General features: G+C 37.4%; 3 protein-coding genes across 5 annotated transcripts; 1 reads left to right on the top strand and 2 right to left on the bottom strand.

Moving 5' to 3' along the window:
• The first annotated feature begins 63,255 nt into the window (after window positions 1-63,255).
• Window positions 63,256-66,399, top strand: LOC136228930 (probable sodium/metabolite cotransporter BASS3, chloroplastic). Of its 2 annotated transcripts, none has more exons than XM_066017428.1 (5): window positions 63,256-63,823; window positions 64,446-64,541; window positions 64,656-64,962; window positions 65,066-65,313; window positions 65,436-65,889. In XM_066017428.1, the coding sequence occupies exons 1-5, from the start codon at window positions 63,447-63,449 to the stop codon at window positions 65,509-65,511; spliced, it is 1,104 nt and encodes a 367-aa protein (XP_065873500.1). In that variant the 5' UTR covers window positions 63,256-63,446; the 3' UTR covers window positions 65,512-65,889. The 2 variants fall into 2 exon arrangements, with proteins under 2 accessions (XP_065873500.1, XP_065873499.1); XM_066017427.1 differs by lacking the exon at window positions 65,436-65,889 and adding an exon at window positions 65,897-66,399 and having other exon boundaries at window positions 63,266-63,823.
• Window positions 66,400-66,756: 357 nt separating this feature from the next.
• LOC136228931 (disease resistance protein TAO1) lies at window positions 66,757-67,842 on the bottom strand (the record flags this gene model as incomplete). Its single annotated transcript, XM_066017429.1, has 1 exon — window positions 66,757-67,842. A coding segment is annotated over one exon (975 nt), but the record flags the coding sequence as incomplete, so codon positions are not given.
• On the bottom strand, window positions 67,597-70,289 carry LOC136228928 (disease resistance protein RPV1-like). 2 transcript variants are annotated; one of them, XR_010688887.1, is made up of 4 exons: window positions 69,608-70,289; window positions 68,256-69,342; window positions 67,821-68,119; window positions 67,597-67,734 (listed from the first exon to the last, which is right to left on the bottom strand). XR_010688887.1 is itself a non-coding variant. In XM_066017426.1 (3 exons), exons 1-3 carry the CDS (start codon window positions 70,096-70,098, stop codon window positions 67,940-67,942), a joined length of 1,758 nt encoding a protein of 585 aa, XP_065873498.1. In that variant the 5' UTR covers window positions 70,099-70,289; the 3' UTR covers window positions 67,812-67,939. The 2 variants fall into 2 exon arrangements, 1 of the variants encoding a protein (XP_065873498.1); XM_066017426.1 differs by lacking the exon at window positions 67,597-67,734 and having other exon boundaries at window positions 67,812-68,119.
• Between the last annotated feature and the right edge of the window lie 1,800 nt (window positions 70,290-72,089).

The raw sequence follows: 72,089 nt of genomic DNA, 5'->3' as shown, positions 1-72,089 counted from the left end.
CGATTTGTATACACAATTGGTTGAAAGTGTCCACATAGTCTCGGAGGGATTCATTCGCCCTCTGTTTTAATTCAAAAAGCTTTCCAGATTTCACCACTGCAGGAATGCAACCAGCAAATTTGGCACAAAATTCCCTGCTTAATTGATCGAAGCTGTTTATTGAGCCTGGAGGTAGAGATTGAAACCACAAATAAGCTGGACCTCCCAGCGTGGTGACAAACATTTTGCAGAGCACGGGCTCGGTGGCTCGATTGAGCCTGGCCAAGATTCGATACTTTCGAACATGAGCCTCTGGATTGTCTTTGCCTGTGTATATTGCGAGATTAGGAATCTTGAAAGCTCTTTCGGTTTCCTCTGCCTCGATCCAAGCTGCAAAAGGCGAATCCCTATTGGCAAATGGATTGTGCCTAGCATTTTCTTCGTTCATTTGGAGTACTAGGGCCCTCACTCTATCATCAAAATTCTCCGGATCCGCCCTGGGGCGACCTCTTCGGGGCGATCTGCTTGGAGAAGAAGAAGAGGAAGAACTTGACTCAGACGATGGATCTGATGGCGAATGTCTTCCTGCATTACCACATCCGCCTCCTCCTCTTCCTCCACCATCTCCTCCACCACTTCCTCTGCCTGGGGGAGTTGGACCATTTCCTCCTTGCTGGCCTCCAGACAAGGTGTGTCCAACAGTTCCTGAAGATGGAGGTGGCGGTGGTCCACCTACATGAGATGTTTTTTCTGGTCTTTTACTTCTTCTACGACCAGTAGATGGAGGTGATCTGCCACGGTATGGGGATCTTGCTCGTCGAGGCGAAGGGGACCTTGCTCACTTATCCTTATCCTTTCTATGCTTTTTACGAATGGGCTCCTTAAATCCGCCGAGAGACGAATTTGTCCGCGGGCGCCTGGGTACATTTGGCCCATCAAGATTAAACCTTGGAACCCCTGATCCTCCAGGAGGGACCGTATCGTTCCTTCGACTTCCTTCACCAGGGAATAACTCCCGGTTAACCGGTCGCTCGCCACCCGATGTCGTGGTAGTTATCATGGAATCAATGTTGTGAGCTTGAAGGAATGAAGAGCTATGTGCACCTGGTCCAAGACCAAAGTTTAATGGAGGTAAAGATGAGACAACTGACGTAGATACCATACTCCAACGAGGAGGAAGAGTCATGAATGCTCGGAGGCGGTTCCCAATCTCAAGCCCATATCGTGCTTCGATATCCTAAGCACACATATCGATGAAGGACGCAGTGGGCATGTTTCCATCAATATTTGTTATAGGAGCAGTTGTGTCAGTGCGACCAGCACTAGATGGTGTAATTATCGGTGATTCAATCCCAGAGGAGGGATTTTGTCCTCCATTGGTCATGATGTTTCAGCGCGAACGAAAAACCCTTTATTTGATCAAGGATTCCACGCTCACCGCACCAATTGATAACAAGGGAGAAATTTCTGATCGGAGCTCGTCCCTGTGGGGGGCGTCGTTGGGTTCGACGGGGGAAACTCCGATGCCAAAGTCAGTAGAGAATATGGAGAATAAACTGTATTGACAAAGCTTAGAGAATATAGAAAAGTGTGAGTACCTTGATAGCCTAGGATAGTAGGCTATATATAGTTGAGAAGTTCGTAATCTCTAGGTAACTAGAAAGTCTCCATTAATGCTTATTTAATGGCGGTTACAAGTTACTCTTAACCTGGCGGGTAAGACAATTAATGATTCATTTAATGATCTTTCATGGCCGAGCCGGCGACCAGCCGTTACTGAGGCGAATGGAGAGATTCGCCTTAGAGATCCGCCAGCGGATCTCCTAAAGCCAATCCGTGGAGATCCGCCAGCCAGCTTCCTTTTAGGAGATTGCTACGTGGCATACTTAAATGCGAATATCTCTTTTGGTCCTCATGATAATATCTCGATGTTATCAAGTTGGCATGCATGCATTTCAATTCATAGACTCGCCTATCTAATCTAATTTAGGATCTATTTATTTTACTGTATTGTTGGAAGATAAAAAAACATCCTTTTAATCTCCTGCTAAACTACCTAAAATCATAACATATTGATTTTATTGAATGGACGACAATCCTTACCAACCCAACCAAAATCAGTACAAAAACAAACCAACAAAAATAATGGTACGATTTGTTAGAAATAAAGTTTCATTCAAAACATATGAATCTAATTCAGTTCTTTTTATATAATTTATAATAATTAATTTATTCAATAATCATTTATATGATAAATGTTTTATATGTATTACAATCTCGCGTGTGATATAATCGACCCAGTAAATATTTACCGGAAAAGGTTATAAGAATAATTTATTGGGTTTTTTTACGTGAAAATCATATTTGACTATAAAATTACAACTAAATCATATTACTAAAATTAATTCTAAATATATCACTATTTTCTATATATCACAAATAAAGTATAAATTTTATATATAATTTAAGAATTTTAGATCCCAATTTATAAATTCTAAACCCTACAAAACCCGAATCCTTAAAATATATTAAATTTAATAATTTACTTAATTTAATATAATTGTAATTCTTAGTTTATATAATGGTAAATAATTTTTCAAAAATGAATTTCCATAAAAATTTCCCATAATTAAAATTTGTTCAGATATTTAGGGTCGGTCCTTAGCATTACCCTCTAGAGCCCATAATTAAAAGGGTCCAATTATATATATATATGGTAAAGGGGTATAATAATATGTTTATTGTAATACCATTTAAGACTAAAAGTGTCCTAAATAATATGAAATTCCAGGATCTAAAATTTATTTATCATTTATTGAAATATAAACAATTTTTTTATTTATTAAAAGGGCAATTATCTGTCTAAGATCCATAAACTGTCAAGACACAAATCTAAGAAATAAAGAAATGAATTTAGGGCTAATTACTAATCTAGCGCATTTGAAGGGTCCATTAACATATTTAAGCCACTCTACTTCTATCTCACCAAATTAGACACTTTCATCCACTTTGGACAATAATACATTTATTTCAATTCATCTTCTTCCTCAGACTCTCAACCTCTTTTTTGCCATCCTAAACTGACGAAAAAACGGTGGTTATAGAGAGAAGAGATTATGTTTCGTTCAACTTTTGAAAAATTAGTGTCTGCGGAAGAGGATTATGATGGAAAGCTTAAAAAATGAGAAAGAAAAAAAAATCTAACAATTGAACTGATGCGATGTCACATTTGTGACGAAATGCGACAACTGTTGTCGCATTTGTGACGAAATGCGACAACTGTTGTTGTATTTGTGACGAAATGCGATAAATTTTATCACAAATGCGACAGCAATGGAGGAAAATAGAAGAAATTGAAACGTTACTGTTACAGATGAAGAAAGAGGCAATACCAGCGAGAAAAGCAGGCGTATAAGCTAAAAATAAACCATTTCTATGGGAAATTGAACATAATACTTCAATAATATCAAAAATCGCTAACAATTGGTATCAGAAATGGAAGAATATGAATCGAAGAAGAAGAATAAGAACTAGAAGAAGAAGAAGCAGAAGAAGCGGAAGAAGAAGAAGCGGGAGCAGGAGTAGGAGCAGATGGATTGATCGAATAGAACTAAGGATAATTTTGTCCAAAATGGATAAAAGTGTCTAATTTGGTGAGATGGAAGCAAGGTGGGTTAGATATGTAAATGGACCTATTTAGTTGGGCTAGATTTATAATTTGTCCATGAATTTAATCTACAATAACACTAACCAAAATTTGATGATTACCATGTCAAAATATGACCTTTGATAGACGCATCAAGAAAAGATACAGATATGTGACCCATCCATATCCACAAGAAAAACATTATGTAACACCCTGTTCCAATACCATGTAGATATTGTCCGCTCTGGCCCAATTCCAACACATTGGGCCTCACGGCTTTAAAACGCGTCTGCATGTATTGGATTCTCATCTTACTAATAAGCCCCAATCACTTCCTCTCCATTTCCGATGTGGGATTCAGTTCATTCCTGCCCCTATCGCCATCCCTTAGGGCCGCTCCTTGCTCAGGCCTTCTTACCCCGGCGCCACCCACTCCGGACCGGGCTACGATTCCTAGGGAGTATTAGAGGTGGTATGACATTCGTAGGGTTAGAACCTGCCATAAACATGCATAGTTTAACATGATACTTAATATTATTGTTTTCACATTTCAGAATCATGTCATCTAATGGGAATGAGAATGCTGGCCAAGCATCTAGCGAAGGGTCTGTAGGTCAGAGTGCGCCCACCAGGCTAGGTGGAAACTCTTCATTAGGCGTACCTAACTTTGCACCAGCAATGCAACAATTCGTCGAAGCCATAGGCACAATGGCGGCTCAGTTACAAAATCAGTTTCAAAATGTACAAGCACATGCACCACTGGTTCCATCTTTTGACAGAAACTTAGAGGGCCTCAGAAGGTTGGGAGCTGAGACCTTTAAGGGGACACTAGACCCCGAGGAAGCAGAAGTTTGGCTTATAAAGGTTGAGGACGTGTTGAACTCAATGAACTGCCCTCTTGAGAGTAGAGTGAGGTACACTGTGACACTCCTGGCTGGTGATGCATTAATATGGTGGAAAGCAGTGATGAGGGGTAGAGATGATCAAGCAGTTACATGGGAGGATTTCAGGAATTTATTCAATGACAAGTACTGTTCTCAAGAATATCGAGATGAAAAACAGATGGAATTTATGAATCTAAAGCAAAACGAGATGTCAATAGCTGAGTATGAGAACCGTTTTGCTGCATTATCTCGGTATGCACCACTTATGACTGAAGATGAACGGTGTAGAAGATTTGAGCGCGGTCTGACCCCTAGAATCAAAGCTTGTGTGGCTAATTGTGTCAAAAATTACCGTATCCTCCATGAGACAGCTGCTAAAGTTGAGAAGGCTTTTAATGAAGGGGAGACACTGGCAGCTAAGAGAGCTAGATCTGAGAGTCAGGGAGAGCAGGGTCGATCGACCAAGAGGAGTGGATCGCAATCCTTCACTAGTGGAAGGGGCAGTTTTTCACAGAGTGGTAGTAGCTATCGAGGAGGAGGTAGATTTGGGGGTAGCAGCTCAGCAGACGCGTTTTAAAGCCGTGAGGCCCAAGGTGTTGGATTTGGGCCAGAGCGGACAATATCTACATGGTATTGGAACAGGGTGTTACACATTAAATTTGGCAATCTTTTGAATATAATATCGGACACATTTGGTTTACATGTTGTTTGCTGTTAAAAAAAGTTACTCTTTCAAAAAGCAGAAATTCTCTGTTTACGTAAAAAAACTACTTTTCATGTATAAAACCAAATATGAGATTCCTAACCAAATACTTAAAACTGCACATTTTGAAGTGAAAAGGTAACCATGAGGTGAAAATTAGGTAAACAAACACCCCCTCATCATAAGAACGAATTGAGAAAATGGAGGAAGAGACACACAGAGAAAAAATACACCTATAATCTCACGTATATTTATTGAAAAGTACACCGAATTTATAGAAATCATTGCTACCCATCATCCCTTTTGTTTAAGGTATACATTGATGCTCATGTGAAGAAAAATGAAGAAAGGAAGCGAAGGAAAATTCATACGAGAACCTACCTTTTGTTTACAGTCAAAGCTTTTTATCTTTCGAGTCGATTCCAAAAATGGAGGAAGGAAGAACGCATGAGGAGAATAGTCAGATTTTAGGTTGTCGGGGGATTTGGGGTTTTTTTTTCATAAGAACAATTTGGGATTTTGGGTTATGTAACTATGTAAGATTAGGTCATTAAGTAATAATCATTTGCGAGCGCGTCAAACACGTGCGATGCAAATAAAAAATATATTATCATTTGCTATGTTTTTTATTATTATGCGTCACAGATGATACATTATATTATCATTTGTGATGAATGCTTCATTAGCCATCGCAAATGATACTATACTATTTTCTCTTTCATATGACACAATATATATGATAGACATTTGTTTTCGTATCGTCTGAATATTTTTCGCAACACTATAGTAAATTTATGTTATATGAAAGCTTAAATGCAAACAACCTCAAATCACATGTGATGTTACGATGACACACGTCTGTCATCCCAAGAAAATGCGATTTTAATGGAAAAGGTACGTAATCATCAGATGACACGATGTAACAAAAAAGCGGCAAATGAAATAAGTTACACGGCCAGACCAAAACGTATCTCAAATTTAACGCAAAGATAAAATTATTCATAAAAATTCACGCAAATAAATAATTATTAAAATAATTATTTTTCAAACGTTTGACTAATATTTCAGCTCATATATAAACCAAAATCTACATAGTAAATTAGGTTTCTTCCTTGAGCTCGATGATTCAGGATTTAGCTCTCTCATCCCTCTCTTTGGCTAACTCTATGAAAGCTTTCTACATGCAAATCTCTGTTTCTGAAATCGAATCATATAAATTGTAAGCTATATTTGTTCTCTTTCTCGATGTATTAGAGTTTTATTGTTCCTTAATCTAGCTTTCCTAATCAGATCTGTAATAACCATCAAATTTACTATTGCGGTCGTTGTTCAATTGCTGGAATAAGGATGTATTAATTATCATATTTACAAATGAAAAGGTTGGGTCTTTCTCTTAAATACACTGATTTCACTGTATTAATTGTCAGATTTGTAACGGAAAAGGATGAGTCTTTATCTTACATACATTGATTTCGTAATTTAAATTCATGTTACAGGTGCATAATATACTTCATGAAGCTATTGTGAGTGATGCTGAGATATGTAGATCTTACTCTTTTTATTTGCAAATATTATTAACATTAAGGATTATGAACTGATCCAAGTCTCTTTTTATTTGCAAATATTATTTGTAGGGATATTAACAATGCTTATGTACATAGGAAGATTGATTGAAGAGTATAACATGTGAAGATTTCTTTAACTTATTGAGTATATGTGATTTAAATTGTTATCTTATTCGAGAAAAAGTGCAGTAAGGGGTTGTGAGTATGTGTATGAATATAAATGCTACATCAACCTGCTTTCAAATATGTATGAACTGATTGGCCATGCTCTTATACTTTAGATGTTCATTCACTCATTAAGTATACACTGATTTCACATTTTAAATTCATGTTACAACTAGTCAAGCTTATAGCAACTAGACAATAAAAATGGCAATTGGACTTGACACCGGAGTCCCATGAGTTATTATTTTTATGCTTTTTGTTGTCTTATTCTATATCTAAGTTTTAATTGGGTCCTCATATAATGTTTCATTCACTTCCTTTTAGTAGGGTTTAGCTTTGAACCTTTTCAGTCCTATACGTTGCCCAATGTGCTTTTTAGTTCTCAAATTGGTGTTTGACAGCTTTTATATCTGTTACCCATGTAATGTTTCATTTACTTTCTTTTATATCTGTTTCATTCACTTCCTTTTATATTTATTGCCCATGTAATGTTTCATTCACTTCCTTTTATAGCTTGTTTGTTTGTTTGTTTGTTCTGTTATGATTTGAATAGGTATGAACTGATTAACATGCTCTTATACTTTAAATGTTCATCGAGTATGTGCATGAATATAAATGCTGCAACATGTGAGTTATATTAGTTGATGCGTGTTAGGAAAATGGTTGCCTATATAAGAAATTATTAGATATCTTGTTTAACTTACTTTTTATGTTCTTCTGTTATACTGCTTTATCAAGACATACATTATAATTAATTAAGTAAAAACAAATGAATAGGCATGAACTGATTAAACTTGTTTGTTTGTTTGTAAGGTAGTATTTCTACCATTAAGGTAACTTTGATGTTTTGTTATGACTTGAATAGGTATGAAATAATTAGCATGCTCTGATTTGACTTGCATTAGATGTCTACTTCAAATCATGAAGTATATAAATTTGTATTTCAAAATCGTATTAGGTTGTGCATTACACAAAATCTACAAAAACTTATATCCACAAGTTAGACAAAAAAAAGGTTAGGCATTACACACTTAAAAACTAAGGGGAACTTAATATTCGAGTTATGAAACTACTTAGTTGTCTCCCTCTTCCACATCATGCACCCATTGCATGCTCTTCCCTCCATCTCTTAGCAGTTGCATCAAATTCTGCCATGTTGCTATTGTATTGCTCAACAACTTGTTCCTGCCCTGGAAATGGACCCTCATTATGGCGCTCTATCATCAGGGCATATATATGCCACAACAGCTAACAAATGCATAGATAAATTAGATGGAAACATGGAATATAGATGTAGAAAAGAAATAGATAAAAACTAGTGACAAATCTAACCGTGACAGTGGGATAGGAAGGGCAAGCAGAAAGCTGGGGAAGAGAGATCATCCCTGAGGGACTAACATTGGGATAATAAATCCTAGTCCTGAAATGAAACTGAGAATAAGAATAAATTGATCGGTGTATGGTATTATATGTAGTATTACTATCTTAATAAGCTTTGTGTTATTACAATTGGAGGACTTAATGAGAACTGTAAAGGGAAGCATATATGGATTTTGTGTACACCTCCTTCCTAGTAGGTATCTTGGGGACCTTTTATCCTTAATGCCCATCTTAAAAGGTCTTCATCCAAAGGACCTGCATGCATCAAACATGAATAAGAAGAAAAATAGGAAGAAGACTTCATAAGTAGGTAAATAGAGATACCTTCAAAGCTGATAAGCCACCTGTGTGACTCTTGAGCAAGGTGGCACAAGTCCAACCAAATGCGTCTGTGGACACGTTGAAGTGAAGACATTAGGATATGCTTTTTTGTGTGAACTTTTCTAAGATTTGGGAAAAACATAAAGTAAAAGCAACGTTCTATTGATAATGGTTTGATGATGGAAAAGTGAAAGGGCATGATGAAGATGAAACAGTGGGGTGTACTTATGTGTCAGGTTTAATTGTCTTGGAATTATGGATTATTTGCTCTAATTAATGATTGATTTTTGTTATACAGATAACAAGACACTTGGGGATTTCTTTTTTGGGGAATAAAGATTAACCTTATATAATTCACATCGACTATGTTGCTTTTATTTGTTCTTGGCTAGTTTTAGAAATTGAATTAAACTTGTGTATACAAATTATGAGCAATAATTTGTCTGTAATTGATTTCAAATCTTTGATATATAAAAATTGATGTTCATTGAGTATGGTAAAAACATGAATTGGCTTCTAAGACAATCTAAATATTACCCAGAAATTTCATTGAAATACTAGGTAAAGAAGAAAGCAAGTCATATTAAATTAAAAAAAATGTCATATAAAGAAAAATAGGGAGACAAATAATGAAGAAAATCTGTCATCTGGGGAAAAATCTATTGACATAATTGATTAAGACCCAGGAAATCTGAAACATGCTACAAAGACATAAATCAATATGCAAATTGTCATCATTGTAACCAAGATGCCAATTTCCTATAATTTTTTGAAATTTTTGTTTAGTAGGCTGTCATTCAATGGTCATATATATGACGGGAATAATAAATAAGCCATCATCGGAATACGTGTAAGATGAAAGCATACTACTAGGCTTATATCATGTGAGATTATTTCAAATGACAGAAGGCAACCATCGTCTGAAGGTGCATGAGACGGCAGCGAGTCCGTGACGGTTTTATATTCTTTAGGATGGCGGTTTTGAACCGTTATCCGGAGGGGTTATTGGATAGTGTGAGGCGTTACTAATGAAGCTTTTTTCGCTAGTGTATGCAGACGTTTTCTATAAGTGTTTTTCCCTATGTTCTATGTGTGATGCTGCAATTAACGAATTCCTTGTGACGGGGGTGTTGAAACACCTTTCCACATGATTTTGATTTGACAAAAATTATTTAAATAATGATAAAAAATATTCTAACACGTTAAATTTAAATGCTTTGATTTATTACACTAATGTATTTGTTCAATGTTGAGTTTAATTGTGTATAAGACATTGAGATTAAAAAGCCCAAAGGCCCATAAAGTGAAAGTCAAGCCCAAGTCAACACATCAATACCATTCGGTCCAAGAGTTCAAAATGAAGCCGTATCAACTAAAACGACGACTCAGCAAGAGAAGGATCGAGAAGCCTTCGTGGCAAAAGCTTCAAGTAGAAGCTGCTGAGTTGGACGATAAAGCAGTCTGGACAGCGGCAGGCAATGTTCAACTTCTAGACAAAGTATTTCTACTTTGGGAAAAATTCAGAAGGCGCAGAAAGCTGTCTCGTGGACTTTTCCTTAAATGTCGAAACATTCTGCCGAAGACTGACGAAGACAGAAGATGCATGAATCCTATTGGCCAACGACGCTGAGCACGCCCAGAGTGACAACGACAGGAAGCCGTTTTCCTCCAACGGTTATTTCAAAATTCGAAATGACCAGGTGCCTCAAGTGTCACTATATAAAGGCCATCCATTTGCTTCAATCGATGCAGAACTTCAAGTAGTCGAAACGCTGACCAAATTCATACTCAAAGATTCTGTGAGAAAAGCAAAGCAAATACCTTACACCAATTTCCATATTATTGTGTAAAAGTCTAGAGTGATTTCCAATCATCTAAAGTGTCTTAGCAATCGTTGTTTAGGACAAACACTTTATCATTTCTAGAAGAATAGAAAGGAGAGGCTGAGTACTCGGTTATAGTACTCAGCGTAGATATAGGAGTGAGTAGAGGTATACAGGAAGGTACTCTTGTTATACTCAGCTTCTATTTGTAAAAGGTTTCGTGCTCTACCTTTAAAGAGCTCAGTAGAGAATTTAAAAAGCTCGGAACGAGTTCCGGGGACTGGACGTAGGCGGAGAGGCCCAACCAGGATAAGTCTCCTGAGTAATATCCTTCTAACCCTTAAACTCCTTTATTATATATTGCTTGCTATAAAACTGACTAAGTAAAGGACTCACGCTGAGTTAAGTTTACTAAGAAGCTGAGTTCAGGAATAGACTCTAAGTGCTATTTCATGAATCAAGTAAAGAAGCAGACTTAGTCACAAGTTGACTAAGCTTGTGTCTTGAATCTACTTAGTGACGCTGTGTAAACCTTTTCATAGAAAAAGAAGTCAGCCTCAATGGACAATTTTTTAAATAGTTCCTATCCCCCCCCTTGGAACTAACTTGTCACGTTATAAGGGACCAACAAGTGGTATCAGAGCTTAAAAGCTCACTGTGCAAGGTTTAACTACCTTGAGCTGATCCCCACTATGGCTGAGAACAGCACTCGGTTTCTCCCAGGAAATCTGACAACTCAGATTTTACTTGAGGGCCTGTCCATAACTCGACCTCCTCTATTCTTCGGGTCTAACTATACCTTTTGGAAGAATAGAATGAAAAATTTCATTCAGGCAACAAAGATGAGCGCATGGCTATCTATAATCCAAGGCCCATTTGTTCCTGTTGAAACTATTGATGGCCAAACGGTTGTCAAAGCTGAGATTAGATGGATAAAGGATAAACTCAAGAAGCTACAAAATCATGCTTCGGCTATAAACATGCTTCACTGTGCGTTAGATGCTGCAGAATATAACAAGATTTCAGGTTGTGAGTCAGCGCAGGAAATTTGGAAGAAGCTGGACGTCACCTATGAAGGAACCAACAAGGTGGAGGAATCCAAGGTCAACCAGCACATGAGGTTGTACGAGCTGTTTGAAATGAATGATGATGAAGGAATCTCTGACATGAATGCAAGGTTCACAAACATCATCAACGAGCTCAAGAGACTTGGAAAGATCTTCACTGAGGAAGAGCAAGTCAAGAAGATTCTTAGGAGTCTTCCTAAAAGCTGGCAAGCAAAGAAAACTGTTGTTGAGGAAGCTCAAGACTTAACCACCTACAAGTATGATGAACTCATTGGCTCTCTGCTGACCCATGAGATCTCAATGAAGAATTTCGAGGTGAAGGAAAAGTCTGAAGACAAGAAGCAAAAGTCTCTTGTCATGAAAGCTGACTCCACTGAAAGATGAAGAAATGGCTATGTTCACTAGAAAGATGAAAAGGCTGTTCAAAAAGAATGACAAATATTCTAAGAAGCCTTACAAGAAGTTTGATAAGTACAAAGCTGACTCCAGCGACAACAAGTACAAGAAGGACAGCTCAAAGGCCATTACATGCTTTGAATGTCATCAAACTGGCCATATCAAGTCAAGCTGTCCCACGCCGAGGAAAGAAAGGAAGAACGGAAAGAAGGAAATGGTGGCAACCTGGAGTGATAGTGATGATTCATCATCATCTGAAGCTGATGCCACTAAGTCAGCAAAGATCTGCTTCATGGCAGATGAGCTTGCTGAGCCTTGTGTTTCTGAGCATGCTGACCCCTCCATTGCATCTGATGATGAGGAACACTCAACTGAGGTAATATCACTACCCTTGCTCAGAAATGAAATGGTTAATGCCCTGAGTGACCTTTATACACTTGTCAAAAAGTGTAATAAAAAGGTTAGAGCACTCAGCAGGCGATGTGACGAGGTTGAGGAGGACAAACTGAGTGACCTTCAATATATTCTCCAGGACACTTCAATTTTGCATAGTAATTTAGAAATTATGCAAAAGTTTGTCACTCAGGTCCAATCAGATTCTAAGAAACTGAGAAAGGATGTCACATCAATTCAGAACCAACTTAAGGTTCCGAATAAGAGAAATATTCCTCTGAACACTGAGTACAGAAGTGCTAGTCAGCAGAGATGGAATCCTCAGCGGAATGTCCAGTGTGACTTCTTTGGGAAGAAAGGACACACCACAAAGGTGTGCTGGCACGCTCAGCACTGGGGTGTGATGCGCCTCACGGCAGTCGCACCGCGAGACTCACTAAGGGATAAGTGTACCCCGTCGTTATCAAGTAATAAATTTCTGGAAAAGTCCAGGTATCGTCCACAGAATTTATTTCTGCAAGTATCGAGTTACTTGGTTTCGGGTGTTATCTAGGCTTAGGGGGTTTTGAGTTGGTTTTTCTTAAGTTAATCTACTCCTAGGTTGAATTATACTACTCCTAGCTAAGTTATCTGATTCTAACTGAGTTATTCTACGCCTAATTAAGTTACTCTACCCCTAATTAAGTTAAACCACTCCTAAGTGATCTTTTACCAATGCAATTATCCGAAGGAACATGAAGGGATACGATGATAATGAAAATAGATTGTTTAAGCAATTGAATTAAAACCTAAGTCACTTGTGTCCGAGGCGATTAACCCGACCTATCCTCCTAAAGTCCCTAGCTCGTGATTCCCTTGTAAGGCCGAAACTAGCTCTAAGGCTCAGCAATTTGGGCTTAATCTTCTATAGGGTCGTCAATCCTATAGGCACTGACTAGGTCAGATTCAGCTCGCAATATGTGCCAACTTAATTTTGGGATTATCGAATGAGTTAAACCAATCAGACAAAGCATAAGACAGAGATTAAAGCAATAAAACAATTGAAGAAACAAAACTATAATATATATCAAAGATGAAAAGTATTGTCACGAAGTTACAATGAGCCTAGGATTCATAACATGTATCAGAGGCTAGACAGAATGTAAAAGAAGAAAAATCCCTTTTAGGGAACCTGTCTACCAATGCAGGCGTCTTCCTAGGACTTAAGGATGGAGCTTGAGCAATCCTCGGTGAGCGGAGCTTCGGAGGTGTCTTCAATGGAGGTTTGAAGGATATGGAGGAGGTGGAGAGGATTTCTCAAGATGAAAAGCTAAGAAAATTACAAAAGATAAAACATGCCTAATTACATTGGAAAAATCCTATTCATAGGCGTGGCTCGGGCCCTTTTCTTGACCTATTTCGTGTCCTTATGCAGGTAGGAAGTCGTGGGGTCCATCGTGGCATCGTGGGGGCGGAATTGGTCTTTTTTACCAATTCCCGCAGGTCTGCTCACCGAGCAGGGCGAGCTGCTCGGCGAGCAGGGCGAGCTGCTCGGCGAGCAGGCACTGCTCGTCGCGAGCAGGCCACCAGAGGGCCTGCTCGGCGAGCAGGCCTCCAGGGGGCCTGCTCGGTGAGCAGGCATAGCCTGCTCGGCGAGCTAGCCTACGAAGGCCAGATCGCCCGAGCAGGCATAAAATAGGCCAGTTCGTCGAGCAGTCTAGCCCGATGCGCCCCCGCGCGGTTGCCGAATGCCAATAACGTGTTTTTCGCCCGAACTTATCCCTGCGCATGCACAAAAACTCCAGATAACATTAGTCCAAAGGCTAAATTGACCCGCCAATCGCTTATTTGAGCAAACGCTTCGTTTGGTGCGACTTTTGACGGATCAATTAGCTTTAAAAGGTAACGGAATTATAATATGCATGCCATTTTGGCCGTATTTGCCTAAATTGATCATAAAACGAGCCTAAACAACGAAAAGTAAATAAAACATTTCCAATTTCTAACTAACTCACACAAAAGCATTTAAATGCGAGAATTGCTCGCTTATTAACTAAATAACGCTAAAACCCGTCCTAAAACTGTACCCAAAGATAGGGGTTTTTGACCCCTATCAAACCTCCTCGCACGTAAAACTTTACTTGTCCCCAAGTAAACTAAAAAACTAAACCCGCAATCACAAGCAAGCTAGAAAACCTCCCGGTTTGACTAGGTGCTTGACACAATTTCGAGCATCTGTAATTACATGCATTCGGAAACACAAAGTAGAGACACGATATCCAAAAGCCGCATTTCAATTATCATAGGTCATATGTTTTAAGACAAAGGACACATGTTCAATTAAACGAGCTTGAGGGGATCGCTAAGTAAAACACCTCACCATAGGTAGTTCACTCATTTCACACAATTTTGGTGGCTAAAGTGTTTACTCTCGGCTTATGTTCTTGCTTAGGATTATGTTGATTTTGCACGTGCATCCGAGTTCCTCTACTATGCTATATGACTCCGATGATATCAAAAACAGCCTCGAATTGGGGTTGTAATGTGGTTAGAGGGTTAAAGGTACAACAAGGGTTAATAGTTCTAGCGCTAGAAAAACAAAGTTCAAATGGCTTTAGCAAATACGAAGTGACTGAGCTTTTTATTCATTCATTATTCTCTTTTTGGGACGTTTTCTTGAGACGTTTTGATTTTAAGAACTGGGGAATGAAGTTCTCCCCTTTTTGTTCGTCTCTTTTCTTTTCTTTTCTGTTTCTGTTTTTCTTTTTTTTTTCTTTTTGGGATAGTGATGCTCATTCACTTTTTAGTCTTTTTGGCTTGCTACTATGATGCCATAAACAAAGATAAAGCGCTAGAACGACAAAGGCTCGATGTGAGCTTTGCAAAAACTTTAGGGTTAAGTAGCAAACCAAATGATGGTTTGCAAAAAATTGGGTTAGAACGAAAGAAAAATCTATCAACTACAAAAATATAGGCTCAAAGGGGCTTCCTAGAGTGGATGAAAAAGAGAAAATAAGGTAAAGAAAAGGGTTAATTCTAATGAGGCTGATTCATCGTTTATCATCTCAAATAATTGCATGTAGGTTCAACACAGTATTAGGTGCAAAATCTGTAATGTTTCCACAAGTCAAAGCATTCACACAAAAATGTCAAGAAAAAGAGCTTTTTGGTGTTCGCTCTTAGGCTCAAATTCAACTCACAATTCTTTGGGTTTCAATTTTGTGTTTACTAGTTTTCCCCAAACTCAAGTTTAACATCACATGCCTTCAATTCTTAAGTTATCTACCTAAGTAATGATTTTAGCATTTCTTCAAAAGTAGGGTCTAAATGCAAACTTTAGCTCATGCTTTTACAGATACAAGGATTGTGTCCTACACCTAAACTAGTTGTCATGCAATCTTAGATTCGGTTCTCAGCCCTCAAGGACAAATAACGAATTTTAGATTCGAAGGAGGTTCACGGTTTTAGCTCCTAAACATGCAAAACATAAATAAAACCCGAAAAACGCAAAACTAAACTAGACACGACGCAACAAAATTTTTAAAAATTATACAATTTTTGTAAGTTTGTCTACCCCTCCTCCTCACACTAAAAGTATGCAATAAGTTCCAACATTGCATCACAAACCATAAGGAACAAGTGAAAAAAGTTAGGGTGGAGAAGACAACTTACTGATCGGCCGGAGGAGGTGGCCACTGCATGTTGTAGCGCTCACAGTAGTCTGCCGCTACATATTCAAGGCCCGTGAGCCTTCGGTCCATGTTCTGTTCGAAGGTAGTGAACCGTTGGTCCATTTGTTGAACAATATTGAAGGTCCGAAGGTTAATGTCTCTCATTTCTGCCATCATGGTGTTAATGGCGTGGAATTGGGCCTCCGTCCCCGGCCCTTGGTGTTCCATTCATTGTCAGTCATCTTGATAGGCTCGATGATCTCGTCTTGCTTCAGCTTTCCGATCTGTTTGCTCCTGCGAATAGTACGTTCAAGTTCAGGGTTAAGAGGGACACACGGTATTTTCGCTGATCTCGTAGGCATACGCTGAGAAGAAATAAATACAAGAAATAAATGAAAGCAGAAATTTTTCTTATGAAAGACAATTATACATATCATACAAGGTTGCACAGTTTTATACAAGTATTCTATTATTGACAGACATAGATTGATGTACATGGTACAAGCTAGTAGAGATAAACAAGTATGTATAAGTATGACTCAGAATATGAAAAAATAAGAATGAACAAGTATAAAAGGCATAAACAAGTACAAACAAAAAGTATAGATGAATTTAACAAGTATAGATACACGTTTGTATAAACAAGTATAAATAAGAATAGGTATGAACAACTACGCATGTTATGAGAGAACATGGTAGATATAAACAAGTATAGAAAGGTCATATTTACTTTTAGGTATAAATGAACAAACAAGTATTTGTACACGTAAGTATGAATATAAACAAGTATATAAACAACTATAGATGTTATAAACAAAGGATATTCACAATGAATGCCTAAACTAACAAATCGACCTTTGGTTCGATATTGCAGAAGAAATAAATCCCCGGCAACGGCGCCAAAAACTTGATGCGCCTCACGGCAGTCGCACCGCGAGACTCACTAAGGGATAAGTGTACCCCGTCGTTATCAAGTAATAAATTTCTGGAAAAGTCCAGGTATCGTCCACAGGATTTATTTCTGCAAGTATCGAGTTACTTGGTTTCGGGTGTTATCTAGGCTTAGGGGGTTTTGAGTTGGTTTTTCTTAAGTTAATCTACTCCTAGGTTGAATTATACTACTCCTAGCTAAGTTATCTGATTCTAACTGAGTTATTCTACGCCTAATTAAGTTACTCTACCCCTAATTAAGTTAAACTACTCCTAAGTGATCTTTTACCAATGCAATTATCCGAAGGAACATGAAGGGATACGATGATAATGAAAATAGATTGTTTAAGCAATTGAATTAAAACCTAAGTCACTTGTGTCCGAGGCGATTAACCCGACCTATCCTCCTAAAGTCCCTAGCTCGTGATTCCCTTGTAAGGCCGAAACTAGCTCTAAGGCTCATCAATTTGGGCTTAATCTTCTATAGGGTCGTCAATCCTATAGGCACTGACTAGGTCAGATTCAGCTCGTAATATGTGCCAACTTAATTTTGGGATTATCGAATGAGTTAAACCAATCAGACAAAGCGTAAGACAGAGATTAAAGCAATAAAACAATTGAAGAAACAAAACTATAATATATATCAAAGATGAAAAGTATTGTCACGAAGTTACAATGAGCCTAGGATTCATAACATGTATCAGAGGCTAGACAGAATGTAAAAGAAGAAAAATACCTTTCAGGGAACCTGTCTACCAATGCAGGCGTCTTCCTAGGACTTAAGGATGGAGCTTGAGCAATCCTCGGTGAGCGGAGCTTCGGAGGTGTCTTCAATGGAGGTTTGAAGGATATGGAGGAGGTGGAGAGGATTTCTCAAGATGAAAAGCTAAGAAAATTACAAAAGATAAAACATGCCTAATTACATTGGAAAAATCCTATTTATAGGCGTGGCTCGGGCCCTTTTCTTGACCTATTTCGTGTCCTTATATAGGTAGGAAGTCGTGGGGTCCATCGTGGCATCGTGGGGGCGGAATTGGTCTTTTTGACCAATTCACGCAGGTCTGCTCGCCGAGCAGGGCGAGCTTCTCGGTGAGCAGGCACTGCTCGTCGCGAGCAGGCACAGCCTGCTCGGCGAGCAGGCCTCCAGGGGGCCTTCTCGGCGAGCTGGCCTAAAATAGGTCAGTTCGCCGAGCATTCTAGCCCGATGCGCCCCCGCGCGGTTGCCGAATGCCAATAACATGTTTTTCGCCCGAACTTATCCCTGCGCATGCACAAAAACTCCAGATAACATTAGTCCAAAGGCTAAATTGACCCGCCAATCGCTTATTTGAGCAAACGCTTCGTTTGGTGTGACTTTTGACGGATCAATTAGCTTTAAAAGGTAACGGAATTATAATATGCATGCCATTTTGGCCGTATTTGCCTAAATTGATCATAAAACGAGCCTAAACAATGAAAAGTAAATAAAACATTTCCAATTTCTAACTAACTCACACAAAAGCATTTAAATGCGAGAATTGCTCGCTTATTAACTAAATAACGCTAAAACCCGTCCTAAAACCGTACCCAAAGATAGGGGTTTTTGACCCCTATCAGGGTGCTGACCAGTCAGTGAGACATCCTAAACGGAAGGTCAGCTATGACTTCTGTGGAAAGAATGGACATACTGTACAAGTATGTCGTCATAAAATGAAATATGATGCTTTACCTGTTGAACCTAACAAGCAAGGACCCAAAAGAATTGGGTACCTAAAAGCAACTAGCTATATTGCAGGTAAGCATGAGGTGTGCTGAGAAGTCAAAGATGTGGTACATTGACAGTGCATGCTTGAGGCATATGACTGGTGATGAAACTCAGTTCATCACGTTTATGCGTAAACGAGGAGGAAGTGTAAGTTTTGGAGACAACAAAAAGGGTAAGATAGTAGGGTCAGGAACCATTGGTGGTAATCCTACTATTGAGTCAGTCTCCCTAGTCAGCGGACTCAAATATAACTTACTCAGCGTAGCTCAGCTATGTGACAATGGGAGAAAAGTTATATTTGATGACACTGGATGTAAAATATTCGAGGGTAAAACAAATGAGTTAATTTTAACTGCCCCTCGTATTGATAATGTCTTTATGCTGAATTTAGAAAAGAAGTTTTCAAAAACTGTATGCTTAGTGTCAAAGGAAGAAAATTCCTGGCTATGGCACAGGAGACTTGGTCATGTAAGCATGGACCTCCTGACCAAATTAGCAAGAAAGCAATTGGTTGAGGGACTGCCAGAACTCAAATTTGAAAAAGATCAATTATGCCACGCTTGCCAAGCTAGAAAACAAACCAAACAATCTTTTCATAGTAAAAACATTTTCTCAACTAAGCGTCCATTAGAGTTACTACACTTGGATCTCTTCGGTCCAGTCCAGCCGCTGAGCTTGGGTGGAAGAAGATTTTCCTTGGTCATTGTAGATGACTTTTCTCGGTACACTTGGATCATCTTGCTGAGTAGCAAGGATGAAACCTTTGAGACATTTTCAAATTTGGTAAGAAAACTTGAAAATGATAAAGACCTTAAGTTAGCTCACATCCGAAGTGATAATGGTGGAGAATTCAAGAACCAATAGTTTGTTGAATTCTGTGAAGCCAACGGCATTGACCATAATTTCTCTGCTCCTAGAACGCCTCAACAAAATGGGGTTGTTGAAAGGAAAAACAGAACCTTGGTTGAAATAGCCAGGACAATGCTGAGTGAGCATAGGCTTCCAAAGTACTTTTGGGGAGAAGCTGTCAACACAGCGTGCTACATTCTTAATAGGGCTCTAGTTAGACCTATACTAAAGAAAACCCCCTACGAACTTTGGAAAGGACGAAAGCCCAACATTGGATACTTTCGTGCCTTTGGCTGTAAATGTTTTATCTTAAATACTAAAGACAGCCTAGCTAAGTTTGACTCAAAAGCTGATGAGGCTATCTTTTTAGGCTACTCAACAAACAGCAAAGCATACAGAGTTTTCAATAAACGAACTCAAGTCTTAGAAGAGTCAGTACATGTTGAGTTCGATGAAACTAACCCTGCAGGTAGATACCAGCCGCTGACCGAGGATGACCCAGATTCAGCACCCGTTGACCAAGAAACTGCCGCTGAGTCATTTCCTCAAGGGCTGACCAAAGGTAAAAGTGAAACTCAAATTACTTTCACTAACCAATCTACACCTGTAGAGATTGTTGAAACACAACCAACGCAAGACATCAATCTACCAAAGGATACCAAGAGGTCACTCAGAGAGTGCCATTCTTGATGCCGTTGAGAATACCCTGATGACGAGAAATCAACTCAGGAGATACCTCAGCAACGTAGCATTCGTCTCAATCCAGGAACCAAAGAATTTCACTGAAGCTGAGTATGACGAATTCTGGATGAATGCAATGCAAAAAGAACTTGATCAGTTCAGACAAAATGAAGTATGGGATCTAGTGCCAAAACCAAGAAGCCAGAAGACCATAGGAACAAGATGGGTCTTCCGCAACAAGATGGATGAACAAGGGAACGTGGTCAGAAACAAGGCAAGACTCGTAGCTCAGGGCTACAATCAGCAAGAAGGTATTGACTACGGTGAGACCTTCACCCCAGTGGCAAGGCTAAAGGCTATAAGAATTTTATGTGCATATGCATCTTATATGAACTTTAAATTGTTTCAAATGGATGTTAAGAGTGCATTCCTTAATGGAGTTATAAATGAGGAAGTTTATGTTAATCAGCCTCCAGGGTTTGAGGATCCTAAATTCCCAAACCACGTTTATAAGCTCAAAAAGGCTCTGTATGGCCTCAAGCAAGCACCACGTGCTTGGTATGAGAGGCTGACCAGTTTCCTGCTGACTAGAAATTATGTCAGAGGTAAAGCTGATACAACCTTATTCATTAAGAGGAAGGGTAAAGATACCCTGCTGGCTCAAATATATGTTGATGACATTATTTTTGGTGCCACTAACGAGTCAATGTGCAAGGAATTTAGTAAGCAGATGCAGACTGAGTTTGAAATGTCAATGATGGGAGAACTCAACTTCTTCCTTGGACTTCAAATCAAACAAGGGAAAAATGGCATCTTCATTAGTCAAACTAAGTATGCTAAGGAGATATTGAAGAAGTATGGACTTGAGAATTGTAAGTCAATATCTACCCCAATGGGCACTGACACTGTCCTCTGCGCTGATGAGAATGGTAAGTCAGTAGACAGCAGATTGTACCGAGGTATGATTGGTTCTCTACTTTACTTAACTGCTAGTAGGTCGGACATTCAGTTCTCAGTATGTTATTGTGCTAGATATCAATCTAACCCTAGGGAATCTCATTACATAGCTGTAAAAAGAATCCTTAGATATTTGCAAGGCTCAGTGAATACAGGTTTATGGTATCCCAACACTCATGACTTCACACTCATTGGATACACTGACGCTGACTACGGACGAGACAAGCTGGAACGAAAAAGCACCTCAGGAGGATGCCACTTCCTTGGGAGCTGTCTTGTGTCCTGGTTCAGCAAGAAGCAGGCGTCAGTAGCCCTGTCAACCACTGAAGCTGAGTACGTTGCTGCTGGAAGCTGTGTTGCTCAAGTCCTATGGATTAAGCAACAGCTTGAAGATTTTGGCGTTCGGACTAAAACAATTGAAGTCAAATGTGACAACAAAAGTGCCATTGACTTATCAAAGAACCCAATCCAACACAGCAGGATGAAGCATGTCAGCATAAGACATCATTTCATTAGAGATCACATACTCAAGGGAGAGATCAAGCTGACCTATGTCCCAACGGATGAGCAGCTTGCCGATATCTTCACAAAGCCACTGGCTCGTGAGCAATTCAACATACTTAGAGAAGCCATTGGTATGTTTAATCCTTTTCAATAGATTTCAAGTATAGTATGCATGCTGAGTGAATTACCATGCTGAATGATCTGTGCTATTACATGCTGAGTAGATAAATATATATGCTGAGTATCTATCTCAAGCTGAGTTACTACGCATAAGATCGATTCCTCTGCATAACACTGACTACTCAGAATTTTAAACGGCTGAAATTCTTAACACTGAGTAAAGAGCCATTGCAAACTTTAATGCAAAGCACGCGAATTAAATAGCCACCTAGGATGACGTATAGGCTATAATTAGAAAATACACGCGCCGTATGTGTCATAAATGCCAGAATCTTTGTCGATTGAGAATCTCGAGGCAAAACGGACTACTCAACGCCTTGGATTAACTCAACATCTCTATAAATAGTGGATGAATTCCCACTTCTATTTCTTTACGCTTAGAAATCTTTGACATTCATACTCTCTCTCTCAAAAAGTTCCCAAACCTTCTAAAAACTTCTCTGAGAAAATGACTAAAATTTCTCTGAACATCTCCGGTGCCGGTCTCTCCCATAACCGCTCCGATGATAATCCCACTTCTCCCACTCAGCGTGATCACGCTGGAGTTACTACGCCGAGCAAGAAAGCTCAAGCTGTCCAAGCTACCTCTTCCAAAGGGAAACAACAGCAAAAGGACAAGGGTAAGAAAGTAGTAGAACGTACCTACACTCAGGTCTTCGAGAGTGTGAGGGGGTGGAAGATTGACCACTCGCGGTGGTTCTCAAAAGGATTCGTGGAGGCCAAGCAACCTTTCTATGAGTGGATCAAGAACAATGAATGGACCGAGCTGTTCTCAGTTCGGGATCCTACTTACCCTGAGTTGGTACGAGAATTCTACGCCAACCTGAAAGTCGCCAATGATAACAGGAACTACCTAGCGACTCATGTTCGAGGGAAGAACATCTCCATCAACCCAGCATATCTAGCCTCACTGTTTAAACTGAAAAACAAAGGAGCTATACTTCGTAAATCCGGTGACCATGAGAAAACCGACTACGTTCAGACCTTCTGCAAACCTGAGGGTCATGTAGGTGAAATTTCGAGCACTTCCATGGGTCAGCATCAAAAGATGGCCCATTACATACTGACAAATTTCCTCTACCCTAAAATCAACTGCACCAACTCAACAACCAACTTCGAGCAGTGTTTTATATGGCACATGCTGACCTACACACCGATAAACATGTCTATCTTCATAATCGGTGGGTTTCTACGAAGTACAGGGACCCTTAGACTGGGCTCCTTCATAACTCGAATCCTCCAGGATCATAAGGTGGATATGATAGCAGAAATCCAAGTTCGGGGAACCCAGATTACAGCTGCTGCCCTATTCGGTTTGGCATATGATCTACCTATTCTGCCAAAGAAAGGAAAAGGGGAAGCTGTCCAGAACGCTGAGGGGACTAACGCTGAGGGGGTAGTAACTAGAAAGGGCAGAACAAAAAGAAAGAGGAAAGCTGTGCAAAGCACCTCTAAAGGAGCTGCCTCTACCCAAAAGAAGCTCAAAGTTGTATTTAAAGGAACAAAGCCGCAAACTCAGCAAAGTCCGGGTGGATCTAGGTCAGCTGCGAAAAGACCTAGGCAAGCTGAACCTAAAACAGAAGAAAGAGAGGTTGATGAACAACCATTAAGGAAGAAGAAGAAGCAGCTTAATTTTAAGTTGAGACCTATCGATGCCCAACCAACAGATATCGTCGTTCCTCCTAACTCACACTATGCACAGAGTCAAGGCATTGACGCTGAGCAACAGGTTGAGGAAGAACAAGACCAAGACCAATTGGGTGGTCAGTTTGTCGAGGAAGAACTAGATGAACAGCTTGAGGAAGAGGAACTGGACGATGAGTTTGATGAAGAAAAAAGTGGTCACGATGACACTGAGGAACCAGCAGATGATGAGCATCTTGAACCAATCAACACTGAGTTGGTTGATGAAGAAGAAACTAAGCACATAGTAAATGCTCCTGCTGTTTAAAGGGATGCCTCACCCACTGACTCCATTGAGTCTATTCCGTGTGACCCTACTCCTCCGAAGCTTAGGAGACTGAGAAAGAAGAAAGCTTTTAGAACACCTGTGATTGATCTCATGGGTGATTCACCGTTGAGAGATGAGATCACTGACCTTAGCGAGGTACATCTTAAATACTTCTCCAACCCACCTGTTTCTCAACCTGAGTTACAAAAAAATCAAGCCTCTGTTTCTTAGCCGAAGGAACATGCCGACTTAAATGCTTCCGCCAACCAAAGTAATGCCGAGCAAGTGCTCGAAGATTTCGCTCCTCAACCTATTGAGCAAGCTAAGGAATTTCCTGCTCAGGTGGACACTGAACTTCCTTAAATTCCATCACCTAGTCAGCTTCAACCTGACACTGAGCAAGCAACTCTTTCTGCTGATCCTCCACTTCCCCAACTCAATGAGCAGAATCAGATTCAGTCAGTTTCTACTGACAACACTAATTCTAGGCCAGCCGCTGTTGGGCCTTCCAATGATGAGCAGAACCAAACACTGCCCTTATTCGGTTCTACTCCTCCTCCGGCATCTGGGCCAACACAAGATGGATCCTTTAGCTACCTCATTGCCTCTGAGTCTGGTCGAAGAATCGTTGACTCAGCTCAAGCTCTCATCCAGGACCTCCATCAATCAAGTACCAATGCCGCTGAATCTACTACTGTTGAGACAACTCCATTTTCATCTGTCACTCAGCTTCTTACTGAGATCAAAGGTATGAAGGATCTTCTGAGTGTCATGACTACACTACAATCTCAACAGCCCAGGCAGGACTCTATAATAAAGCTGGCCGAACTCCAGCTGACCATGGTCAACCATATAAACTCACTTCAAAGGGAGTTTCATCAACTGTCAGCTGCGAACTCAGCATATGCCACTTCTGCCGAAGTACATCATCTCTTCAGCCAGCTTCACACTGAGCAAGAGAAAACAAATCACCAGCTTTCCACCTCCTCTCAATGCTCCATTGAGCAAATTAGCGAGGCTGTGCGTCTGCTGAACTTAAATAGGCAAGAGATGGCCACTGACGAGCTTAAAACCAACGAGATTTTGAAGTATTCTCGAGCAACTTTCAGCAATGTACGCCAAATCAACGCTCAGCGTGAGTATTATGATTCCTCTTTGTTAAAGATGTTTCATCAAGCTTTTGCAATGCTCACTGAAACCATGCACTGGATTGGCAAGTCTCAAGCCGCTGTTTTGAGTATGCTGAGTGCTGCATCTATCGAAATTCCTCGATCCATTATGGATGATGGTGTTCCAATCTTCGACGGAATGAATGAAAGCACGAGAAAGCTAAAGGCATTTTCTCAACGCCTCACTCAAGCTGCAATTGAAGCCACCTTCATTCCCAAACCTGATGATGGAAAATCGGGGGAGAAAGAACAAGCCCCAAGAACTCAGCAAGCTTCAGTTAGTCAGCCGCAACACAAGGGCAAAGGCAAACAAAAGTAGCTTAACTTGTATTGTCTAGGATAGCTAGCTTTTTGAACCTTTATATCTGTGTTCTTTTTTTTGTGTGAACCCTATTTTGCTGACTTTAAATTCGAAACAAATTATATGCATCTCTTTCATACTGACTACCCTTATGCGATGCTTACTTAAGTGATTGATATAATTTGTTAAAACGCATCTTCATTAAATCAACTGTGCTACACTGTCTATATTAATTGATGATATGTCTGCTGTGTTGATCATACATGTTGACCACTTCTTATATGTCCACTTAACTAAAACTCATTGAACAAAGCATACTCAGCGCTCTCTGATATTTAAACCTTCCGCGTAAAACTGAGATAAATAGAATATGTTCAATGAGCTGACCTATCTCTGAAAACTGACCTTAGACTTACTCAATTAAACCTTGAAATGTTTAGAGTAAAACTAAGTCAGTAGCTCAACCCTTACGGGGGAGTTATTTGATAAAACAAGGTCAACTATCATGGGGGAGCTCAACACTGAGTTCTTCAACTGAATATTTTTGCCCACATCAAAATGGGGGAGTTTGTTGAAACACCTTTCCACATGATTTTGATTTGAAAAAATTATTTAAGTAATGATAAAAATATTCTAACACATTAAATTTAAATGCTTTGATTTATTACATTAATGTGTTTGTTCAATGTTGAGTTTAATTGTGTATAAGACATTGAGATTAAAAAGCCCAAAGGCCCATAAAGTGGAAGTCAAGCCCAAGTCAACACATCAATACCATTCGGCCCAAGAGTTCAAAACGAAGCTGTATCAACTAAAACGACGACTCAGCAAGAGAAGGACCGAGAAGCCTTTGTGGCAAAAGCTTCAAGTAGAAGCCGCTGAGTTGGACGACAAAGCAGTCTGGACAGCGGCAGGCAATGTTCAACTTCTAGACAAAGTATTTCTACTTTGGAAAAAATTCAGAAGGCGCAGAAAGCTGTCTCATGGACTTTTCCTTAAATGTCGAAACATTCTGCCGAAGACTGACGAAGACAGAAGATGCATGAATCCTATTGGCCAACGACGCTGAGCACGCCCAGAGTGACAACGACAGGAAGCCGTTTCCCTCCAACGGTTATTTCGAAATTCGAAATGACCAGGTGCCTCAAGTGTCACTATATAAAGGCCATCCATTTGCTTCAATCGATGCAGAACTTCAAGTAGTCGAAACGCTGACCAAATTCATACTCGAAGATTCTGTGAGAAAAGCAAAACAAATACCTTACACCAATTTCCATATTATTGTGTAAAAGTCTAGAGTGATTTCCAATCATCTAAAGTGTCTTAGCAATCGTTGTTTAGGACAAACACTTTATCATTTCTAGAAGAATAGAAAGGAGAGGCTGAGTACTCGGTTATAGTACTCAGCGTAGATATAGGAGTGAGTAGAGGTATAGAGGAAGGTACTCTTGTTATACTCAGCTTCTATTTGTAAAAGGTTTCGTGCTCTACCTTTAAAGAGTTCAGTAGAGAATTCAAAAAGCTCGGAACGAGTTCCGGGGACTAGACGTAGGCGGAGAGGCCGAACCAGGATAAGTCTGCTGAGTAATATCTTTCTAACCCTTAAACTCCTTTATTATATATTGCTTGCTATAAAACTGACTAAGTAAAGGACTCACGCTGAGTTAAGTTTACTAACACTACACCATAGATTGCCTATAACAACCAACTTTCTAAAATCGTTACAGTAAATCGTTGCGTTATCTTGCATTATCTATTGTTTTTTTATTGTTCATGTTTATGTGAGTCTAATGCAATGACTATGCATGGATCGTTGCCTTTGATTTATTTTTAATTGTTCAATTTGAACTAAGGCAACAATAATAAGACTTTTACGGCATGTCATTGCCTTATTTAACTTGATAATTAAATAAAGCAACGGTGTATCTTATAAAACTACTATTTCAACGTTGCATTTAATAAAAATAATCACTATACCTAATTAATTTGTAAATTAATTAGGTATAGTGATTATTTTTTATAAATTTAATTTCAATAATTATTAATTAAGGATTTTATCTATAGTTTGTAAATAATTGTATTTATTGAATAAAAATAGTGTAAAATAATATAATAATATATCTTAGATAGTCATAGAAAAAAGCTAAATAAATAAATTATATACCAATTAGTTAATATATTAAAAATTTGTTTCAATTAATTAAAAATTGGTAAAAAAAATATGGATACCAAAATACTATCAAATTAACTAATAATATTGGACCTTTATTTGTTCAATAAAAATTCTATCAAAATAATCTTTTCATTTCCCACCATAATTTTTACCCAAAAAAATTCATTTCCCCCCAATTTTTACTTTTCACAATTAACTTTCACTTCCCCCCCAATTCTATCACTCACTCTCTCTCTCTCTCTCTCTCTCAAGCCATTCAGGATTACTCTAAGCCATTACGATTTTGCTTTCTCTCTTAGCCATTTTCCGTTTCTCTCTCTCACAACTCTCATTCAAACTTGAGTTTTTCCATCTCAGAAAGCAAAGCCATCTTACCCATTTAGGGAAAAACTCTGTGCGATTAGGTCGGAATCTAGTTTTGGGGGTGGGGTTTCATCCTCCTTTGTGACTGTGGTTCCAGAAATCCAGAATCAAGGAATTAGAAGTAAGCAAAAGAGGATGGCTCGAAGCTTTTAGGTCGGAATCGATTAGCTTGCTGATTAGAGAATCCATGGAGTCTAGGGTCCTATTATCATCATCGACAAGTTGAGGGAGGGTCTCGGGATTCAACAAGGTAACTTCTCATTCTTCTGATTTGAAAAGTTTCATACATTTGATAAGCCTGGGGATTAACATGCTAACAAGTACAACAAAAGAATAACATTAACCAAATTGCAAATGCCTATGCCTTGTTATAGAATAAGGATTTGTTTTTCTCCCCTGTGTGAAATTCTAAAGTAAATGTACCGATGCCTGACATTTAAGCCCGCTAAATTTCTTTTTGAGATCATTCACAGGTAGAACATTATACTCCCAGTGCACATGGCAGAACTGGGTGGTAGTCAACTTGTATTACTGCCCTCAACCAGTACAAACCTTTAGTCTCTTAAGCTAGGTGTGAGAACACTAAAGGGAGAGTGATCAACGTCTATCAATCGAACAAGGTAACAAGTACAGAAAAAGAATAAGATTAACCAAATGGCCCTTATTCACTTAACTGAATTCCCTGTAAGAGTTTGTAGGTTTGGTATTTGTCTGTGCCAATAGAAGTATTAGGCTTTTTCCAGCTCTATTCATTTATCAAAAGTTAAAACTTGAGCTTCTTTGGGACTCTAACCAAGCCTCATGGATGAAAGGATCATATGAGTTTTGATGTATCAGTTTGTCGACTAAATCAATTTCCTTTCACAAAGATTGAGTCCTGGAAACAAGAGTAACAAGGAGTACTAACACCAATACAACATGTGTTATCTTAAGTTTAGGCCAAAATAGAGAATTTGGGATATGGAATACAAAAATTGTAGAATTTAACTTGAGATGCTCTTAATTAATGATCCATTGACTTCACTTGTAGAATTTGTAAAATCTGTAAAGTTTGATGCTGTCCCAAATTTGAGTAGTGAAAAATTACTAGAATAGAAAGTTGTTTGTTTATTACTGTACCAACTTTGGTTGCTGTGTGTGAAGTGATGCAGCATGGATTACGCCCAAACACTAGGGCAGGGAAGGTCTCATTTTGATGGACTGGAGATTATGAATAGGGTGTTTTGTGTGTGTGTAAATAGTAAAACAATATCTCTATGTTTTGACACAATTTCAGTTGGTTTAGACCTAATCCTTGAATGGGGGAAGTAGACTCTAGTGTTGTTGCTCTGTTCTTTAGACTGGTATTTCTAGATTATGGAACAACTAACATGTGTGTCCTTTTGCTCCCTGTCAATCATGTGCATGAGATTTCTTACCTCACTTCACTGGATATTGTTTTACTAGGAATAGTGCTTTTTCCCGAGTAAAATTCCTTAAGAGAATCCGAATTAAAAATTCATGCTCATGTGCTCATGTCTGTCTTGTCAGAATGAGAAAATTTACTTTTGAAACCTGCTGTATGAGCATTAGGCCCGTATTATTATTTTAACCAAACGAGGGTTTGGCCTCAGAAACAGTATTATTTTGAGAATAAGAGATCTGTTTTCTTTTTTAATTTAAAATGTCCTTGATTGAGTTGTAAAAGATGAGAGGTACATTGAATCGGCACATATTGAAATTATAGTAACACCTTTTGGGTTTTCCTTTCCAAAAGTAAACAAACAAGCTTCAATATCTTAGTTTTATAGATTTTGACATGACAATGCAGATTTCACTTCTCTTTATTTTCTAAATGACATCCAACTGAGTTTTCTAAGTCCATCTATCGGTAAATGAAGCAACCAAAGTTGGTACAGTAATAAACAAACAACTTTCTATTTCTTAATATTAATTTTTTAGTGGATGAAAAGAATGGGTGTCATCAATCCATTTGCATCATCCTCTCTCTCAACCTGCTCTGTTTTCCATCACCTAATTAATAAGATTTTGAACTCCTGTTACTCCACACTTGTTACCTTAAGAGAATGTTGGAATTTAGAGCGTGTGATCAATGGTTAAAATAGTAATATTTTTTTTTAAAGAAAAGGACTATAACCTTTGATGATATTGGGTATGAACTTTTTGGCAGAGAAGTTGGCATACATCTTATTGAGGCTCCAGTACTTCACCCGGTAAGAATTATTGAATGAAGTAGGTTGGCTATCAGTTTTTCCTGTATTTTTATCTAAACCTTTCTTTCGACCACTGTACTATCTTTCCCTCAGGTTTCGGAAGGATTATTCAACTTTGTTATTAGATGGATCTTCATTTCTCTTGCTTTGTTATTTAAGAGAGAGACGCAAAATCTTCATTTGACGGTGTCTTAAATCGCATAAAGTAAGTTGTATATCTTCCTTTTTTGGGACTTTACTTGTACTCACTAAGTGTTTGATTAATTAGTGTTAAAGAGAAATTATTATAGGTCAAAATTATCTTTGGATGTTTAAATTTTAAATAGATTTAAGGAGTTTTCAGACCATTATCCTTTTCAAATTTCAGGATGATAATCTAAATTATTCTGAATTAATATAATTTGGTCATTATGCAGTTAATGCTCAACTTTCAGAGCTGAATTTGTCTACTTGAATACAAATAATTTGTTACTTACATCAATTTTTTTTATTGTGAATCCATCCATGTTAGCTTTTCTTTCCTTTTATATATCATTTTTTTAATACCCTCACATGTTCCATTTTACAATCATCATGGCTAGATAATGAGACTAGATTAGATTAGAAACAGTAGAATGAAAATGAGACCATCAATTTTATCAACAAACACCCTCCTTCAAAATATGAGTAGTGAAGGATAAAAAATAAGAATAAAAACATTTTGTCTACATAATTTATGTTGGAGTTAGTTTCTTGTATATCTAATTACATGATCCACATATAAAATCCAACAAAATGAAGCCCAAGTTCTAATGTTTTACATGTTCTTAGCTTTATATGGACCATTTCAAACCCAAAGTGATGGTGCCTGCTACTTCAATTGTTGAAAAGCCATTCTTTGCTTTTGTGATTCATTGGGTAATTTAACCTCAGTTGCCAAGCCTCCTGAAGGAATCTGAAAAAATACCAAGTCATGTCAATCTGCCACCATTCTAGGCCATGTCTAGCTGAGTATTCAAAAACATGGTGATTATTGTGCCAACCCTCTCCAAATGCTAGAACTGCCACCCACCTGCTTTCATTTTTTATTTCATTTTCAGATTTCCTTATCAAAATTCATACAAAGACAATGAATCATACCAATTGTTCCTAGACAAACATCCTTTTATTTTCCGTAAAATCAAGTTTTCACTTAAGATGATATCAATTTCTTTTTACAACTTAAGATAACAAATTGAATGAGGGCTACTATGAGAGTTTCCTTTGATCATAACTTAATTTCTTGGAAATAAACTTTGTTATTATTCCATCTTACATTTCAGCTTTACTAGAAAGTTATAGAATTGATGGAAATAACCAGCTAGTAACTAAGGTAACTGCTCCTTTTATTATTATTATATAACATGTAATATGTTTATATAGCTGAAACATGATAGAATACAGAATAATAAACGAACTTACATTGTTAAAACTTAAGGAACATGATGAACTACAAATACAAGAAAATTGACCAGGTACTAGTTCAGAGAACTGACCTCCTTAGAGCATGTGTTTCTCTTGCACACTTGACTTCTGGACGGATTGGCCTATTGCAAGTCCTACTCCTTTTGCCGTTGTGCTGTGTTAGGCATGAACTTGCAAACCAGTTTTGAAAATGAATACATCCATCTGATAGCTTAAGCTTTTGAAATAAATGATTACTTAAATTGTTTCAGTTTGAAAATAGATGATTTTGCCAAATGAAAACTTCTAATAATTTATTTTATTTCTTGCTGATTATTTGTTTTAAATAATTTCAGAAAGTACTTTCCTTGCTGTGGTTACATTCAACTGTTCAACTTGCAAGTGCTTGGATCAGTAAGGTATGCCATATGTGTTTATCCCTTTCTTGTTAAACTAAGTATTTACATATTATTAACACTAGACCAAGAAGCTTATCGATAGGCAGCAACACATAGGCTGCTGTTTCTGTTTCTGTTTCTATTATACCTGAGTTTCTGTTTCTTTCTAATTTTTTTTATTATAGACTTCAGTTTCAGTTTTCTAAATTGTTTTCCTACTTAATAGGCAACATCCAATGCTCTGTCTGCTCCCAAAGCTTTATTCTTACACTTTTAATCCTCATTATCTCCTCATCTTAGTTTATTCTGATGAAAAAAAAATAAGAATAAATTAAAATTAAAATTCAATATCAGTAACTGAAATATCAAGAATATTGATAAAAAAAACTTATTATTGGCAATTAGTGGTTTTGGAGATGGGAATATTGATATCAAGTCCATACTTGTTAGGAAGAGAGGAGGCAGCTTTGTCGTTAATTGGGAAGTGAGTGGCGGTAGACTTAACACAGTCGCATGCAACTCTCCGATCAGTGGTGGTCGGAGCTATTTTTTGCATGTTTTTTACTCCATTACAACATGTAGTTGGAGGACAAGTGTCTTTTTCGGTGAGGAAGGGAATGCAAGTGACCAAGTTTGAGTTCATTTCCTTACAATCTATTGCCTCTCCTTGCATTGCCAATGCCATTAGCTGGATCATGGCTACAATAGCAACACCTGAAATTACCATTTTCACCTCCATGTTTTTGGAAACTTCAAATTTAGGCAAGAGAATGATGTTGAATTTGAAAACTGAATGTGTATATACATATGATTAAAATACTAGCTGATTTGGTTTTTTTGGTTTTGCCCACCCTATTAGTTATGTAATGATTTCTAATGACATTCAATTTTAATATATGATCTATTTAAGCATAATGAGAAATCTGATAAGGCAGTACCATCAAAAGCAGAACTTTTTATAGCAACTCGAAAAAGAAAGGAGGGTCATCAATATAAAGATACAGATTCAACCCAACAAAAGATTGTAAGTTTATTTAGCTTTTGGAACATTTAAATGTTCCTTAATCTTAGTTTCAGTTGCCCTTTTTATAAAGATCAAATTGATTCTGATATGCAAAGATATGTTATGTAGTTTGGAGGAATTTATGTTATGTAGATATGATATGTTAAAGTGGGAATTCCTAAATAATTGTATGCATATGGATTGGAATCATTTACATGAGCCATGATAGCTACAAAATTAAATTCATTTTTGCAGTAGAACAAGAAAAAAAGTTAATTGTTATGAATAAAGTCTGTATGTTTAACCATTAATAGAATAAACACAAGTGTTATGAACTTGCATTTCTTATCTCAATCTTGTTTGAAATAATGGACAGCAACTTCCTTTTGATTTTTTAGATGTGTTTTATATATAGATCTGCTCCTTTTAATCAAGGTTTTCTCACTGATTTATATACTCGCCATAAACGACTTTTTTTTAATTTACTTGTTCTCTCTTTGTGCCATTCCTTTTCGATTGACTCTTGTCTCACTTGTGGTGTTTTTGAATCAGGTATGGGGTTTGATTTACTAGAATTTTTTTGTTACGTTTGAGATTCAATTGTTTGATTTTGTGTGAGTCTATCAGTGATCTTTGCCGATTTAGGTGGATGATTGGATCAGTAATGAATTAACTCTGAAAAAACATGTTTTGATCTTAATTTTTTTCATGTAGTTACTTTTAGGCTTTAATCTGGCAGTCTCTTGGCTGCAGCAGTCTCTTAGGCTTTTAGAGATTATATATTGTTTCTTACATTTAGCTTTATTAAATATTGATTTTGACCTGCTGTTAGACAAGGTGCCGAACGGCCTCGCCCGGGCGAACCGGGGGGTGGACACCTCATGGCGACGTAAGCGGTGATTGGCGCCGAAAGCAACCAATCATGGAATCAAGCTGCTCGGCAGGACCGGAGCTCGGAGATATGGAAGAGTCGCCACCCACGAATGGGAAAATGAACACCGATCCCTTGCGGGAGACCGGTGAGGGTTCGGGAAACTTAGGTACGAGCCGAGAAGGCTAGCTCCTTTCCGGAGAAAGGCTACTAGGCACCCCGACATCGCTCGGTTATGAACCACCGGCCTCCTACTCAGCGTGTTAGGCGATAACGGACTAATCGCATATTTCTTTAAGTTTAAAATTCATTTGAAACCTTTTCTTTCTCGCTTTGAAAACCGTTTTGAGCATGTTATTTGAAAGCCATTTTAGTAAAGAATCACCCATTTTGCATAAATTTAAAGTATATAGGAGAGAGAGGGGGAGAAGAAAGAATTGATTTATTCACAATGTGATTTTATGTTTTAGACTATATTACATCTATGCTAATCTCACTCCCAAAAACGAGTTTATTTACATGGTTCGTACCTTAATCGTCGTTGAAACGATTTAGGTACGTTTCAAAGCCCTGTTAATGATGATTACTCGAATCGCCGTTGGAACGACTTGAGCATTTGAAAACGTTGAGCAAACAGTTTTAGTCTAAAAACGTGATTAAGCATACAAGTCAATTTATTTTGTACAAAACCATTTAGTTAGGAAAGCAATTCAAAACTTCATTATTTACAACGAAACAATTTACAATGTTCGCTTAATCCGTCGTTGGAACGGATTAAGGTTTCAACACGTGATGTTTTGGAAACGGTTTAAAAATGACAAAAAAAGTTATTTACACTTTAGGAATATCTAGAAAAACTTTTAATTTAGACAAACAAATTGAAATCTCTTTTTGTCTTTTATTTTCCCCTTTTCACTCAATTAACCTTTACTTGAATATATTTACAAGAATGAACCATTTAAATCCCCAAAATTCACCAAATAAGACAAATTTGAAATATATACATATAAAGGTCAAAAAGTGAAGTGAATATACATATATACATATATATATATATATATATTTTTTTTTTTTTATCTAAAAATAAGGATATATCTATAGATTAAAAAAAATAAGTAAAAGATACTAAATATATGTATAATAATGATAATGAAAAATACTAAGTATAATACACTTTTATCCTAATTAAAAACATGTAAAGCAATGAACAAAGTTCATTAAGAATAAGAAAATAAACCTTATATCCCAAAATAACTATTATAATAAATATATAGAAAATAACCCTCCCCAAATATACATTAAACATCAAAATAACATCTAATTATCCCCAAAACGTCTACTAATTAATTACCCCAAAATGCCCAAGTAAATAACCCTCTAAAATAATACCCAATATAGTTTAAATGAGTTAAAAGAAAATATATACATATAGTTTTGCAAAATCAAATTAATGAAAAGGATACCCAAATGTACAAAATAAATAAATACATAATAAGTAATTATTAGTTATATACCTCAAAAATAATTTTAAAAAACATATTGCATAATTATACATATACAAGAATAAATGTCAAAAAAGATGAGAAAAAGGGGTTTTTTTAAGTTCCAGCAGCTTTACCGACGGAAATTCCGTCACTAAACTGCCTTTACCGACAGAAACGGAAGAATTACAGAAACAGCTCCTATATTTTCCAGATTTATTAAAAAGCTTTAGATCTGATCTAATCTATCATTTTGGCCACCGAACTACCCAAATCGGGTCATAGTCTATAACGGAGCATCCCAAAACGATGTTTTATTTCAAAACGTTAATCAAAAACATTTTTAAATTTTAGATCTACAACGTTTTAGTCCCGAACTACCCTTAAATCGGGTCACGGTTCGTATTGGGACTTAAAACGAGGTTTTCCGTTTCAAATCAAAACCAAAGATTTATTTAATGAAAACATGAAATTAATTCAACAAATCTAAACAATAAAAGTGCAAAAACAAATAAATAAATAGATCTAAACAACAAAAAGAGATGAATAAATAAACGGGTCTAGTTCCTCGGATTATTACCTCTCAATCGGTAATAGGAATGCCAAATCAAGTCGATTGATAGTGTTTTGAGTCGGATTTTTTTGTGTTTTTGCTTTGTTCGGGTCTCGGAGAATTTTTCCAGGGGTTCAGGTTTTTTTCCCCTCCTTAATGCTTTGGACTCCATCCTATTTATAGGCAAATGGAGCCCTAAGCTTAATTTATTTTTGGCTCCAAGCCAACTTGGAGCCAAAGACAAGCTAAATTAGCTTAGGAAATTACATAGCAATTTCCTTTTCATCATTAATCATCATTATTATTATTATTTGTTATTTTATTTAAAAACAAATTAAAGCACTTGGCCAAAGCCAAGTGCAATTGGGTTGGGCTTGGGCGGCCCAACCCCGTCACGGGCCGTCCAACGGCCCGTGACGAAAATAGCGGCCCCCGACGGGGCCGAGTTTATATTTGTAATAAAAAAAATAAAAGTAAAAAATATTTAAACAAATAAAATCTACCTAAAATTAACCAAAATCAAAAAAAGGATTTTTGTCAAAACCGAATTTATAAAATTAGCTTTTATAAAATCGATCTTTTTACAAAACTATTTTTTTATTGTTCAAATTCTACAACCAAAACCCCTATCGATCCGAGATTTCATTAATAATGAAACACCCCGAACTCGGCGAGACGATTTAAGATTTCATTCTTGGAACCGATTCGCCCGTCATCTCGATTCGATTTTCGAATTCGATCAAACCGGTCTCCACGGTTCCTTTGAACAACGTTTTTTTTATATTTATTATTTTTATTGACTCATCATTTATTTTAATCGACTGATTAGGATTCCTTTTTATAATTTTTCTTCATCGGTCCTCCGACCCCGGTGTCTACAGTTGCCCCTACTTTCTATTTTTGGCAGTGACGTGTGTGCTTTTTCGAAAACCTCTTTTCGTGAATTCAGCACATGTAATGCGAAATATATTAAAGTAAAAGACACCTATAGAGTGGGAGGAGAAATACCTGATCTCCATGTCGCAAGTTCCTATCTTGTCTTCAATCTTCACTTTGGCTGTCCCGTCCTTGCCTCTGAATCGGCTGCCGGCGAACGCTCCTTCTGGGGCCCCTAGTCTCTAAATCGACCGCAGGTAAAATGGCTCTTTCTAGCAACCGTAGTCTAAATCGACCGCAGGTAAATGGCTTTTTCTAGCGACCCTAGTCTAAATCGACAGCAGGTAAATGGCTTTTTCTAGCGACCCTAGTCTTTATCTCGACCGCAGGTAAAGTTGATTTTTCTAGCGACCCTAGTCTTTATCTCGACCGCAGGTAAAGTTGCTTTTTCTAGCGACCCTAGTCTTTATCTCGACCGCAGGTAAAGTTGCTTTTTTCTAGCGACCCTAGTCTTTATCTCGACCGCAGGTAAAGTTGCTTTTTCTAGCGACCCTAGTCTTTATCTCGACCGCAGGTGAAGTTGCTTTTTCTAGCGACCCTAGTCTTTATCTCGACCGCAGGTAAAGTTGCTTTTTTCTAGCGACCCTAGTCTTTATCTCGACCGCATGTAAAGTTGCTTTTTCTAGCGTCCCTAGTCTTTATCTCGACCGCAGGTAAAGTTGCTTTTTCTAGCGACCCTAGTCTTTATCTCGACCGCAGGTAAAGTTGCTTTTTCTAGCGACCCTAGTCTTTATCTCGACCGCAGGTGAAGTTGCTTTTTCTAGCGACCCTAGTCTTTATCTCGACCGCAGGTAAAGTTGCTTTTTCTAGCGACCCTAGTCTTTATCTCGACCGCAGGTAAAGTTGCTTTTTCTAGCGACCCTAGTCTTTATATCGACCGTAGGTGAAGTTGCTTTTTCTAGCGACCCTAGTCTTTATCTCGACCGCAGGTACTCTTTCGTTTTGAAATTAATCATTCAACCCTAATCTCCACATCGATCGCAGGCATCCTTTCGTTTGCGTATCTCCACATCCATCGTTCGACCCTAATCTCTACATCGATCGCAGGCGTTTTCTTGTATTGCAGATCTCCAAATCGAACATCTGACCCTAATCTATACATCGATCGCAGGCGTTTGCTTGTTTCGCATATCTCCAAATCAACCGTTCGACCTTAATCTCTACATCGATCGCAGGTGCTCTTCGTTGATGATAGCTGGGCTTTATCACTCGTTCGAGAGTTGGAATTGAGACCTCGTCCAAGAGGTTTTAACCGCAGTCGCTTTGATATTTGGGCTTTATCACTCGTCCGAGAGTTTGTGACCGCAGTCGCTTCATGCCGTAGACTGGAGTCCGTAGCGGGGCCTGTGCCCATTTATAATGCCGTAGACCGCAGTCCGTAGCGGGGCCTGTACCCATAGATCGAATCCTAATTTGCCTATCGAAGCCTGCCTAGACTTGCACAATTTCGTGGAGCTATCCAAGTATTTGTACGTGCGGCTTGACTTAAGTCACGCCCATCATCTGGTGAGTATTGTATAACCTAGTGTAATGATATGTATGCACATGATTATGAATGAATGTATGTATATTTTCTCTTTTTTTTTTCTTCTTTCTCCTTTTTTACATTGCTTCCCTCCTATTTTTCTTTACAGGGAGGCCTCCATTCTATGGACCGAAGAGTACAGGAGGGCGTGGTGGCCGGGCGAGGAGAGTCACTACGGAATGATGACGCTCAGTTTTTACATCGTTATCGAGAGATGGAGGATGAGTGCTCCAGCTGGGAGGAGCGAGGTCGGGCAACCGAGGAGAGGAGTCGTGCGGTAAAGGGTCATCGGGTTGCCGAGGAGGCCTTAGCCGAGGAATGGGCACCTTACTTCAGAGGCTTTGATTTGCTTGAGGGCTTTTAGGACTTTGGGGTTCCTCCTCCTTGATAGTCCCGTCATTGTTTTGGTTTACGACTTTATTAGTACTATCGTGATGTATAGTGGGTATATGTGAAAAAGATGTTTGTGTAGGCTTTTTATTTGGTGGTGGGGAAAAGAAATGTATAACTCATGACTTGTAATACCATACATTCAGTCGATCATAATCATTCCAAACATTCTCTTCGAGTATATTCATGCCTTTATTTATTTACAAGCAACAGAAATACTTAGCCACTTACACATTATTTCCATAATTGCTCAAGATATAACTACTGTTACCAGGACCCGCCTTTTTTCGGTTTTCAGGTCCCAGCGATTTTTCAACTCTCCTTTTATTATCCCGGAATTTTCAAATGAGCGCCCTCTTGGGTTTTCACTCATTGGGATGTCCCTTATTGTTGCATAGATCACCCTTTGCGGGTTTTCAACCTATCGGGAATTTTTATTTCTTTTTATTTCTTTTTTTTTACGAAAAGTATTTCTTAAGCCTATCTAGATTGGTAGGTTTGGAGAACTCAATGCCATCCATCGTGGTTAGTTTCACCGCCCCTTTGTTTAGGATCTTCTTCACGAGAAACGGTCCTTCCCAGTTTGGCCTAAACTTGCCCCTAGGGTCGGTGCGCGTCATTCGGATCTGTTTCAGCACCATGTCTCCTTCTTTGATATGACTGACCTTAACCCTTTCGTTGAAAGCCCAGGCCATCCTCCTTTGATATAGTTGTATATGGTAAAGGGCCTCCATCCTCTTCTCGTCTACCAATGCCAGCTGTTCATAACGCTTCTTCACCCATTCTGCTTTAGGAATCTCTACTTCTATCGCGATTCTCAGCGATCGCTTCTCAACCTCAATAGGCAGAACCGCTTCTGCCCCATATACTAAGGAGAACGGCGTTGCCCCAGTTGACGCTCTAACCGTCGTGCAATAAGCCCATAAAGCGAGCGGAAGCTGCTCGTGCCAATTCCGATACGATGCTACTATCTTTACGAGAATCCTCATAAGGTTCTTATTGGCCGTTTCTACTGCCCCGTTAGCTTGTGGGCGATATGGAGACGATCTATGATGCTCAATACCGTACTCTTGGAAGAGACTTTTCACTTCCCCTTGAAACTGGATCCCATTATCCGTGATCATGTGGTGAGGCACCCCAAACCTGGTGATTAGATGCTTTCAATAAACTTTCTCATCTGCTTCGATCCCAGCTTACTAAACAATTCTGCCTCTACCCACTTGGTGAAGTAATCAATGGCAACTGCGATGAACTTGTGTCCATTTGATGCATTAGGCCTCACCTCACCGATGATATCATTGCCCCAAGCTGCAAACGGCCAAACGGGTGCCAACACATGCAGTTCCATAGCTGGCAGGTGATTATAATCGCCATGGATTTGACAATCGTGGCATTTCTTCGCATATTCATTGCAATCTCTTTCCATAGTGAGCCAATAGAAGCCTTGCCTTATGATTTTCTTTGCTAGCACTGCTCCTCCCTTGTGGGCTCCACAAATTCCTGAGTGCACTGACTCCATTACTTCACGGCCTTCTCCCTCGTCTAAACATCTCAATTGTAACCCATCAGTGTGCCTTTTGTAAAGCAGATCGTTGTGGATAACAAATTGCTGAGCTAGCCTTCTGATCACAGCCTGGTCCCTAAGTTCTGATCCCGCCGGATACATCCCGTTTTTCATGAAGTTCACGATGTCGAAATACCAAGGCTTTTCATCCACTCCCAGCAACATTACGTCTTCATAGCACGGTTTGTGAGACCTCTTTAGCACCAAAGGCTTTGAGGCCAGATTCCGTGGATTATCCCAAACTGACACCAGAGTGGCCAAAGCATCCGCCATTTGGTTCTGTGCTCGAGGGATGTGATAAAAGCGACACTCGTTGAATCTCTGTGCCAACCCTTCTAATTGGTCCAGGTACGGGCGCAACCTTTCCTCCCTTACTTCCCAATTTCCTTGTGCATGTTCGATGATCAGCTTTGAGTCGCCCCAGATTTCGACATACGATGCTCCCAATACAGCTAGCGACTCTAACCCGTAGATGCACGCTTCATACTCGGCCATATTGTTAGTAAGAGGGAATGATAACTTCTTCGCCATTGGGATCCTTTCTCCTTCCGGTGAGATGAGTAGCAGTCGTACCCCGGCTCCATTCGAGTTAACTGCTCCATCAAAGAACATTTTCCACGGTATAACTTCTACTGCGTTCAAGTGCTCATCGGGGAAGTCATAGTTTATCTCTTCTTCTTCCGCAGTTAGAGGCTGATTGGCTAAAAATTCTGCTACGGCTCTCCCTTTAATAACCTTCTTCGTCATATATTCGATGTCGAACTCTGATAATAACAACAACCATCGGGCCTGCTTCCCAGTTAGAGATGGAGTTCGATACAGATACTTCACGGGATCCATCCGGGATATAATGATCACCTTGTAGGACTGAAAATAGTGCCGTAGCTTCTTTTTAGCCATACTACTGCCACACACGTCTTTTCGATCATGTTATAGTTGAGCTCATATTCCAGGAATTTCTTACTCAGATAATACACCGCATGCTCCACACTGATGTCCCATTCTTGGGCCAGCATTGCCCCAATAGATCGCTCCTCGATCGCCACATATAGAAGAAGTGGTTTCCCGAGTTTAGGTGGCCTCAAAGTTGGCGGATTAGTCAAATAAGTCCGTACACCCTCCAGCGCTTACTGACACTTATCGTTCCAAATTGTGGGTTGATCTTTCCGTAACAGCTTAAAAATGGGTTCACAGATGGTGGTGAGTCGTGCTATGAACCGACTGATATACTAAACCTGCCCCAGGAATCCCCTTACTTCTCATTCTTCGGTGCCGACATTTCCTGTATGGCTTTCACTTTATCGGGATCCACCTCAATCCCCTTGTTACTGATTACGTAGCCTAGGATTTTCCTCGACGAAACGCTAAAGAAGCACTTCTTCGGGTTCAACCTTAGCTTGAATTCTGCGATTCGGGCCAAAAACTTCTCAAGTGCTATGAAGTGCCCTTCTCTTGTATCCGAATTGACCATCATGTCATCCCCATAGACCTCCACCTCTTTGTGTATCATGTCGTGGAATAGTGCCGTAGGCATTTGCTGATAAGTTGCCCCGGCGTTTTTTTTAACCAAATGGCACTACTCTATAGCAATATGTCCCCCACTCAGTAGTGAACGAGGTCTTTGCTTTTTGCTTCTCGGCCATCTGAACCTGCATGTAGCCCATGAAGCCATCCACATTCGTGTGCAAGATGCTTGATGCTGCACTGTCGATCAATACATCGATGTGAGGCAATGCGAATTCATCTTCAAGCCTTGTTGAGATCTCTATAGTCGACGCACATTCGCACCTTACCGTCCTTCTTTGCGATTGGCACTACATTTGCCACCCACGGCGGATATTCAATTACTTCGATGAAACCTGCCTCTAACTGTTTCTTCACTTCTTCCCTGTTCTTATCTACCCATTCTAGCCTCATGCGTCGGAGCTTTTGCTTTACGGGTTTAGCATCGGGGTATTTTGGAATACGGTGAGCTACGATGGATTTATCGGTTTCAGGCATGTCTTCGTACGTCCAAGCAAACACTATTTCGTATTTTTTTTAATTATTCTCTCAAATTCTTTCCTCTCTTCAATAGTTAATTCTTGAGCAATTTGTATAAGTTTAGGATTTTCATCCGTGCCAAGATTGAAAGTTGACATTTCTATTGTATTGATTTCAAATGTAGGCATGTTATATGAATGAGAATGCATGGAATGATCAGAATCAACATCAAGCAAGTAAGCAAAATCAGAATTCATTTCATTGATAGTATTGGTGAGTACATCATCAAATTCAAACAAAGCGGTAATCTAGTTGTCATCAACAGGGTTCTCGAGTTTCTCATAAGTCTTAGAGGTACTGGGCACATCCACCGCTCCCACAGTGGCCTCAATAGTGATCACCTGCTCCTCAGCATTCAGGTCAAGCATCATGATCCCCTCTATGAAGCAGCTTGCCTTTCTTTTGCCCCAGTCAGTAACATCATTGAAGATCTTAAATCCGGGCAGATTCTTTCCCTCGGTGCCTCGGCTCGACTCTACCATTACGGCAATTTCCGGCTCGTCATCAGACTCATCCCAGATATGGATTGGAGCTTTCTGATTGATACCTTCCTCTTCCGAGGAACTTCCCCAGATATCCACAACAATCAGATCCATCATGTGAGGGACGTTCGGATTTACGTAGGAAGGGTCCGACGATCCATACCGAGCCCATCCTATAACCTCATCATAATCCTTCAAGAACACCCTACTCAACCTCTTTGCCACAAGTGGAATAGCACCCTTTCGGATGCACATGAGTTGCTCCTGATCGCTCAAGGTGACCTGACATGAAGCATACTTGAACCTCCGCCTTCTTGCGTAATCCACAAATGCTTCTTCGGGAAATTGCTTGATCCTTTCTAAATCTTCCAACGACCCCGTCCACGGAATGTACATCTCATACCTTTGCACAAAGGCCTCCATGAGGGACCCCCAGTCCCCTTTTGTCTTTTCCGAGAGCATTCGGTGCCACATCAAAGCTTCTCCTATGAGTGTCTTTGGAAAATGCTGAACCAACTCACTTCGATAGAGTCCCGCGTCAAACATGTAGGCACGAAAACGGTTTACATGATCGATGGGGTTCTCATCTCCCTTGTACTTAGCCATGGTTAATACTTCCTCAGGTGTCTCCTCATCGAGTGACTCAAGCATTTCCTCTGGATGTCCCCATGCGGTGCATTTCTTGATGAATCTCTTAGTCATTTCAGCCCAGTTCACCTTAACATTCATCGGAAGAGACATATACCACACCAGCGATTCTCCTGCCAACGAGTTGCAAAACAAACTCGTGATTTCCTCCCCTTTGAAGCCCAACGGCCCCATCACTGACAAGTAGAAGTGAAAATGCTCCATAGGGTCTTTGTTGCCGTTATACTTACTAACTGCTGGCAACGGGCGCTTGATGGGCCCAACCTGCATTGCGCTACTTTCTGCCGCTCTCTCTTTAGCCTTCTTATACTTTTCCAAGAATAAACTTGCCAATTGTGACCAATCACCCTTGATGGAATCAGGCAAGGATCGGAACCACTCCAAATGCTCGCCTATCAACGAAGGGTGGAACCATTGAGCGATCTCATTAATCCCAAATGGTTCAACAAACATAGCACACATATACTCATACAAGTGGACCTCAGGGTCCTCCACCCCACTGAATATCTTTAACTCAAGAATAATTCTCCGAGATGACCCCTGCCTGGTCTCTTCGGTGTCATCTTCGTCATATGGCGCTCCATCGCCCAATTCCTCATCTATCATCTCGCCCGCTGTTTCCTCTCCCAGAAAAGACACATACAATCCGCTTCCTATCGTCATTTTCTCATCGGAGTCCAACAGCTCCTCTTCATCCTCCTCAAAGGATTCTACAACCGTACTCTCCTCGAGCCCGGATTCGATCATACTTACCCTATGATTAGGAAATGGATTGCGCCTAGTGGAAGGGTTTGCTGATGATGGATCAGCTATCTTTTTCTCCTCAATCAAATTTTGAATCTCATGCTTCAACCTCTCACAGTTCTCAATAGTGTGCCCGTAGTTGCTATGGAACTCACAGTACCCCCTAGCTTGCATCTGAGGAGTAGACGGTGCTTTGCCATTAGGAGTGAGGGCTTTCAACAATCCCCTTTTCTGTAATCGTTCGAAAACTTTTGCGTAGCTTTGATCAAACTTGGCGAACTACCTCTTTTCGATAGCGTTAAGTTCAAGCACTTTCACTGCGGCTGATTCTGTACTCGCACTTGGCCCTCCGGCACTATATCCAGACTTCGTCCACTTAGTGTAAGCTTTCTTCGGCTCTCCATCCCCCTCAACTGTCAAGGCACAACTATACATCTGATTGAAATCGGTAAAAGGCATATACCGCAGCTCATTCTTAATATACGGCAACGTGTTACCAACTACCATTCGGATCTGATCCTGCTCAAGCGGCTTCTGCTTCATGATTGCTGCCTTGGCTCTCCACCTTCTCACAAAATCGGAAAAAGACTCACCAGTTTGTTGCTTAGTACTCTCCAGCTCCTTCAGGGTAACCTCAAGCATAGTGTTGAAACTATATCGGGCGATGAATGACTTTGCCAACTCCTTCCAATCTCTCTTCGTCACCAGCGGCAACGCATGAAACCATATGAGGGCCGCTCCCTCCAGATAGGTATTGAATAGTCCCAAGACTTGATCCTCAGTTAGGATCGTGTGCTTCATTACTGCGACATACTGATTCATGTGAGCTATGGGATCCCCGGTTCCATCGAACTTTTTCATGTCCGGAAGCCGGAATTTCAAAGGCAAAGCAGTTGTCGAGAAGCAGTTTTTCAAATTATAAAAGTCTTGACTCCCGGAACTTCCCCCACGCAGATCCTGCATCTCCTGAGTGATGTGCTGCTTCCACTCCTCTTCCTTAGACTTCTCTTTCTCAAGCTGTTTCTGGATATAATCCTGATAGTCATCTTCGTTCCCGAGGCGGGGACCGGCGTTCACTTCATTCTCAGCGCGCTTATTACCACTCTTGTTATCCTTCAACGCTAACTCGACGAGCTGGGCCAAAATTGCGGCCAACTGATCATTAATGTTGTTCACAGAGGTTTCTAATTTGGCCACTTTTTCGTCGGTCGTAGACATACTGGCAGAAGACTGAGTATACTCGGACGAAGGTGATTCAGAAGACACAACTGCTGATTCGGAACTGTCAATCTGTAGCTGATCAAACTGTCTGACTAGCCGGTTACTCTCGCGAAACCACAACCGCTTAATGATGAAGTCTGCGCGAACGATATCCATTAGTATGTATGCATGATTTTATATGCATGATTCGTGGTGTGTGCGTTTATTTATTTACGGATATATAAGATAAGAAGAACAAACGTCAGTCTAATTACACGTATCACAACATCTCTCTTCCACCCTTATTCCTCCACACACTCGATGGTCCAAGTCTCTTTCCTAGGATTTTGGTTTGGGGCTCACATTGCGGTCCAAGGGACGCGTGATGCCATCGATTATTGCTGAAAAAGTAAATCATCCACCAGACAATACAGTTCGTTTTGACATATCAACGTTTAGTGACTAAGATATCGACCAAATGGATTGTTCTTTCGAATAACTCGTCCCTCGTTATTTTTGCGAGATGCTTCAATTCCGGTTTTGACACCCTTTGAATGCATCTCGGTTTTTAGACGTGGTACGAGTTATTCTTCTGGTTTAATCGTTCGTTATTGACAATGACTCGTTCCCTTTTATTCGCGTGGGTTCGTGTCTCGATTTTTAGATTACGACAGGATCTTTTGGATCTATCGAGAGACGCAACCACGTGTTTATTTAGTGATGAAATCACTTTTGGATTTTGTTTTAGGGAACAGACTCATCGTGTAACGTGTTTGTTTTTAGCGTCAAGAATCCTGCTTGCTCGTTTTGGCTACGTGAAAAGACGGCGAGTCTTATTCGAGCGCACGATAATCTTTCGGCTAGCCACAAATTTTTATTTCTTCCAATTTACGGGATATACCATCCTGGCGTGGTTATAGAAAATCAACGTTTCGTTGAATTGCATGCTTATTCGAAGCAGGGATATTACCGTTCTTTTTCATTTAGGCACGAGTTAAGCAAACACGCAGATCGGGCCATATTTCTTGTAGTTTTGGTAACGGTCGAAATGATCGAGCCATTAGTCAAGCCCACAGTCTCGTCCATACGGCGCAATTATGTAGTTTAGCTTAATTCGGCTTTATGATTTTAAACGGCGTATATACCGGCTTGAGGCACGTATTTAACGGCATTGGTTCATTTTCTTTAACTACCCTCAGGATGGATATACATCGTAGATACAGAATGACTTTGGTCGTTTGTTTATTTTCTTTTATTTTCTTTAGTCACTTTTGCGGATACATTCATTTTTCTTAAGAACAACGCAAGGCATAACGTAAGAGCTCGTCTTTTATTCGGAAGGGGCGGGCCATGTTTGCAAAACTCTTTACGTTACAACGGGGTCGTTCAAAACAGAAATGTTCTTCATTTTCGTTTCGTCATAATCTCGTTTTATCCCAACCTATTTAAAGAATGTGAATAACGGCTACTGTTAATATAGTCTTTTGAATCGAGATATAACTATCCTAAATACCAAACCAATTCATACTAATACGTGCTTACGTCATAGCGCATTTCCTGAACATGTGCCTTCTTCGGGACACGGAAAGGGACCAGGCGGGTCGCACAAGTTCATTCATACGAGATGACTAAGTCGTCTTTAGTTCGAATCGTTTCGATGTTTTGGGGTAGTTTGTATATCAGTTTAAGAGTATATATTAACGTATCGTTTCATTTTCTTTACATATTTTAGGATTAGACACGTATCATGGCAATTTGAAAACACGAACTGATTCATTTATCACATCAAAAATGGTAACGGGTAATCCTATGGCAACTTCTAAGGCTACTATATGCTGACACGGCTGATCGCGGGACCTCACAGGACCGCACAAATTCACCCCTAACGAATGGATGGGGACCATTTGGCGCCTTACTGTAAGGGGGAACTTACACTAGCCTCTTTCGAGCGACGAATGGACTCTCGCTAGAGGTTTTGCGGAAATTACCCAAAAGGTTTGCAATAATGCTTATGAATGCATACGAAAAGAAATAATACGATCCGTCCCCGTTAAGGGCTTAATACACGCCTTCCGGAATCAAATTTCTCGCTTCCCCAGCAGAGTCGCCACTTGTTAGACAAGGTGCCGAACGGCCTCGCCCGGGCGAACCGGGGGTGGACACCTCATGGCGACGTAAGCGGTGATTGGCGCCGAAAGCAACCAATCGTGGAATCAAGCTGCTCGGCAGGACCGGAGCTCGGAGATATGGAAGGGTCGCCACCCACGAATGGGAAAATGAACACCGATCCCTTGCGGGAGACCGGTGAGGGTTCGGGAAACTTAGGTACGAGCCGAGAAGGCTAGCTCCTTTCCGGAGAAAGGCTACTAGGCACCCCGACATCGCCCGGTTATGAACCACCGGCCTCCTACTCAGCGTGTTAGGCGATAACGGACTAATCGCATATTTCTTTAAGTTTAAAATTCATTTGAAACCTTTTCTTTCTCGCTTTGAAAACCGTTTTGAGCATGTTATTTGAAAGCCATTTTAGTAAAGAATCACTCATTTTGCATAAATTTAAAGTATATAGGAGAGAGAGGGGGAGAAGAAAGAATTGATTTATTCACAGTGTGATTTTATGTTTTAGACTATATTACATCTATGCTAATCTCACTCCCAAAAACGAGTTTATTTACATGGTTCGTACCTTAATCGTCGTTGGAACGATTTAGGTACGTTTCAAAGCCATGTTAATGATGATTACTCGAATCGCCGTTGGAACGACTTGAGCATTTGAAAACGTTGAGCAAACAGTTTTAGTCTAAAAACGTGATTAAGCATACAAGTCAATTTATTTTGTACAAAACCATTTAGTTAGGAAAGCAATTCAAAACTTCATTATTTACAACGAAACAATTTACAATGTTCGCTTAATCCGTCGTTGGAACGGATTAAGGTTTCAACACGTGATGTTTTGGAAACGGTTTAAAAATGACAAAAAAAGTTATTTACACTTTAGGAATATCTAGAAAAACTTTTAATTTAGACAAACAACTTGAAATCTCTTTTTGTCTTTTATTTCCCACTTTTCACTCAATTAACCTTTACTTGAATATATTTACAAGAATGAACCATTTAAATCCCCAAAATTCACCAAATCAAACAAATTTGAAATATATACATATAAAGGTCAAAAAGTGAAGTGAATATACATATATACATATATATATATATATATATATATATATATACATTTTTATCTAAAAATAAGGATATATCTATAGATTAAAAAAAAATAAGTAAAAGATACTAAATATATGTATAATAATGATAATGAAAAATACTAAGTATAATACACTTTTATCCTAATTAAAAACATGTAAAGCAATGAACAAAGTTCATTAAGAATAAGAAAATAAACCTTATATCCCAAAATAACTATTATAATAAATATATAGAAAATAACCCTCCCCAAATATACATTAAACATCAAAATAACATCTAATTATCCCCAAAACGTCTACTAATTAATTACCCCAAAACGCCCAAGTAAATAACCCTCTAAAATAATACCCAATATAGTTTAAATGAGTTAAAAGAAAATATATACATATAGTTTTGCAAAATCAAATTAATGAAAAGGATACCCAAATGTACAAAATAAATAAATACATAATAAGTAATTATTAGTTATATACCTCAAAAATAATTTTAAAAAACATATTGCATAATTATACATATACAAGAATAAATGTCAAAAAAGATGAGAAAAATGTTGAAAAAGGGGTTTTTTTAAGTTCCAGCAGCTTTACCGACGGAAATTCCGTCACTAAACTGCCTTTACCGACAGAAACGGAAGAATTACAGAAACAGCTCCTATATTTTCCAGATTTATTAAAAAGCTTTAGATCTGATCTAATCTATCATTTTGGCCACCGAACTACCCAAATCGGGTCATAGTCTATAACGGAGCATCCCAAAACGATGTTTTATTTCAAAACGTTAATCAAAAACATTTTTAAATTTTAGATCTACAACGTTTTAGTCCCGAACTACCCTTAAATCGGGTCACGGTTCGTATTGGGACTTAAAATGAGGTTTTCCGTTTCAAATCAAAACCAAAGATTTATTTAATGAAAACATGAAATTAATTCAACAAATCTAAACAATAAAAGTGCAAAAACAAATAAATAAATAGATCTAAACAACAAAAAGAGATGAATAAATAAACGAGTCTAGTTCCTCGGATTATTACCTCTCAATCGGTAATAGGAATGCCAAATCAAGTCGATTGATAGTGTTTTGAGTCGGATTTTTTTTGTGTTTTTGCTTTGTTCGGGTCTCGGGAAATTTTTCCAGGGGTTCGGGTTTTTTTCCCCTCCTTAATGCTTTGGACTCCATCCTATTTATAGGCAAATGGAGCCCTAAGCTTAATTTATTTTTGGCTCCAAGCCAACTTGGAGCCAAAGACAAGCTAAATTAGCTTAGGAAATTACATAGCAATTTCCTTTTCATCATTAATCATCATTATTATTATTATTTGTTATTTTATTTATTTTTTATTTTCTTTACAAACAAATTAAAGCACTTGGCCAAAGCCAAGTGCAATTGGGTTGGGCTTGGGCGGCCCAACCCCGTCACGGGCCGTCCAACGGCCCGTGACGAAAATAGCGGCCCCCGACGGGGCCGAGTTTATATTTGTAATAAAAAAATAAAAGTAAAAAATATTTAAACAAATAAAATCTACCTAAAATTAACCAAAATCAAAAAAAGGATTTTTGTCAAAACCGATTTTATAAAATTAGCTTTTATAAAATCGATCTTTTTACAAAACTATTTTTTTATTGTTCAAATTCTACAACCAAAACCCCTATCGATCCGAGATTTCATTATTGGAACCGATTCGCCCGTCATCTCGATTCGATTTCCGAATTCGATCAAACCGGTCTCCACGGTTCCTTTGAACAACGTTTTTTTATATTTATTATTTTTATTGACTCATCATTTATTTTAATCGACTGATTTGGATTACTTTTTATAATTTTTCTTCATCGGTCCTCCGACCCCGGTGTCTACACCTGCAGTTTTCTTTTTTAATTTAATGACCATTTGAAGGAGAATTTTAATTATTTAAATAAAGCTATTTGCCTAAATTTACTTCTTAATTGAGTTTGTGATTCACCTAAGGAATTAAATTTCTTAGCTTATTTGCTTCATCTTTTGAAGTACCTGTTGATTCAGATTCTCATCAAATCAAAGAGGCTTATTTGCTTCATCTTTTGGAGTACCTGTTGAACCTACATATAGGTGCATTTTATATGCAACATATAGGTGCATTTTATATGAAACATATAAGGTCAATTTGGTGCTAATTTTGCTTCTTGTTTTAATCAGGTTTTGAAAACTCAGGACAATAAAAAAACCTTGTTCAGTTTAGTGATTATAGGTGCACTTTATATGCAACATTGCAACTATATTTATATTTGGCCATTATACTTCAATTTCAGCACATTTGACCATTGTACATTATTGGTACAAAATGACTTCTATTTGTTTTCATGTTTGATATTACTGTTTAACATGACTTTATTTTATATCTTGTTTGATACTACTGTTTGTTTTCTTGTGCCTATAATATTTGTTGGTTGTCTTATGTTTGTTTTCATATTTTAATTCTACAGTCAAGGATTGAAGAGTTGTCATCTGCCGGGGAAAACATTGAGCAGATTAATGAAATATTCGGAGACTTATCATCCCATGGTCGTGAATATCTAGTTGGTACGATGGGCCCAATGAAGAAAACAAAAGGTTATACGAGTGCCGAATCTTCAGCTACTACGAGTAATAACCCTATGTCTGAAGATGCAAAAGAGCAATTCAAAATGGAAATTAGAGAGGAACTCAAAGAGGAAATCAGAGACGAAGTGAAGAATGAGCTTAGAGAGGAAGTGAAGAATGAATTATCGGCTCATCTTGAAGTTCTTATGAAAAAGTTAAGCCTTATGAACCCATCACTCAATCTAAATCTGGACTGGATGGTGTTCTTTCTACAGCTCCTTCAAATGAACACGATGACTGATTTACTTATGCTTGTGATGATACTTTAAGATTCAGGATTTTATTATTTAGGTATTATTGTTGGATGTTGATATTTAGGAACTTTTGGATTTTGTTGTTTGTGGATGTTTATTTAAATAGGCGTTGCCTTTTGGATTATAAATATCATCGTTGCCTTTATGTTACAAGCACCGTTGCATTCTGTTCTAAACGTCGTTGCATTTGTAAATAAAAACTGTTGCTTTTACGTTATAAATCGTTGCATTTGTATGAGAAAAACTGTTGCTATAAAATAAAACTGTTGCCTTTGCTATAAAACAGTGTTGCTTTTGCCAGCCAAATATCGTTGCTCTAGAAAAATAATTGTTGCCTTTTCCAAATAAAGTCGTCGTATTTGTATAATCAAAGGGTGTTGCTAAAAGTTAAAAAGTCGTTGCCTCCACTATAAAATACCGTTGCTTTTTGATCCAAAATAGTGTTGCCTTTGGAATTAAATTGTTGCCTTCAGTTAGAAATAGTGTTGCCTTATCTTACTTAAGGCAACGATTAATAAATCTAAAATCAATAAATCTAAAATCGATGCTTACGGTTCAATTTCGTTGCCTTCTAATTGTATTCCTCAACCGTTGCAATCGCTGCAAATAAAAGCAACGATATCTTCATTGTTGCATTTGAGAACATTTTCGTTGCCTTTGAGAAAAAAGGCAACCGTGAATTAACCAACGAAAATAAATTGACCAAAATCGTTGCCTTAGTCCATTTTTGGCCATAATGCAACGATTTCGAGTGCCTTACGTAACGAATCAACATCATTGCAATTGGCATTCTATGGTGTAGTGTAAGAAGCTGAGTTCAGGAATAGACTCTAAGTGCTATTTCCTGACTCAAGTAAAGAAGCAGACTTAGTCACAATTTGACTAAGCTTGTGTCTTGAATCTACTTAGTGACGCTGTGTAAACCTTTTCATAGAAAAAGAAGTCAGCCTCAATGGACAATTTTTTAAATAGTTCCTATCCCCCCTTGGAACTAACTTGTCACGTTATAAGGGACCAACATGGGGTATGAAAAGAGATGGCCAAAAGAGTATCAATTGGTTTAGGTGGTATAAATTATATGAAGGATGTGGAACTCGTGGCTTAGGGTTTTAGGATCTTTACATGTTCAATATTTACCTTCTTGGGAAACAAAGATTAATTTTTATTAATAATCTTAATACTTTGATTTGTCGCATTTGCAAAGCGAAATATTTTCCGAATGACAACTTTCTTTCCTCTATGTTGGACAATAATCCCAACTATACTAGGGATGTATTTTAGATTCTCATGATATTCTTAACTTGGATATGAGATGGAGAACTGGTAATGGGAAGACAATGTGCATATGGAAAGACCCTTGGTTAATGAGTGATAATGGTTTTGTTCCTACCTCTATTGATCCACTCGGAAATGCAAACACCAATGTCTCAACTTTGTTTGAATGGGGATAAGAAGAGATGGGATTAATAAATTCAATACTCCTTTTGAAGAGAGCGAGACAACAATTATTAATAGTATGCTTTTGTTGAAAAGGAATGTCGAGGATCATCTAATTTGGCATTTCACTAAGGATGGTTTTTACACTTCCAATCGAGTTTTGGAGCGCTTGAAAGAAATAGACAAACTATGGTTGCTAGGGTGAGAGAATTTATGGAAGCTATAAATTATGTTGAAAATTAATTTTGTTCTTTAGAAGTTGGCTCTAAATGCTTGCCTACTCGTATGAAAGTAGTTGCTAGAAGAATGAATATTCCAATTTCTTTTGTATTATATGGAACGACGTTGAACATGCATGAGACCTTTTCATACAATGTCCTTTTGTTGCTGCTTGTTAGTAAATGGTTGGCTTGGTTTTACCTTTGGATGATGAAGCTAGATTTGGAGATTAATTCTTGCGATTATGCGGTAAGGCTCAGCGAAACTTGTTGAGTAAGGTGGTTTTCGTTCTTTGGTCTAGGGATCACGAAATGATAAGGTTTAGAATAGTCATCATCTCCTTCATAGTGCCGCTATTCAACAAGGTTTCAATTTAGTGGAAGCATCATCAGTGTAGGAAGCTCCTTTGTGCAACCAATTTTTGTCCAGTAAATGTGAAGTTGAAGAAACTGCTCCATAGAAAACGTACTTACAGCCTTGTTGCCTCAATCTTTGCAACAGAAAATCGGTATGGCTGGGGTGGTGTTTTACATGACGCTGAAGGAAACTTTTTGGTCCCGTTTTAGTGGTTCGAGGATGGAGTTTTAGAAGCCAAAACTGCAGAAGCTCTAGCATTATGTTCGAGCTTGCATTTTGTGATGGAACTAAACTTCAAAGACATGATTTTTGAAATAGAAAATTATTGCGGACAAATTTCAAGTCGACCATGCAAGACATTTCAGATTTTGGGACTATTATTCGAAGGGATTTGGTTCATCATCAAAATGACATTTCAATGGTTTTCTCCAAGTTTAGCTAGGAATGCTTTTTCCGATGCTAATCATTTTTATTTCTTTTTCAATTCCGAGTTTTTTTAAAAAAATATATAATTTATAAGGATGCCAATCCTTTTATGTAATAAATCTCAAGTTTCCTACAAAAAAAAAAAGTCTAGTAAATATAAATAGGCTTAGGGGGTGTTTGGTTACTCTCCGTTCTCACTTTAAAATTGAAAGTTTGAGGTGTTTGGTTAAACGCATACCTTCTATAGTTGGAAAACAGTTTTTTTTACAAAAACATGAGATCCCTACTTTTTTTTTTTTTTGAAAAAATATGTTTTTCTAACAGCAAGTAACAAAACGAAATAATAAACAACAATAGCATACAACAAGTAAATCAGATACACCATTATGTCACTTAGCCTTGTTTGATAAACCACTTATTTGCTTAAATTAAAATGTTAAGCACTTATTTAATTTAAGTGCGTTTGATAACCTTGTTTCTCTACCACTTAAATTAGTTAATTAAGTTAAAAACCACTTATTTTGATAAGTCAAAATATTTAACTTAACATTTTAAGTTAACATTATCAACTAATATTTTTATATAAATTAAATCATTCAATATTTTCAGCACTTATAATATTCAGTACTTAAAATTCAGTACTTATTTTTTCAGCACTTAATTTTCAGTTTTATCAAACAGCACCTTATACATTTATAAATTTTGTTCTCTATCATAATAATTGTCGTAATCTATTTTTAAAAATAAAAATTAAAAACATTGAATAGTGTAATATGCGAATGACTACCACATTCAGTATGTAAAATCATTTATATTCTTTTTTTTTGGTAAAGAAAATCATTTATATTCTAATTTAACGAATTGGAATGCGATTGCATACCACATTCAGCCAAAAGTTTCTGTTATATAATCATGGGTAAACTACATTAATGGTACCTGAACTTTATCTTATTCACACTTTGATACCTAGATTATATTTTGTCTCAAAAATATACCTGAAGTAATGATGATCGGACAATTTAGTATATTTTACCGGTTAATGACCGGTCAATAAGAGTTTCATGAGTAAATTATACCAATGGTACCTAAACTTTACCATGATTCACATTTTGGTACCTGGATTTTATTTTATCATAAAAACATAACTCAACTAAAGGTGACTGAAAAATTTAGTTCATTTGACCGATTAGTGACCGGGTAACATGAAATTGACCATTTTGAACTAAACATTGAGACTCACCATACACTCAATTGACATAAAATCACAAGACTTTATGTTAATTGAGTGTATAATGGGTCTCAATTTGTAATTTAAAATGGTCAAACTCGCGTTGAACGATCACCAATCAGTCAAATGTACTAAAATATTGAGTCATCTTTACTTGAGGTGTATTTTTTGGACAAACTGAAATCTAGATACCAAAGTGTAAATTAGGGTAAAGTTCAGGTACCAACAGTATAATTTACTCATCAAACTCGCATTGACTGGCCATTGACCGGTAAAATATACTAAATTGTCCAATCATCGTTACTTCAGATATATTTTTGGGACAAAATATAATCTAGATACTAAAATGTGAACTTGGATAAAATTCGAATACCATTAGTGTAATTTACTCATATAATCATCGTTATAATTTCCCTTTTCGGAAAAGAAGAACAAATTGAAACGCTTAATACAGTATCTGCTCCTAAATTTAAACAAAAAAACTTATATTTATCTTCTAATTTTTTTAAAGTGTTTCGAGAGTATTTTTAATTTGTTTAGAATATAATCAATTAATCATTGAGTTGTAAAAAAAAGTAATTATCTGCAAAAAAAAAAAAAAAAATGGATGTTGTTAAACATAGCCTCAATTTCCTACCTCTAGCCCCGTGTAAAGATGAAAATACCCTTAGAGCTTTTGGGTGGGAAATGGAGGCTTTTTTCCTCTTCCGGCACGCGGGCATGAGGCTATCACGCCTCACCACAAGGTTAGGCGTGATAGCCTCACGCCTCATCTTGTGGTCTCAGGGTTGGGGAAAAAAGTTTTACGGATTATACGGCTTATTGCGGAATGGACGGTTTATTGCGGATTACTCGAATTAACCTTTTACAAATAAAAAATAACATTTTACAAATAAGCTTTTACTCGGATTAACCTTTTAGAAATAAAAATTAACAACATAAATACTAAAATTAATTAATAAACATAAAATAGTACATATAATCTCAAAAGTGTTAAAATGTGAGGCTATACAATAAGTTCTAGTAAATAAAAACAGATATCAGTTCGCCCGGCGCCACGCGTCCATAAACTCATCCATCTCTCTCCTAATAAGTCGAGCCTCCTGATCATGTCGACCGGCGACCGATCGTTGAGTGATACGCCACAACCAGCTAACCCACTGCATAAAAATAAATATTAAAAAATAAACATATGTAAACTAATAATAAATAATAATAAACTTGCATATTCGCTGTTGGAGCGAGCAAGTTTGACCGGTCCATCCTGTGGGGCACGAATGAGATGAGGATGTGAATATCGCATGTACCAGTCCATGTATGCCGCATCACAAGCAGTGGGATCGTATCCAACTGGCCGACATCTCCTTCGATCAATGCCCCGAGCCGATGGAAATCTCCGCCAGGTATCATCAACTGTGATAGATGAATGCGTGAGCCTAAACGATAAAGACTTCTATGGCCGTATTGCTCTATCAGGTCTAATACGCTCAGCCGGGATAGGCTGAGTATATCCAACCTGACGTAAGAGTTGATCAGGCATATACGGCTCAATAATGTCTCTACACCGTATCCAACTGGTGTAGGACACTCGAAGCTGATCATCATCGGCGACAGGACCATAAGGCAACTACGTCACCTGCAAAAAATAATACTCAATAATAAATAATAGGGTTAAGGTGCAAAAAAACCCCTAACGTTTTGGGTCAGGAGCAATTTTACCCCTAACGTCTAAAATGATGTAATTTTGCCCCTAACGTTGGAAGTCAAGAGCAATTTCACCCCTAACGTTAATAAATTGGGTCAATTTCAGACGCTATTATAAAACACAGATATTTTTATTCCTTATTCAGCACCAATTGCATAACAATTCGTTCTGAAAAAAGGATTTCATGTTTTTTATAATTTAATAATAGAATTTGAGATTAATATTTATAAATTTGGTGAATTTTTTAAATTTATTTTGTCTAATTCGTACAAAAAAACAGTATATTTTTTTATTTTTTTTTCACATCCCAACGTATGTTTATGATTTGTTACTAATAAAATGACACACCTATGAAGTGTAGATGTCAAGATTAATGATTGAGATGACAGTTTGATGAATTATTTTTCAAATTGACCCAATTTATTAACGTTAGGGGTAAAATTGCTCTTGGCTTCCAACGTTAGGGGTAAAATTGCTCTTGGCTTCCAACGTTAGGGGTAAAATTGCACCATTTTAGACGTTAGGGGTAAAATTGCTCCTGACCCAAAACATTAAGAGTATTTTTACACCTTAACCCTAAATAATAATATACTATAAATAATACTTAAATTAAAATTAAATATAAAAATATAAGTAATACTAAGATTATAAATAAAAATATAAGTAATACTAAGATTATAAATAAAACTATAAGTAATACTAAAATTATAAATAAGACTATAAGTAATACTAAAATTATAAATAAAACTATAAGTAATATTTAAATTTTATAAAATACCTCGGATGCCGTCATGCGGTCCAACTGTGCATGTATGGTCTCGAGTCGGGCGGCCGTCCTACCTGGAACCCCGACCTCCCATCTACATATCCGAGGATGGTCAGCTAGGATCTGGAATGGTAGTCGCTGCGACCGGAACACCGGAAAATACTCATATATCTACGCCTGTAGTAGGGTCAAACACCGGAAAATACCAGAGCAGTCTCCTCTGCTCGCTATCTCCAGCTGCCTATATAACGTGGCAAGTGTAGCAGACCCCCATGAAAGTCCAGCTGCCCCTTTGACACCTCCGTGAACCTCAACCAGATGGGATGGCTTGATCCTATCGCCACTCTTATCGACAAACAAGGTGGATCCGAGGATAAACCACATCCACGCCGTGGCTCGAGTCGCGTCATCCCTACCCTCGCTGGTAAGTCTGTGTACAGCATCAATAAAAACACCTCCACCACTCTAGTATTTTCGGACTAACGACAGCAACTCCTTCTGATTGACCCTGAACATCATCATGCACATGGCATGCAACCGCTCAGTACTGCATGACTCGAAGACCATCGCATTGTCGACCGGGATACGCAGAATCTGCCATACATCATGCAGTAGAATAGTCATCTCCCGAACGGCATGTGGAAGGAGTTCGTATCGGGCTGCCACCGTTCCACGAACGCAGATATCAGCGGGGCGTCGAGGTTCTTAACCATGGTGGATGGGAGGTGAGAAACTCAGTCCTCTTGACCATATCCCGCAGCTGTAAAATGACACATATACAATTACTGAATGTTTTTAAGGTTTAGGGTTAAAAATAATAATTAAAATAATTTTTTGACTAAATTCTTCTTACCTCAGGTGTCGCACCACGTAACCACACCCCCAAATTCTGACATGCTATTGCTCTGTTGTAGCATGTCAGATACGATCGAAGCTCCCCTTCCAACATCCGTGAGGCAACATGTCCTAGAAAACTAGGAATCACGGAACCATCAATGGGGCCACCATCCACCGGTCTAGAAACAATCCAGCTACGGTCTTCATTAGCTTTGGAATGTTTCCCTGAAATAAATAATACTAGAATTATAAATAATACTAAAATTATAACAAAAAATTAAATAATACTAAAATGTTAAATAATACTAAAATTCTAAATAATAATATACTATAAATAATACTAAATTATTTATAATACTATACTAAATAATACTAAAATTATAAAGGGAAAAGTACAAAAATAAACCTTGTGGTTACACCAATTTTCGAACAACACCTACTTGGTTTAAAAGTTTGCAAAGTGATACCATGTACTTCATTCCATTAGCAAACACATACCAAATTGACTAACGGTGTTAAAAGTCAAAGGGAAAAGAGTTAATTTGGTCCTTATACGTATAGATTTTTAGAAATTAACTCTTTTATTATCTAATTATCACAAATAAACCCCAAAATAAAAAATAAAAATCATATATACCATCTTTTTAATTTCTTATTTTTTCTCTCTCTTCTCTATCTTCTTTCTTAATTTCTCTCTCTAAAATCAATTGAATTTCCATGTTTTCAATTTAATGACATTTAAACTCTCTCTTCTTCTCTCTCTAGGCTAACCATTTTGAAGATGAACTAAAAAAGTTGCAGGTTGCAGACAATTTCGAAATCAATAACCCCAAACATTTCATTATTAGTAATCACCAAAACAAACCAAGAAGAATTCAATTCTAAACACTACTGGTTCTGGGATCATTAGAGCTTTGACTCCCCCTCCATCAGTAATTCCTGTTGAAGGAAGAATTCCTCCAAAAGTAAGAAACTTACTTTTTTTTCACCCTTTTCTTAAGACTTTCAGAGATTAATTGAAATTATTACTTAAGACTTCTTTGATCTCTGATTCCAACCCCAAAGAGCATCTTCACGCCAAGTGTGAGGGTCAACGATGTCTGCCCAATTTTTTTCAAGAAAGCAGACTCAAGGGAAATAAAAACCATTGTTTAGATGCGATTTGAGTGGGAATTGCCCTTTTTCTCCCAAGCTTAGTGAATCATCTTACCTAGCTGGCTTCCTTCCTCCGATTACAGCAAAACATATCACTCTAACGGAACATAAAAACAAATCCTACTCAGTCACTTACTCAGTCACTATTATTTATAACAAGAACTTTTGCTTCCTCTTCTTAATTTTCTCAGACTTTCTGTTTGGATTCCGAGAAAATAAAAAGAAAGAGAAAATGGCTGGGACGAATTACTTGCATCATTGCTGCGTCGAGTGGCCTCATTTTTGGATACGTCATCGGAATTTCAGGATCTTTTTCAATTCTTATCTTCTTCTTTCTCAACATACAAAAACATTTACATTTGCACTTTCAACTTAATTAAAAGAAATATTTGATAAGCTGCTTCAATCTTGTCTATTGACTTTCATATTCCTGCTGGATGGATGGGGATGATATCATTTAAAGTCTGAGTAAAATACATTAATCATCTCTCAATTGACTTTAGGGAGAGAAATTAAGAAAGAGGAGAGATAGAAGAAAGAAAGAAGAAAAAAAATAAGAAAATAAAGAGGGGTGGAGAAGATGGTGTATTTGCTGTTTAATTTTTATTTTGGGGTTTGTTTATGATAATTAGATAATAAGGGGGTTAATTTATAAAAATAAATAATATAATGAATAAATTAACTCTTTTTCCTTTGACTTTTAACACCGTTAGTCAATTTGGTATGTGTTTGCTGACGGAATGAAGTACATGGTACCACTTTGCAAACTTTTAAACCACATGGGTGTTGTTCGAAAATGGGTGTAACCACAAGGTTTATTTTTGTACTTTTCCCAATTATAAATAATACTAAAATATTAAATAATACTATGCTTAGTAATACTAAAATTATAAATAATACTAAAACGTTAAATAATACTATACTAAATACTAAAATTATAAATAATACTAAAACGTTAAATAATACTATACTTAATAATACTAAAATTATAAATAATACTAAAATGTTAAATAATAATATACTTAATAATACTAAAATTAAAAATAATACTAAAATGGTAAATAATACTAAGTAATACTAAAACGTTAAATAATACTATACTAAATACTAAAATTATAACAAAAAATTAAAATATTAAATAATACTATACTAAATGTTAAATACATGTACTAGCAAAACGATCACCTCTGCACTGTCTGCTCGAGCCCTGGATGGGATGCACATCATCACCATCACCATCACCATCACCATCACCATCACTATCACCATCAGCACCAGATCCCGGCCGTTGCAGTACCTCGACTATCTCTTGGAAATACTCATCCACAGGATCTCGGTCATCAGAATAATCCGCATCCGCTCCCCCAAACTCAGGCTGATCCGACACAACCTGCTCTATCGAAGCCCCCCGCACCTGCTGCGTCCCAGCCTCTCTCCATCTACGACCTGATACATCAATACCACGCAGTCTCGTATGACGTGGTGTATCCTCCTCCTCGTCCATATCTAGACACCAAGCTGATGATGGGATAGATTTTTCCGCGACAGTAGACCGCTCCGTCTACACATAAAAAGTTAAACAAAACTAAATTAAACAACAATAAAAGTTACTACAACTAAATTTACCTATTATTAACATTATACAACTTACAACATAAAAATTTAAAATTTAAACAAAATTAAATTAAACAAAATTAAATTGACCAAATTAAAATATACGACAACTAAATTTAACTATAATTAACATTATACAACATAAAAATTAAAACTAAATTAAATTAAACAAATTAAAATATACAACAACTAAATTTACCTAAAATTAACAATATACAACATAAAAACTTAAACTAAATTAAATTAAACAAAATACAATATACGACAACTAAATTTACCTAAAATTAAACAAAATCAAATTAATTTAAACAAATAACATTTATTAAAATTTTAAAAAAATCGAATATATTTAAAAAAAACCCCGAAATAGGGGCGGGATGAGCCTATCACGCCCTCACCAATAGGATATCACGCCCACACCTATGGTGCAGCGTATGAATATCACGCCGCACCATAGGTGCGGTGCACCTATGGTGCGGCGTGATATTCATACGCCGCATCATAGGTGCGGGCGTGATAGCCTCACACCCCACCCCCCGATTCCGTTTTTCTTCAAACACGAACAGATCCATAAAATAAGCTAAAAATCGACAGAAAAGTTGCGGATTTCGTACCATAGGTGCTTTGTCTCTTCCGCCCCTCCCACGAACCATGTTTTTGTTGAGCAATTAGTCCAAATCTGATCGAAGAGTGTGTAGGGTGTTTGAGAGGTTTTGTGTTTTTTCAAATTTTGGGTAAATGGTAGTTCGGTCTATTCCCGAGGCTAGAGGTAGGAATCAGTGGTTAGGTATAGTAATTCACAAAAAAGATGTATTGTAGATATCCTGAAAAGTCAAACAAAGTGGCATGTAAACGATACATAGTACTTAAACGAGTAAATTACATCAATGGTATTTGAATTTTATCCTAATTCACACTTTGGTACCTAGATTACATTTTGTCTCAAAAATATACTTGAAGTAATGATGATCGGACAATTTAATATATTTTACTGGTCAATGGCCGGTCAATGTGATTTTGACGAGTAAATTACACTGATGATACCTGAACTTTTTATTAATTCACACTTTGGTACCTAGATTTCATGTACCATTGATGTAAAGTTCAGGTACCATTTATGTAATTAACTCATGAAACTCATGTAGACCGGTCATTAACCGGTAAAATATACTAAATTGTTCGGTCATCGTTACTTCAGGTATATTTTTGAGACAAAATATAATCTAGGTACCAAAGTATAAACTAAGTAAAGTTCAGGTACTATTGGTGTAGTTTACCCTACTTAAGAAAAAAGAAACAAGATTAATTAATTTTTTTGTTCGCGCTGTGAAATCTAATATCTCTTATTATTTGAGTAGCGTTTTTCATGTTGCTTGCTCCAAATGTAACATCTCTTCATTTTGATGTCATATTATTAAAACACAATAAAAAATAATCAAGGTTATTTACATAATTTACAAAGTTAGATTTTTTATGGTGAAAATAATAATAATAATTAACCTTTTTTTTATACATCAGTCTAAGTCCGACGTATTCCTTATATATCAACTCGTTCGTTTTTCTAAGATGTATACAATAATATTTTGTATATAACTTATTTTTACAATCAAGAGATTAATTGATTACATTTCAAATAAATAAACGTAATATTTTAAAGGTCTAATATACAAATAACCTTCTGAACTTGTTCAAATGTTGCAATTGCCCCCTCAAACTTTCAATTGTAACAATTTATCCCTTAAACTTGTCCAATTATAAAATATAACCCTAAATTGGGAATTTTTTTACCCGTACTTGAAGCAACCGTTAAAACGTTTCTCCGGATTCGTATCACGCCAAAAATCTGATTATCACACTCCACGAGCGTTGCAGCTTTTGTATTTCACATGTTTCTTCAATTGCAGTCCATGTCAGCAATTTGGAGTTATGTTTTACAATTAAAAAAGTTTGAGGGTTATGTTTTACAATTGAACAAGTTTAAGAGGTAAGTTGTTATAATTGAAAGTTCAGAAAGGCAATTACAATATTTGAATAAGTTCAGGAGGTTATTTATGTATTAGACATATTTTAAATAAATCGAAAGAACTATCATACCATTTAAAAAAAAAATTGAAGGGGAAGATATTTTAAGACTGTAAGGGGCCAATCTAACTTTTCCAACAAATTAAGTGACGAGATGATGTATTAATTAACGCTATTTAAAACTTCTCTATCTTCTCATCTCTTCACGAACTTCAGTCCACGACCTCTCTTTCTCCCTTCTTCACCCTTTTTCCTCGCCGGGATTCACCACATCACCCATTTGATTACCATCAACGCATCAACACGCACAATCTCCAAAGATCATCGCTTCCCTTTAACTTTACAAATTCTCCTGAAATTCAATGGCATCAATCTCCTCTTTATCTCCCACACTCCCAATTATTACAGCACCTAAATTCCCAATCTATACAAAAGGACCCAACTCTATTTCATTACCTTCTTCTTCTTCTTCATTCATTTGTTCTTCTTTTCTGAAGCGTAAAAAGCCAAGGCCCAGCTTCAACGGGGCACTGTACACCTTCGCCTGCTCGACGTCACCGTCTATAGGCAAAGTTGGATGGCATAAAAGAGAAGGCAATGCTTCTCAATTGAATTTTGGGATTAATCCTAATGCTGAGGTCGCAAAGACTGATACATCTCAGGTTCTTTCAGCAATGCTTCCCTTTGTCGTTGCTATCACTGCTGTTGCTGCTCTTGTCCAGCCTTCCACTTTCTCTTGGTGCGTCATTTCAATTTGATTTGTTTAAGTTGGAATTTTGGTTTCCGCCCCTTTTGAGATTGTGTCAGCTGCTTTACTGGTCTGTGTTTGTTCGGAGGTTTGGTTGACTATTGCTACTTTAATCTTTTTCTTTATTCCAATTACCAAACTTCCAATTTTATAGTATTATTTTTTGTTAATCTAGGAGAATTTTCTTCAACTAATATATTATTCTGTTTCTCTTGCTCGTCGAAAATCTCATCACCGTTCCTTTTCTAATATTTAAGTTTTTCTTTATGGGTTTGAGAAATAGGCTTTCAGGGTTTTTCTTTCATAATTATATGTACTTTTATTGCCATAATTGTTCTCCTTTCTTTCTGGTAGCTATTTTATAATGTGTTTTCTCTTGGAGTTTGCAATTTATATTAATTGGCTGTTCTGTCTGTTTAGAATTTGGGACTGCACCATGTGTTTGATTTAAGTCCCCAAAGGGTGCTTCACATTTCTTTCTCTTTAAAAGCTTTTTTTTTCCCCTTTTATTCGATTTGGAGCAACAATCGAGTCTAATCAACTTCAATATGTTTGCACACGTTTTGGAAATTTCTGAGCAACTAGAATTTTTATTGATTTGAAACTTGTGCAGGGTATCTAAGGATCTATACGCCCCAGCTCTTGGTGGGATCATGTTGTCCATTGGAATTAAGCTTTCTTTTGATGATTTTGCTCTTGCAGTCAAGAGGTATAATAACTTTCTTATCATGTTGAGCAGCTTTTATTTCTCAACTCCTGATAGTCATGGCTATTCAGAATTTGTATGTCTTATCAATTTTCTTTGCTTGTCCTTCTGTTGCAGACCTGTACCGTTATCAGTGGGTTATTTCACACAATATGTCATCAAACCTGCCCTTGGGATAATACTGGCAAAGGTATTTGGGATGCCTCAAATGTTCTATGCAGGTTTTGTCCTCACTGCTTGTGTTGCAGGAGCTCAATTGTCTAGCTATGCTAGTTTCTTGAGCAAAGGGGATGTAGCCATTAGCATTCTCCTTACTAGCACGGCAACAATTACATCAGCTTTCGTCACTCCTCTTTTGACTGGTCTTCTCATTGGCTCTGTTGTTCCAGTTGATGCCATTGCCATGTCCAAGTCAATACTACAGGTAATGCATGTCTGTGCTTCACAAAGTCATATATTTGTTAAGTGGATTTACTGATATTTTTTTGTTCACATAATAACTGAATATTACTCCTCTCTTTTGTTAGGTTGTTCTTGTTCCAATTAGCCTTGGGTTAGTGCTCAATACCTATGCAAAGCCAGTTGTAGATGTTCTTCAGTCTCTGATGCCATTTGTTGCTATGATATGCACCTCAATCTGTATTGGAAGCCCTCTAGCAATAAATAGGAGCCATATTCTGTCTGCACAGGGTCTCAGATTGGTTCTTCCTGTATTCACATTTCATTCATTGGCATTCGCTTTGGGATATTGGATTTCTAGGATTCCGTTTTTCAGGTAATTTCATGATTAATTTCTCATACTATGCATTTTGAGCGAGAGCTTTGGTAACAGAGCGATCAGCCTCCTTACCCTACAAACAAAACCCTGTTTTATTGACATGCCTTCTTAAATCTTAGATCATCAACTGAAGCCTCGTTCGCTACCATTTCATCACATTCCGGCTCCTACAGATCTGCTCATGTAGGAGCTTAACCATTTGGACAGTCAATTTCTTTCATTCAGTGCCATGCTGGAACTCTTTCAGGCTACAGAATTTGCATATGTCAATGAGCACAATAGCCGTCTTACCCTATTTATGCCGAGATATTGTTCAGGTTGTGCTATGTTGGTCTATGTGTATCGAGAAGGCAGATGCTATGCTAGAGCAGTAAATTCTAATCTGACTTGGCATACAGTAGGCTATCACTAAGGCTTGTGATCAGCTCTGGAATCATATCGTTTGCACAGAATATCTGTTATTCTTCACCTGATGCTGCCTCTTTCAATTTCCACAACAAACACAATTTTTCTTTCATTAGCCAAAATTCATATACAACCGAATATTGTTATCATTTCACTTACACAATTATTGTGACAGGCTGGAGGAAGAAGTTAGCAGGACGATTTCATTATGCACAGGAATGCAAAGCTCCACTCTTGCAGGGCTTCTTGCTACCCAATTCCTTGGAACAACTCAGGCTGTCCCGCCAGCTTGCTCAGTAGTCGCAATGGCGATCATGGGTCTTAGTCTTGCATCTTTTTGGGGCAGCGGCTACCGGATAAGGGACCTTCCTTCTGTCCTTATCCCTCAATTAGGTTCTACAGTCGAGGCTTAGGATAGCAGAATAGGGTATCATATTACTGACTAGACATGGAGCAAAATTGGAACCTGATAAAATGCTCTAGGTGAAAAAAAAGGGGCCACTTGGTGATGGTTGAACCAAGAAACAAGCAATAGAATATCAAAACTAGTAGATAAGCAGGGGAAAATATCTGTATATACGAATAGATAGTAGGCAAAAATAGCTGCTACTGTGTATATTAGAGAGGTGGTATACATTTTACAAAGTGCAGTGAGTGAGGAGTTCCTTGTCTTGTCTATTCTGAATTTCTCTCTTCCTTTCTCTCACATGCAGATCTTCTTATGCTTATGTTCTGCCCATTGAAGCTCACAGATGAAGTTACAAAGTATATATTAGTCCTCACTACTGATTTGCCATTTCGGAATTGAGAAAAAAAGCACTCGTTGATCTTAACAAAGCCAGATTTTTATCTTACAAATTACCATCTGATTTTTTTTTCAATTATTTGGACTAGACAGTAACCCCATGATCTTGCATTTTCCCTTACAAGCATAATACAGTATTATTGCCTATCAAATTTTATTTTTAAAACTTTGATTTAGGTGAAAAATTACGTGTATTATAAGTTAATAGTACAAGTAATCTTACAAAGTGATTGCTCCAAAAGTCAGAATCTTTATATCTACTTCACTATCAAAACATTTACAATTCGGAATATAAAAAACCAAAGAGAAAGCCTGAATTATAAAGTCATAAAGTGTTCACTTCATGGGATATAATAACTTAGAATATCAACAATTTTCAGATTGAAAAAGCTGCAAGGTACTTCTTTTATACCACTTCCATTTGCACTAAAAAACTTCAGAGATTCCAAATTCCCCAAATTCTCTGGCAGTCTGCGTAAATTTACACAATTAGTGACACTCAAAGATCGACATCTTTTCAAATTGCAAATGCTTCCAGGTAGTTCTTTTAAACCACTTCCATTTGCAGTAAAATACTTAAGAGATTTCAGATTCCCCAAGTTTTCTGGCAGTGCATATAGATGTACACAATAGTTGACATTTAACAATTTACAGTTCTTCATATTGCAGATGCTGTCAGGTAATGCTTTTATACCACTTCCATATGCAACAAACGCCTCTAGACATTCTAGATTCCCCAAATCTTGTGGCAATTCACATAGATTTATGCATCCTCGAATAGATAATATTCTTAGATGTATCAGATTGCAAATGCTGTCAGGAAGACTCTTCAGCCTCAAACATGAATCCAAATACAAAATAGAAAGCTGAAAAGGACAACCAATGGACAAGTGCACTTTCTCAATTGTATTTCCAGGATGCCTGGCATAACATGGAATGTTAGGGAACTTTGTGATGGAGCATCTTAACAAATCAAGTCTCTTCAGACTTATCAAATGAAGGCAGCTTGGTAAACCGCGAAGGCTGAAACAATCACTTAGATCCAGGTCCTTAAGCTTGCTCAAATATTTAAGAGAGACGGGAATCTCAGCCAAGCTTTTACAAGCTCTCAAATTTAAAACCTCAAGATTCAGGGCTCTAGACAAGTCTGGAATTTTGGTTAACTTCTTACTATAGCTGAGACAAATCCATTTCAAATTTACAAGATTCTGCAACAAGGAAAATATAAGTAATAAATCACGATGTGTGAAGAAACATGAACGATAGCTTATGAAATCCAAATCCAGAATTCTACCTGAACTCCATACCAAAGTTGTTCAAGTTGGCTGTTACACATGTGTAGTTCAACCAGTTTCTCTGCACAAAAACTCAATGGCAGAGATTTCAAAGGGTATTGACTCCAACAAAGATACCTTAGCTCTTCTTGAAGAAGTTTAGGCCTTCATGCAGACAAACTTTAGTTTCGTTACCGTTGCATGAATTGTACAACTCCAAATATCTTAGATTAAACATTTTCTCAAATGCTATAGGAGTTAGGTTCATATTTCTTATCTTCGACACATCTAATGATATAGCTTTAACTGCTTTTGTCCCCTAAAAAAACAACAGTAGAAGAGTAAAATTACCATGTATAAGTATAATTAACAAATAAAATGCTCTAGATTCATACAAAAGCAACTTCTTTTCAAGCTCAAAATCAAGAAAAATGATCAAAGTATTTGATGCATACCTTATCCTCTGTCAAAACATGATATATATCCTCCGGATTCAGCAGTCTAGTACGCTGTTTCAGCTTTTTTTCCTCGCAAATGATATCCTTGCCCATCTGCCGTAGCAAGTCATGCATGTATAGTTTGTTGCTTGAAATATATACAAGGGATTTATAACAAAGACGACTTAAGCCAAATCTTGAACCAGCAAAGTTCAATATACCCAAAACACGATCTTTGTTTTTCCCATTCAAGAAACAAGCAATATCAAGAAATATTTCCTTTTCATCCGTGCACAGCTCATCATAGCTTGTTCGTATTATTCTCATAAGTTGTTCATCAGATCTACCTTCCAGTTTTTCCAATTTATCTTCCCATTCTTCATTGTATCTTCCATATAAGTCTGAACCTAAGATCTTCAGAGCCAATGGAAGGCCTTGAGCATATTCCACTGCCCTTTGTGAAAGCTCTGTAAATCCTATCCTGGGAATATTTTGCTTGAAGGCATGCAAACAAAAGAGTTGAAGAGCTTCGGGTTTATCTAGTTCCTCAACTTCATATATTTCAGCATTCACATTTTTAAGCAATTGCTTATCTTTGCTTGTCACAATAATTCTGCTCCCTACAGCATAATCAACAGATTTTCCTATCATAGGTTTTATTTGCTCTAAATCACTCACATCATCGAAAACAACAAGAACTTTCTTTCGTGAGAGCCTTTTTCTAATGACTGATGTCAGCATAATAGGATTGCCAATATAAATATTTCCTGCCCTGAATAATTTAGAAAGAAGTTCATTTTGAATACTGTGTCGGCACTTGTGGAATTTTTCAGTAACATTAGCAACAAAGCATTGACTTTCAAAATGACCACTAATCTGATCAAATACTTTTTCAGCAAGAGTTGTTTTGCCTATACCAGACATTCCCCAGATTCCAACAATACGGACTACTCCTAACTCGAGGCTTAATAAGGACTCAACACGTTTAACCTGTGAACCAATTCCAACTAACCCATCATCATCATCATAAGATTCACCAGAAAAGAGATGGTCTTGATTCTGTAAAATGTTGCTCACAATTTCCTCAATTAGTTTTGCATCCGACCTAGTCAAAGAGGAAGCAAGTGATTACAAGAAACAACGAAAATGGATGCCAGAAGTCATCGTTCACATATTGTCAAATACACTTTTCATTTCCTTTTATGGATCAAATTGACACCATCTTCTTCTTCGACATCACTTAAATCAATATTTAAATTTTCAAACTGAACCGCTTGAACCTCTATATATAATTCAACAAAATCTCTTAATTATAACAATGAAACTGCAAACAATGGAAGGAAAATTGGAAAAGATGAATGTTGACTTACTTAAAATTGCAGGAAACTAGCCCTGATAGTCCACTGGTTTCCTCCAAAGCTTTGACCCAGCGTTGCACCTTGTGGAAAGAGTCTTTAAAATTTTCTCTATGTTGAACGAGTGCATCTCCATAACTTCCTTCCAACTCTTGAATCTTGGTCGGATCTACCCTGTAAAAAACAGGTAGGACCATCTGTCCCATCTTTTTCTTGCACTCAAGTATCTTCACCAGCTCTTCCAAACACCATGGAGAAAATGCATAATTTTCAGAGAAAATGACAACTGAAATATACGAGTCTTCAATTTTTTTCACAAGGGATTCCGAAATTTCTTCTCCTTTTTCAAGATTTTCATCTATGAAGGCATCAATGCCGTTCCAAACCAAAGCATCTTGAAGATGACTCAGGAAACCATTACGGATATCTGCCCCTCTGAAACTAAGGAAGACATCATAAGCTTTCATCTGGTGATGAGATATGGAAGAACAAGAAGAAGCTGACATGATTCAAGATGGTTCTTATACTGTAAACAATGTATGCATGGATGAACTCCACTAGAGTATACTTTTTGTTGAAGGCATTGGACTAATTTAGCGGAAGCAAGCAATTAATTAATTCAGACGCATAAATGATATTTTGGTACTAATAACAAACGTTTGGAAACAACAGTTGGAAACAAAAAATTTTACTTCAATTTGAGTACAATGATTACAACCTAAACTTCTGCCTGCTATAAATAGAAATGCATATTTGCAATTTCCGCGGCTATTACGCGTGAAATTACTTGTTGAAATTCAACCAATTTGAATGGTTGACTACATAGACTACAATAATGAAAATTGGTGATGATTTATTTGTATATATATAATATCGGTTTTGATCACATGGACCTTAATTACCATGCACTATTTGGTCATTCACCATTAGATCTAGATTTATTAGAATTCTAAAGTGGAGATTCAAAATATTTTGGGGTTTAGATTTAATAAGCCTAAATCTAACGGTAAATGACCAAATTCACTTGACAATTAAGGTCCATGTGAATATTCAGGTATAATAAAGGTTGACTTGGCTTTTATATGTTTCCAATCTAACAACATCACGTAATCTTCATTATTTGTTATTATTATTTGTTATTATTTTTTATTTATTTAAATTAATTTATTTTATAATTATTATTTTGTTTAATGAGACAATACTCATTTTCTACACTTTTTGTGTGATAAAAATTAAGAAATTTATATTCAGCAGAAAGTAAAAAAGGATTGAGCTTCCAAGACATTTGTGGTTAAGGAGGATGGTTCCAAGACTTTTACTTAATTTAGTTTTAGCATTGACCAACGTTAATGCACCTTCATGGAAGCAGTATAAAATTGAGGGGGCGTTTGGTTCACAATGGGTAAAGGAAAAGGAATCAAGAAAGGAAAACTAAAGGAAAGGAAATGAATGAGCATTCATACCCCTATGTGTTTGGATATGTTTAGGAAAGAGAATGCAATTCCACCATATTCTCTTTGTGGATGTTTGGTTCAAATAGGGAATCAGAACTATTTTTTTTTAATTTCATATATAATAAAAAAAATTCAACTCTTTTACTATAATTTCTATAAAACGTGAAATAACTTCATATATAATCCCAAACAATCCAAAACGTCCTTCACTTGCTACCCTTATTGATAATAATATAAAGTTCATAAAAGTTAAAATTAATCAAAGAAAATGCATAAATATTATATTTAAAAAGAAAATAATTATTTTAAAATAATTAAAAATAAATATTAAAACTGAATAATATGATAAAAGAAAAAAATTTGGTCAAAATTATTTTTCAGGGTAAAAATATAAAAATAAATAATTATAAGGATCAAAAGTGAAATTAATCTAGTGATAAAAAAATATAAGGATTAAACAAAAATAAAAAAAATAAAATTTAGTCAAAAAATATTTTTTGAGTAAAAAAATTAAAAATATATAACAAAAATGAAATTAATCCAAAGATAAAGAAATGTAAAAATAAAAAAAATATAGAGACCAAAATAAAAATAAAAAATAAAATAGGGAGTAAAGTAGAATTTTATAAGGAGTGTAGGTTAGAAAAAGAGGGGAAATGGAATAGAAAACCTTAGGGGGGAAGTGGGGAATGAGTTAGAAGAGTTAAAGGTAAACCCAAAACTAAAAAAGGGCAAAAGGAATCATTTAATTAGCAAAACAAACACCAACAAAGGGAATGAAGCTTCGCCTTTCCTTTACCCTTTCTTGAAACCCCCGATTCAAACGCCCCCTGAATCTATTAATATTTTTTTCTTTATGGCTTTTGTTTTCTTTGGCTTTTAACTCTTTGAATATTCATCTCCACCACAGAATCATAATCAATATTATATATAATAAATTAAAAATATTCACTACAACTTGGTTTTAACAAAATTGTTTCTTCACGTTAATATAGTCCTGCATTCAAGCTAAAACAGATGTACAGTCTTTGAGCTCCTTGGTG

This window comes from Euphorbia lathyris, chromosome 5 (genome assembly GCF_963576675.1).
Source record: "Euphorbia lathyris chromosome 5, ddEupLath1.1, whole genome shotgun sequence".
Lineage (NCBI taxonomy): Eukaryota > Viridiplantae > Streptophyta > Magnoliopsida > Malpighiales > Euphorbiaceae > Euphorbia > Euphorbia lathyris.
The sequence above is the reverse complement of the archived record's forward strand: the minus strand, read 5'-3'. Positions and strand labels throughout refer to the sequence as shown.

Excerpts from the sequence above, each read along its gene's own strand:
- LOC136228930 (XM_066017427.1), top strand. The coding sequence starts at position 63,447 with ATGGCATCAATCTCCTCTTTATCTCCCACACTCCCAATTATTACAGCA. Across the intron at positions 64,963-65,065 it reads TGTCCAAGTCAATACTACAG|GTTGTTCTTGTTCCAATTAG; the intron begins GTAATGCATGTC and ends CTCTTTTGTTAG. Across the intron at positions 65,314-65,896 it reads TCTAGGATTCCGTTTTTCAG|GCTGGAGGAAGAAGTTAGCA; the intron begins GTAATTTCATGA and ends TTATTGTGACAG.
- LOC136228928 (XM_066017426.1), bottom strand. The coding sequence starts at position 70,098 with ATGTCAGCTTCTTCTTGTTCTTCCATATCTCATCACCAGATGAAAGCT. Across the intron at positions 69,343-69,607 it reads CTAGTTTCCTGCAATTTTAA|GTCGGATGCAAAACTAATTG; the intron begins GTAAGTCAACAT and ends CTCTTTGACTAG. Across the intron at positions 68,120-68,255 it reads ATGTTTTGACAGAGGATAAG|GGGACAAAAGCAGTTAAAGC; the intron begins GTATGCATCAAA and ends TTGTTTTTTTAG.